This window comes from Aphelocoma coerulescens, chromosome 5 (assembly GCF_041296385.1).
Source record: "Aphelocoma coerulescens isolate FSJ_1873_10779 chromosome 5, UR_Acoe_1.0, whole genome shotgun sequence".
Taxonomy (NCBI): domain Eukaryota; kingdom Metazoa; phylum Chordata; class Aves; order Passeriformes; family Corvidae; genus Aphelocoma; species Aphelocoma coerulescens.
The window spans coordinates 8,168,607-8,239,684 of NC_091019.1; positions in this window are offsets into that span (position 1 = coordinate 8,168,607).

The window sequence follows — 71,078 nt, forward strand, 5'->3', positions numbered from 1 at the left end:
TCCTGGAGCTATGCACTTTCCTTCAAGCTCTATGTACCATCTCTCCACCTCTCGCGGATCCCAAACCCCTTCCAAACATCCAGCAGCTGCTTCTGCACGCAGGGAACAAATGCTAGAACAAGGCGTTGGCCTTCATAGTCCCTCTAAAATCTGTAAACTAAGCAAAACATACCAGTGACCAGCATTTTCCTTCGCAAATATATATATAGAGCATCATCACATTCTGTCAAAGTGGGTAAGTTCACCCTTGCAGTGCAGCTTTTCCAGCCGCAGTTCGGACTGAGAGATGTGCCAGGAGAGAAAGCATTTGTTGACTTTCCTTCTTCTCTGGAACACTTGATACTCGCAGTGCAATCACTTCCACACAACTTCGGTGTGCCCAGGTTCAAGCAGCTAGAGCTCACAGAGATGGGAAAGTCAGGGCAGAAGACGTTTCAAAAAAACGTTACAGCAGCATTAAAACTGTGCACAGCAGTCTGCAGCACTCTAGCTTACTTCTCTGACAGACATGCCATCCCATTGTGGGCTCTCACAGCTCGGTTGCAAGCTATCTTGGTTGCAAGCTACTCTCCTGAAGAAAAGAACTATAAGAAAAAGCCAATGCTGGGCTGCGCCTTCCCCTTGCTTCACGTAAAGCCACCCCATGCTGCACTCTGCACTTCCCTTCTCCGCCCCATTGACCACTGTGTTTTCTGAATCTCGAAGCCTAAAGTTCAGCGATATTGTTTCAGCGGAGGGCTGGAAGAGGAATAGGTAGCAGCACAGCTAAAAGTAGCTGTCGCTGAGCTTTCTCCTTCCCAAAGCTAATGTGAATACGGCAGGTAGGCGAGTGGCAGCTACCCTCCTCTCTCAGCTTATATGCTGCATGCACGAGCCCGGTGCTCTGCGCCGTCGTTCACCCTCTTAAGTACCCTTGTCGCGCTTTCATTCTGCCAGAGTCGAACAGTCGTCTACTTCTCGCACAGAGAGCACAGTGCCGGCAGCGCAACCCTCCAGGCGGCTGCTTCTGCCGAAAGACGCCTGGGCTATGCACTTTCCCTCTCAGTGCTAGGTAGATCTACATTCTGTCTGTGTTGTGCTCTGAATCTTAACGAAAACATTCTCAGCTAAGTCTCGCACACAGAAGAGTTTTAGGTCAACGAGCTTGCCCAAAGATTGCCCCCGTCCCTATACAAACTTATATTTACACCCCATTCCAGTGGTAATCCTCTTTCCTTTACAGCCTGCACAGCGCTGTCAGATCGCGGTGCTCTCCGCACCTGCCTTCTCACTCCCAAGTACCAGCGCGAACCTTACAGCCTTGCAGGCAGCGAAGACACCGGTAGGCATCTCGCACAGAAGAACGGGCCAGGACGCAAAGATGGTCTTCCTTTCTCCTCGTTGTCGCCCACATTGTGGTGATGTGTTGAAAGTCTTGGCCAGCGAAAGGCTAATCCAGCAAGTGCTTCTCTCTTGACGCATTTTGCTGAGCGAGAGCTACACGGATAGTTTAGAATCTGTGAAACAGCAAGACAATGATTGCACGTCGAGCTGAGCAAAAGCCGTGCACGGCACACCGTGGCTGCGTGCAGTGTTCATGCGGAAGAGCGGCAAAGCTCCAAGCCCTCGCTGGGCTTCCGTTCTGCCCGGAGCACAGGCGGCGAAGAACGAAGCAGCTGGGCACCGGCTTCATGTAGCCAGTGGAGCGAATTGCAAATGTCCAGCCGAGAGCTGCTTCACAAGCAGATTCAGCTGAGAACGCTCTGGCTGCTTCAGAAAGGAAGGCGCAGCCCTTGCACTCCAGCACACAACCGGGCCAGAAACAGGTCCTTCAACCTTCAGTGCTGCCGACTCCATGCAGCTTGAGCACACCCAGAAGGACGCGTCCAGAAAGAAGGCGTTCTTCGAGTACCCCCCTCCTCCAAGGAGCCTCGAAACTGAGCACAACACGCTGCGGCTCGGCAGCTTCCTTCTCAGCGAGACGTACCGTCACATTTATGCACTCTCGCAGCTCCGTTGCCCACTTGCAGCAGCTGCTGCTACCGAAGCAAAAGGCTCCAGAAGTAAAAGCCACTGCTGGGCTGCACGTTCCCTCTGCCTCACGTAAAGCAGCAGAAACTGGCCGCTGCACTCTGTCCTTCCATTCTCTGCCGCACCTGCCACTGTCATCTCTGCGTCTCCAAGCATAAACCTGGGCACAAATGCTTTCCGGGGAAAGCTGGAAGAGAAATAGGTAGCAGCACAAGTAGCTGCAAGTGGAACTTCCTGGTTTCAACTGCTAACGTGAGTCCGCAAAGAAGCGAGTGACGGCCACGCTTCCCCTTGCAGCCTGTGCGATGCGCACAGCAGCTCGGGGCTCTGCCTTCATTCCTACGCTCTCCGTACCACGGTCGCGCTTTCATTCTGCCGGAGTCGAAGCGTCGCCTACTTCTCGCACAAGAGCATTGTGCCCGCAGCGAAATGCTCCAGCCGACTGCTTCTGCCGGAACACGCCCTGGCCTATGCACTTTCCCTCGCAGCGACATACACCAGCACACTGGGTCTTTCTTGTCGTCCAAATGTAAAGGGAAAGGTTCTCCGCTCCGTCTGGCACAGAGAACAGTTTTAGGTCGACAAGCTCACCCAGAGCTCACCCTCGACGCGTGGAAACCCGCATTTGCACCCCATTCCAGCGGCAGCCCGTCCTTCCTTTACAGCCTGCACAGCGCCGTCAGATCGCGGTGCTCTCCGCACCTGCCTTCTCACTTCCAAGTACCAGCGCGAACCTTACAGCCTTGCAGGCAGCGAAGACGCGGCGAGGCGTCTCGCACAGAAGAACGGGCCAGGACGCAAAGATGGTCTTCCTTTCTCCTCCTCCTCCTCCTCCTTGCCCGAGTGGTGGTGCTGTGCTGAAAGTCTTGGCCGGCGAAAGGCTTATGCAGCAAGTGCTTCTCTCCTGACGCATTTCGCTGAGCGAGAGAGCTGCACGGACACTTTCGACTCTGGGAAACAGCAAGACAATGATTGCACGTCGAGCTGAGCAAAAGCCGTGCACGGCACACCGTGGCTGCGTGCAGTGTTCACGCGGAAGAGCGGCAAAGCTCCAAGCCCTCGCTGGGCTTCCGTTCTGCCCGGAGCACAGGCGGCGAAGAACGAAGCAGCTGGGCACCGGCTTCATGTAGCCAGTGGAGCGAATTGCAAATGTCCAGCCGAGAGCTGCTTCACAAGCAGATTCAGCTGAGAACGCTCTGGCTGCTTCAGAAAGGAAGGCGCAGCCCTTGCACTCCAGCACACAACCGGGCCAGAAACAGGTCCTTCAACCTTCAGTGCTGCCGACTCCATGCAGCTTGAGCACACCCAGAAGGACGCGTCCAGAAAGAAGGCGTTCTTCGAGTACCCCCCTCCTCCAAGGAGCCTCGAAACTGAGCACAACACGCTGCGGCTCGGCAGCTTCCTTCTCAGCGAGACGTACCGTCACATTTATGCACTCTCGCAGCTCCGTTGCCCACTTGCAGCAGCTGCTGCTACCGAAGCAAAAGGCTCCAGAAGTAAAAGCCACTGCTGGGCTGCACGTTCCCTCTGCCTCACGTAAAGCAGCAGAAACTGGCTACTTGTGCTGCTACCTATTTCTCTTCCAGCTTTCCCCGGAAAGCATTTGTGCCCAGGTTTATGCTTGGAGACGCAGAGATGACAGTGGCAGGTGCGGCAGAGAATGGAAGGACAGAGTGCAGCGGCCAGTTTCTGCTGCTTTACGTGAGGCAGAGGGAACGTGCAGCCCAGCAGTGGCTTTTACTTCTGGAGCCTTTTGCTTCGGTAGCAGCAGCTGCTGCAAGTGGGCAACGGAGCTGCGAGAGTGCATAAATGTGACGGTACGTCTCGCTGAGAAGGATATAACATTCTTCGACTACAGGGAGAGTCCATGGGGCTTTTCCCATGGGGTCTCTCAAACAGATGTAGGATGCAGCTCCCTTTTTATGCCAAGTTCCCGGCCCCAGCACCCTCTTCCTTTTCCCCACTGGCTGAGGTACTCAGGAGATACAGACTTCCCAAAGTGCCTACTCTATGCCCTCCTCTAATATGCACCCCCCTTTTGGTATTGAAAAGAAAGAAAAAGAAACTATTCCTAATTCTGTTAAGTGTTTGTTGCCTTGTTGTAGGTTCAGGAATTTAACAGGGCCTTGATTAATCAACAGTCTCTGTTGGTTACCAACAGTTCTAGAGAACTAATAGTTTCTTCTGTTACTTCACTATCGATAAGTTCCTAGCCTTGTCTACAGGCAGATTCACATGGTCTGTTTGTAAAGACTCATTCGTCTCATTCCTTTTAATCCCTCCTCTTTTTATTTTGCCTCTTTTTTCTTTACAAACCTTAATTACCATTGATTTAATTTTTTCTTCTTGAGTCTTCTTGGATTTTGCTATTATTTGCAGTGACATCCTCATCTATCCTTTTGTAGACATTTCTGGATCAGGTAGGCATGGCTGCTACCGGCATCCCCTTGACCACCTGCTGAAAGAGCTGCACTCAGCAAGGTGTCACACATGATAAAAAGATTAGAGTTGCTATAGCATGTAAGAGGAGAAATCATATTCATTTAGCCCATAGCTGGCCAGTTAACCATGAAAACATATCCCATTCCCATCCTTTCCACATTTGGACAGGTCCATGAGCTGACGTTATTTCCTTTGTTATTTTTTTGACCACTTTTCCGCTGTCATCTGCTTGCAAACAGCAGCTCGAGTCATTTAATTTCCCACAAACTCCTCCTTCTTCTGCTAACAGATAATCTAGTACCATCCAATGTTGAAATACCGCTTTCCTCGTTTAAGTGGGTTGGTCAGCAAGAAAGTCAAGAGCTGTGGCTGTTTGGTTGGTTATTATTTCCGAGACAGCTTGTAACCTAATTATCCCATTCAAATGATAAATGGGTTCCCAGGCATCTGGGATTAATTCCTTAGGATTCCAAGTGGCTGGTCCATCCTGTTGTGGAACTGGTTCTGGTGGCCATTCATCTTTTCCCCATTTTGGGGTGCTCCCTCCAGCCAGGGCTGCATCAGTTGACTGCTTTTCTCTAATTAAATCATCACAGATTTTGATTCCTAAGCGATTTCCCTGAACTTGTGGCAACAAAAAGAACAACGGGCTAATATACCCCATACCCATACCATATCCCTGACCAGTTTGGAGGTAACCTGAGCTAAGCATGTTGGCCACAAATGCAATAATGTCCTTTCAAAGCCTGTGTTCCATTATCAAAGGGGCCTTTCTACCTTTTGTCATCAATTGGTAGGTCAAAATACAGCGGGATTCCTGGGCCTAACGGTCCTCCAATAGTTGCTCCACCATAAGGGTCACAGTATTTGCGTTTCCAAGCTCCCAAATGGGGTTCCCATCTACATTTACGTCTGCAAGCTGTTTGGTTGGATTTGGAGCAGAACTCACTAAGAGGGTTTGAGTTCCAATCTGGTGTTGCCATTCCCACTGATAATCATGAGCAACATGTGTTCTACTTGTGGAATTTTCGTGGGGACATCTTAAAAATAGGTGGTCAAAAAAACCCCTTGTCCCTCCCCATTGCTTTACAGGCTTCCAAATATTTTTGGTAAGTGTGTTAAGAACACTTTACCCAGCTACCATTAGTGAGCTTAACAGGTATTTGATTGCATTTGTCTTGATATTTGGAACAATTGTAAGGAGGGCAACTGGGGGTCCAAGCCCAATTGTTTAAACCCAGAGGGGAAGTAAATTCATACATGTCTTTTCCTACATAGACCCCCTCTGTCCTATTTAGGCAATAAGTGCCTGTTGGAGAAGAATGAAGTGGCCGTGAACTTCCTTCTTTGGCCCCAAATCCCGTCCTAGTATGGACCCCACCATTTAGGTTCAGCTGGGCTAGCCAACCATGGCCACTCTTCAGATCCTCCTGGCCCTCCACAGAGCCAGCAATTGCTAAGGTTAAAAACTTTTGCTACTTCTTCTCCTAAGGCTGCAAATTGATTCTCTCACACCTGGCCTAAACTCAGCTGACCATATAAAAGTAGAATTATTAATGAAAATATTTTAATTGTGTGATCTAGTTAGCTAGTCTAATTTTCATGTTGTCTTCTGCACCACCTGTGGCAAATGAAGACACATAAAACCACTTAACCTAAAACAATGGCCGCAAGTATTAGCCCCCCAGTGAGGAGACAGAGGCATCCTACAACATTCTTCAACTACAGGGAGAGGCCATGGGGCTTTTCCTGTGCAGTCTCTCTCAAATGATTGTGGGACACTACTCCCATTTTATGCTAAGTTCCCAGCCATAGCACCCTCTTCCTTTTCCCCTTTGGCTGAGGTACTCAGGAGGTAAAGACTTCCTGAATTGCCTACTCTATGCCCCCATGTAATATGCACCCCCCTTTTGGTATAGAAAAGGAGGAAGAAGAAACTATTCCTAATTCTATTAAGCCTTTGTTGCCTTGCTCTAGGTTCAGGAATTTAACAGGGCCTTGGCTGAGCAACAGTCTCTGTTGATTAGTAACAGTTTCTAAAACTAATACTTTCTTCTATTACTTCCCTATCTGTTACTGCTCTATGCTAGCCTTGTCTAAGAGTGGATTCACACAGTCTGTTTGTAAAGACACATCCATCTTACTCCTTTCACTCCCACACCTTCTTGGAGGTGGGACGGCTCCCCCCGGCACAGCACCTGGAAAAAAACCCCCGTATATGCACACACACACCTGCACTTACCCTGCACTCTGCTGCACACCCCCCCCCCCCCCCCCACTAACCCCCGCCTCCATATCCCTACCATGCCACTCTCAGCTGCCCTGCCCCCACCGTCCCAGCGGGCTGGCAGCACCCACTCCTCACATGCTTCCCCATGCCTTGCATTTCCTTCCTGCCCCCTCTGTAGCCTTCCCTCTACCTGCCTTTTCTCCATTGCCTTGCATTGACTTGCTCACCCATCCCCCACCTGACTTCCTTTCACAGTCATCTAGGTCTGGCCTTACCTTTTCTTTTCCTTCTAGGACCCTCATTGCCTTGCCTCACCTCGCCAAGCCACCACTTGCCTTGCCTTGCCCTTGAACCCCTTGCCTTCCATTACCTTGCTCACCCCTCCCCCACCTGGAATTCAAGACCCCTTTTCAATGACATTTCTGGGCCTTGCCCTGCCCTTTCTGCTCCTCCTAGGAATCTCAAGGCTCTCAAGTATCTCCGGTGTTTCAGGATCACATGAGAGGAAGACCAGGCAAGGACACATGTTGCCACACTCATCTATACGGGCAGCCTTTGTCTGGGACCAATCTTTGCATGTCTTGAATCTTGGAAGGGCAATTCACATTTTGCCCTTGAGCTCCGGGACCAGAAGGAGAGTTCTTTTGCATACAAAGGAAAGCAGGTAGCTCAAGTCTCTTAGGTGCAGATTAGAGATGACTCACACAGGATCAAGGCCACACAGAGCAGTTGGGCCTAGCCACTTTTGTGTACCAGAAGTCCTTGAATGTACTTCTCACCTGCCTTGCCTCGCCTTGCCTTGGCAACGCAACAGTTTCCTTGCCTTGCCCTGCTAGCCCTCCGTAGCCTTGCATTCCCTTGCATGCCCATGCCACACCCTTGACCTGCCTACTGCTTTCCTCCAGGGCCTTGGCTTGCCGAGCCCTTCTTGTTTCTGCCTGGCCTACCCATCAGTGGACTTTCCTTCCTCCTAGAGGCAAGCCTTGCCTCTAACTTCTGGGCCTTCTCTTGCCTACCACTCCATTTATTTCCCCCTCACTGCTCTGGCCTTGCCTACCTCTTGCTTGACTTGCCTGCAATTGCCTGCACTTGGTTTGCAGTGCCTTGCCTGCATGGAAGGCAAGGTAAAGAGTGGTAGGCAGGGCAAAGCCAGCAAGTTGTAGGTAGTGCGAGACGTAGGCAAAGGAAGCAAAGCAAGGGTAGCTTAGGAAAAACTAGGCAAGGCACTGAAGGCAAGGCAAGGCCAAGGGACTTGCAGTGCCTTTCCTTGGGAAGGTAAGGACATAGAGCCAGTGTTGGTGGAGCAGATGTTAAGGTACCATGGGGAGGAATAGCCCAGTGAGATATTTCTCTCCTGGCCCCTTCTGTGTAGGGGCAATTGTTGGACATATTCAATACTAGAGGTGTATCAGTCCCTGGATATGTTGTATTTTGGAGGAGGGGATGCTGTTTCTTTGGAGATAGGCTTGTACTTGCTCTCTTTGGCAAGGAAAGCAGGTTTGGATGCGCTCATGAGGTGCTCTTAGGGATTTTAAAGGCTTTTCCCAACAGACAGTTCTCTGGGTTAGAGCTGTTGAGCTTTCAGCAGGAATGCAAAGGCCAAGCTTGTGACCCTTTTTTCCTGGTGCCTTTAGTGTGTGAGCAGTCCCTGGTGCTGTTGTCTTTGGATCCTGACTCTGGGAGAGGGAAGGCTTAGGATGGTACCTAGAGCTGAGAAGGAAAGTGCTGAGGGCAGCGTGTGCGCTGCTAGTTTGAGGGGTGCAGTTGAAGTTGTAGGCAGCAAGAGCTTTCTCAGCTGGCACTGTTGTGAGCTCTGTTTTTGCCAGATGGTTTCAAGTTGGTAGGTGGACTCTGCCAGAGAGAAAAGATTTGTTTGGGCAAAGAGGTTTGTCTGGCTCTTGGAGTGTGGTGCAAAAAAGAGTCTGCTCTTGGAAGGGGAAGATTCAGGAAAACTTTTTGTTCTGACACCGTTGATTTGAGTGCAGGGACGTTTCTAACTTGCCTCTGCCCTTGGGGTGGTTTTGAGCAGCGAAAGCTGCGTTTCCTTCTTTGGCAAGTCGTCAGTGCCATCGTGTGGTTGTTGCGATGAGTGCTGACAGTGCCCAGGAAAAAGCCAAGTGCTTCATTGGCACGGCCCCAGTCGTGTGGGAGCAGTTGGTGGAAGAACTCCGCTGTGCAGTCTGCCTCTTGGAGACGTAAAAGAATGTGTTCCTATGCATAGCGGGGAAGCAAGAGGAATCTTTTCATTGTTGGCTGTGCAGTTTCTAAGCGGCAAAAGTAAAGGCAGTTCCAGCATGGCCTCTTTCTTTCAGAACCTTTTCTGTGCCATCATGAAAATGCTCAACATGTAACTCGCACCCATTGAACTGCATCAAAGGTCCTGGAGCTATGCACTTTCCTTCAAGCTCTATGTACCATCTCTCCACCTCTCGCGGATCCCAAACCCCTTCCAAACATCCAGCAGCTGCTTCTGCACGCAGGGAACAAATGCTAGAACAAGGCGTTGGCCTTCATAGTCCCTCTAAAATCTGTAAACTAAGCAAAACATACCAGTGACCAGCATTTTCCTTCGCAAATATATATATAGAGCATCATCACATTCTGTCAAAGTGGGTAAGTTCACCCTTGCAGTGCAGCTTTTCCAGCCGCAGTTCGGACTGAGAGATGTGCCAGGAGAGAAAGCATTTGTTGACTTTCCTTCTTCTCTGGAACACTTGATACTCGCAGTGCAATCACTTCCACACAACTTCGGTGTGCCCAGGTTCAAGCAGCTAGAGCTCACAGAGATGGGAAAGTCAGGGCAGAAGACGTTTCAAAAAAACGTTACAGCAGCATTAAAACTGTGCACAGCAGTCTGCAGCACTCTAGCTTACTTCTCTGACAGACATGCCATCCCATTGTGGGCTCTCACAGCTCGGTTGCAAGCTATCTTGGTTGCAAGCTACTCTTCTGAAGAAAAGAACTATAAGAAAAAGCCAATGCTGGGCTGCGCCTTCCCCTTGCTTCACGTAAAGCCACCCCATGCTGCACTCTGCACTTCCCTTCTCCGCCCCATTGACCACTGTGTTTTCTGAATCTCGAAGCCTAAAGTTCAGCGATATTGTTTCAGCGGAGGGCTGGAAGAGGAATAGGTAGCAGCACAGCTAAAAGTAGCTGTCGCTGAGCTTTCTCCTTCCCAAAGCTAATGTGAATACGGCAGGTAGGCGAGTGGCAGCTACCCTCCTCTCTCAGCTTATATGCTGCATGCACGAGCCCGGTGCTCTGCGCCGTCGTTCACCCTCTTAAGTACCCTTGTCGCGCTTTCATTCTGCCAGAGTCGAACAGTCGTCTACTTCTCGCACAGAGAGCACAGTGCCGGCAGCGCAACCCTCCAGGCGGCTGCTTCTGCCGAAAGACGCCTGGGCTATGCACTTTCCCTCTCAGTGCTAGGTAGATCTACATTCTGTCTGTGTTGTGCTCTGAATCTTAACGAAAACATTCTCAGCTAAGTCTCGCACACAGAAGAGTTTTAGGTCAACGAGCTTGCCCAAAGATTGCCCCCGTCCCTATACAAACTTATATTTACACCCCATTCCAGTGGTAATCCTCTTTCCTTTACAGCCTGCACAGCGCTGTCAGATCGCGGTGCTCTCCGCACCTGCCTTCTCACTCCCAAGTACCAGCGCGAACCTTACAGCCTTGCAGGCAGCGAAGACACCGGTAGGCATCTCGCACAGAAGAACGGGCCAGGACGCAAAGATGGTCTTCCTTTCTCCTCGTTGTCGCCCACATTGTGGTGATGTGTTGAAAGTCTTGGCCAGCGAAAGGCTAATCCAGCAAGTGCTTCTCTCTTGACGCATTTTGCTGAGCGAGAGCTACACGGATAGTTTAGAATCTGTGAAACAGCAAGACAATGATTGCACGTCGAGCTGAGCAAAAGCCGTGCACGGCACACCGTGGCTGCGTGCAGTGTTCATGCGGAAGAGCGGCAAAGCTCCAAGCCCTCGCTGGGCTTCCGTTCTGCCCGGAGCACAGGCGGCGAAGAACGAAGCAGCTGGGCACCGGCTTCATGTAGCCAGTGGAGCGAATTGCAAATGTCCAGCCGAGAGCTGCTTCACAAGCAGATTCAGCTGAGAACGCTCTGGCTGCTTCAGAAAGGAAGGCGCAGCCCTTGCACTCCAGCACACAACCGGGCCAGAAACAGGTCCTTCAACCTTCAGTGCTGCCGACTCCATGCAGCTTGAGCACACCCAGAAGGACGCGTCCAGAAAGAAGGCGTTCTTCGAGTACCCCCCTCCTCCAAGGAGCCTCGAAACTGAGCACAACACGCTGCGGCTCGGCAGCTTCCTTCTCAGCGAGACGTACCGTCACATTTATGCACTCTCGCAGCTCCGTTGCCCACTTGCAGCAGCTGCTGCTACCGAAGCAAAAGGCTCCAGAAGTAAAAGCCACTGCTGGGCTGCACGTTCCCTCTGCCTCACGTAAAGCAGCAGAAACTGGCTACTTGTGCTGCTACCTATTTCTCTTCCAGCTTTCCCCGGAAAGCATTTGTGCCCAGGTTTATGCTTGGAGACGCAGAGATGACAGTGGCAGGTGCGGCAGAGAATGGAAGGACAGAGTGCAGCGGCCAGTTTCTGCTGCTTTACGTGAGGCAGAGGGAACGTGCAGCCCAGCAGTGGCTTTTACTTCTGGAGCCTTTTGCTTCGGTAGCAGCAGCTGCTGCAAGTGGGCAACGGAGCTGCGAGAGTGCATAAATGTGACGGTACGTCTCGCTGAGAAGGATATAACATTCTTCGACTACAGGGAGAGTCCATGGGGCTTTTCCCATGGGGTCTCTCAAACAGATGTAGGATGCAGCTCCCTTTTTATGCCAAGTTCCCGGCCCCAGCACCCTCTTCCTTTTCCCCACTGGCTGAGGTACTCAGGAGATACAGACTTCCCAAAGTGCCTACTCTATGCCCTCCTCTAATATGCACCCCCCTTTTGGTATTGAAAAGAAAGAAAAAGAAACTATTCCTAATTCTGTTAAGTGTTTGTTGCCTTGTTGTAGGTTCAGGAATTTAACAGGGCCTTGATTAATCAACAGTCTCTGTTGGTTACCAACAGTTCTAGAGAACTAATAGTTTCTTCTGTTACTTCACTATCGATAAGTTCCTAGCCTTGTCTACAGGCAGATTCACATGGTCTGTTTGTAAAGACTCATTCGTCTCATTCCTTTTAATCCCTCCTCTTTTTATTTTGCCTCTTTTTTCTTTACAAACCTTAATTACCATTGATTTAATTTTTTCTTCTTGAGTCTTCTTGGATTTTGCTATTATTTGCAGTGACATCCTCATCTATCCTTTTGTAGACATTTCTGGATCAGGTAGGCATGGCTGCTACCGGCATCCCCTTGACCACCTGCTGAAAGAGCTGCACTCAGCAAGGTGTCACACATGATAAAAAGATTAGAGTTGCTATAGCATGTAAGAGGAGAAATCATATTCATTTAGCCCATAGCTGGCCAGTTAACCATGAAAACATATCCCATTCCCATCCTTTCCACATTTGGACAGGTCCATGAGCTGACGTTATTTCCTTTGTTATTTTTTTGACCACTTTTCCGCTGTCATCTGCTTGCAAACAGCAGCTCGAGTCATTTAATTTCCCACAAACTCCTCCTTCTTCTGCTAACAGATAATCTAGTACCATCCAATGTTGAAATACCGCTTTCCTCGTTTAAGTGGGTTGGTCAGCAAGAAAGTCAAGAGCTGTGGCTGTTTGGTTGGTTATTATTTCCGAGACAGCTTGTAACCTAATTATCCCATTCAAATGATAAATGGGTTCCCAGGCATCTGGGATTAATTCCTTAGGATTCCAAGTGGCTGGTCCATCCTGTTGTGGAACTGGTTCTGGTGGCCATTCATCTTTTCCCCATTTTGGGGTGCTCCCTCCAGCCAGGGCTGCATCAGTTGACTGCTTTTCTCTAATTAAATCATCACAGATTTTGATTCCTAAGCGATTTCCCTGAACTTGTGGCAACAAAAAGAACAACGGGCTAATATACCCCATACCCATACCATATCCCTGACCAGTTTGGAGGTAACCTGAGCTAAGCATGTTGGCCACAAATGCAATAATGTCCTTTCAAAGCCTGTGTTCCATTATCAAAGGGGCCTTTCTACCTTTTGTCATCAATTGGTGGGTCAAAATACAGCGGGATTCCTGGGCCTAACGGTCCTCCAATAGTTGCTCCACCATAAGGGTCACAGTATTTGCGTTTCCAAGCTCCCAAATGGGGTTCCCATCTACATTTACGTCTGCAAGCTGTTTGGTTGGATTTGGAGCAGAACTCACTAAGAGGGTTTGAGTTCCAATCTGGTGTTGCCATTCCCACTGATAATCATGAGCAACATGTGTTCTACTTGTGGAATTTTCGTGGGGACATCTTAAAAATAGGTGGTCAAAAAAACCCCTTGTCCCTCCCCATTGCTTTACAGGCTTCCAAATATTTTTGGTAAGTGTGTTAAGAACACTTTACCCAGCTACCATTAGTGAGCTTAACAGGTATTTGATTGCATTTGTCTTGATATTTGGAACAATTGTAAGGAGGGCAACTGGGGGTCCAAGCCCAATTGTTTAAACCCAGAGGGGAAGTAAATTCATACATGTCTTTTCCTACATAGACCCCCTCTGTCCTATTTAGGCAATAAGTGCCTGTTGGAGAAGAATGAAGTGGCCGTGAACTTCCTTCTTTGGCCCCAAATCCCGTCCTAGTATGGACCCCACCATTTAGGTTCAGCTGGGCTAGCCAACCATGGCCACTCTTCAGATCCTCCTGGCCCTCCACAGAGCCAGCAATTGCTAAGGTTAAAAACTTTTGCTACTTCTTCTCCTAAGGCTGCAAATTGATTCTCTCACACCTGGCCTAAACTCAGCTGACCATATAAAAGTAGAATTATTAATGAAAATATTTTAATTGTGTGATCTAGTTAGCTAGTCTAATTTTCATGTTGTCTTCTGCACCACCTGTGGCAAATGAAGACACATAAAACCACTTAACCTAAAACAATGGCCGCAAGTATTAGCCCCCCAGTGAGGAGACAGAGGCATCCTACAACATTCTTCAACTACAGGGAGAGGCCATGGGGCTTTTCCTGTGCAGTCTCTCTCAAATGATTGTGGGACACTACTCCCATTTTATGCTAAGTTCCCAGCCATAGCACCCTCTTCCTTTTCCCCTTTGGCTGAGGTACTCAGGAGGTAAAGACTTCCTGAATTGCCTACTCTATGCCCCCATGTAATATGCACCCCCCTTTTGGTATAGAAAAGGAGGAAGAAGAAACTATTCCTAATTCTATTAAGCCTTTGTTGCCTTGCTCTAGGTTCAGGAATTTAACAGGGCCTTGGCTGAGCAACAGTCTCTGTTGATTAGTAACAGTTTCTAAAACTAATACTTTCTTCTATTACTTCCCTATCTGTTACTGCTCTATGCTAGCCTTGTCTAAGAGTGGATTCACACAGTCTGTTTGTAAAGACACATCCATCTTACTCCTTTCACTCCCACACCTTCTTGGAGGTGGGACGGCTCCCCCCGGCACAGCACCTGGAAAAAAACCCCCGTATATGCACACACACACCTGCACTTACCCTGCACTCTGCTGCACACCCCCCCCCCCCCCCCCCCCACTAACCCCCGCCTCCATATCCCTACCATGCCACTCTCAGCTGCCCTGCCCCCACCGTCCCAGCGGGCTGGCAGCACCCACTCCTCACATGCTTCCCCATGCCTTGCATTTCCTTCCTGCCCCCTCTGTAGCCTTCCCTCTACCTGCCTTTTCTCCATTGCCTTGCATTGACTTGCTCACCCATCCCCCACCTGACTTCCTTTCACAGTCATCTAGGTCTGGCCTTACCTTTTCTTTTCCTTCTAGGACCCTCATTGCCTTGCCTCACCTCGCCAAGCCACCACTTGCCTTGCCTTGCCCTTGAACCCCTTGCCTTCCATTACCTTGCTCACCCCTCCCCCACCTGGAATTCAAGACCCCTTTTCAATGACATTTCTGGGCCTTGCCCTGCCCTTTCTGCTCCTCCTAGGAATCTCAAGGCTCTCAAGTATCTCCGGTGTTTCAGGATCACATGAGAGGAAGACCAGGCAAGGACACATGTTGCCACACTCATCTATACGGGCAGCCTTTGTCTGGGACCAATCTTTGCATGTCTTGAATCTTGGAAGGGCAATTCACATTTTGCCCTTGAGCTCCGGGACCAGAAGGAGAGTTCTTTTGCATACAAAGGAAAGCAGGTAGCTCAAGTCTCTTAGGTGCAGATTAGAGATGACTCACACAGGATCAAGGCCACACAGAGCAGTTGGGCCTAGCCACTTTTGTGTACCAGAAGTCCTTGAATGTACTTCTCACCTGCCTTGCCTCGCCTTGCCTTGGCAACGCAACAGTTTCCTTGCCTTGCCCTGCTAGCCCTCCGTAGCCTTGCATTCCCTTGCATGCCCATGCCACACCCTTGACCTGCCTACTGCTTTCCTCCAGGGCCTTGGCTTGCCGAGCCCTTCTTGTTTCTGCCTGGCCTACCCATCAGTGGACTTTCCTTCCTCCTAGAGGCAAGCCTTGCCTCTAACTTCTGGGCCTTCTCTTGCCTACCACTCCATTTATTTCCCCCTCACTGCTCTGGCCTTGCCTACCTCTTGCTTGACTTGCCTGCAATTGCCTGCACTTGGTTTGCAGTGCCTTGCCTGCATGGAAGGCAAGGTAAAGAGTGGTAGGCAGGGCAAAGCCAGCAAGTTGTAGGTAGTGCGAGACGTAGGCAAAGGAAGCAAAGCAAGGGTAGCTTAGGAAAAACTAGGCAAGGCACTGAAGGCAAGGCAAGGCCAAGGGACTTGCAGTGCCTTTCCTTGGGAAGGTAAGGACATAGAGCCAGTGTTGGTGGAGCAGATGTTAAGGTACCATGGGGAGGAATAGCCCAGTGAGATATTTCTCTCCTGGCCCCTTCTGTGTAGGGGCAATTGTTGGACATATTCAATACTAGAGGTGTATCAGTCCCTGGATATGTTGTATTTTGGAGGAGGGGATGCTGTTTCTTTGGAGATAGGCTTGTACTTGCTCTCTTTGGCAAGGAAAGCAGGTTTGGATGCGCTCATGAGGTGCTCTTAGGGATTTTAAAGGCTTTTCCCAACAGACAGTTCTCTGGGTTAGAGCTGTTGAGCTTTCAGCAGGAATGCAAAGGCCAAGCTTGTGACCCTTTTTTCCTGGTGCCTTTAGTGTGTGAGCAGTCCCTGGTGCTGTTGTCTTTGGATCCTGACTCTGGGAGAGGGAAGGCTTAGGATGGTACCTAGAGCTGAGAAGGAAAGTGCTGAGGGCAGCGTGTGCGCTGCTAGTTTGAGGGGTGCAGTTGAAGTTGTAGGCAGCAAGAGCTTTCTCAGCTGGCACTGTTGTGAGCTCTGTTTTTGCCAGATGGTTTCAAGTTGGTAGGTGGACTCTGCCAGAGAGAAAAGATTTGTTTGGGCAAAGAGGTTTGTCTGGCTCTTGGAGTGTGGTGCAAAAAAGAGTCTGCTCTTGGAAGGGGAAGATTCAGGAAAACTTTTTGTTCTGACACCGTTGATTTGAGTGCAGGGACGTTTCTAACTTGCCTCTGCCCTTGGGGTGGTTTTGAGCAGCGAAAGCTGCGTTTCCTTCTTTGGCAAGTCGTCAGTGCCATCGTGTGGTTGTTGCGATGAGTGCTGACAGTGCCCAGGAAAAAGCCAAGTGCTTCATTGGCACGGCCCCAGTCGTGTGGGAGCAGTTGGTGGAAGAACTCCGCTGTGCAGTCTGCCTCTTGGAGACGTAAAAGAATGTGTTCCTATGCATAGCGGGGAAGCAAGAGGAATCTTTTCATTGTTGGCTGTGCAGTTTCTAAGCGGCAAAAGTAAAGGCAGTTCCAGCATGGCCTCTTTCTTTCAGAACCTTTTCTGTGCCATCATGAAAATGCTCAACATGTAACTCGCACCCATTGAACTGCATCAAAGGTCCTGGAGCTATGCACTTTCCTTCAAGCTCTATGTACCATCTCTCCACCTCTCGCGGATCCCAAACCCCTTCCAAACATCCAGCAGCTGCTTCTGCACGCAGGGAACAAATGCTAGAACAAGGCGTTGGCCTTCATAGTCCCTCTAAAATCTGTAAACTAAGCAAAACATACCAGTGACCAGCATTTTCCTTCGCAAATATATATATAGAGCATCATCACATTCTGTCAAAGTGGGTAAGTTCACCCTTGCAGTGCAGCTTTTCCAGCCGCAGTTCGGACTGAGAGATGTGCCAGGAGAGAAAGCATTTGTTGACTTTCCTTCTTCTCTGGAACACTTGATACTCGCAGTGCAATCACTTCCACACAACTTCGGTGTGCCCAGGTTCAAGCAGCTAGAGCTCACAGAGATGGGAAAGTCAGGGCAGAAGACGTTTCAAAAAAACGTTACAGCAGCATTAAAACTGTGCACAGCAGTCTGCAGCACTCTAGCTTACTTCTCTGACAGACATGCCATCCCATTGTGGGCTCTCACAGCTCGGTTGCAAGCTATCTTGGTTGCAAGCTACTCTTCTGAAGAAAAGAACTATAAGAAAAAGCCAATGCTGGGCTGCGCCTTCCCCTTGCTTCACGTAAAGCCACCCCATGCTGCACTCTGCACTTCCCTTCTCCGCCCCATTGACCACTGTGTTTTCTGAATCTCGAAGCCTAAAGTTCAGCGATATTGTTTCAGCGGAGGGCTGGAAGAGGAATAGGTAGCAGCACAGCTAAAAGTAGCTGTCGCTGAGCTTTCTCCTTCCCAAAGCTAATGTGAATACGGCAGGTAGGCGAGTGGCAGCTACCCTCCTCTCTCAGCTTATATGCTGCATGCACGAGCCCGGTGCTCTGCGCCGTCGTTCACCCTCTTAAGTACCCTTGTCGCGCTTTCATTCTGCCAGAGTCGAACAGTCGTCTACTTCTCGCACAGAGAGCACAGTGCCGGCAGCGCAACCCTCCAGGCGGCTGCTTCTGCCGAAAGACGCCTGGGCTATGCACTTTCCCTCTCAGTGCTAGGTAGATCTACATTCTGTCTGTGTTGTGCTCTGAATCTTAACGAAAACATTCTCAGCTAAGTCTCGCACACAGAAGAGTTTTAGGTCAACGAGCTTGCCCAAAGATTGCCCCCGTCCCTATACAAACTTATATTTACACCCCATTCCAGTGGTAATCCTCTTTCCTTTACAGCCTGCACAGCGCTGTCAGATCGCGGTGCTCTCCGCACCTGCCTTCTCACTCCCAAGTACCAGCGCGAACCTTACAGCCTTGCAGGCAGCGAAGACACCGGTAGGCATCTCGCACAGAAGAACGGGCCAGGACGCAAAGATGGTCTTCCTTTCTCCTCGTTGTCGCCCACATTGTGGTGATGTGTTGAAAGTCTTGGCCAGCGAAAGGCTAATCCAGCAAGTGCTTCTCTCTTGACGCATTTTGCTGAGGGAGAGCTACACGGATAGTTTAGAATCTGTGAAACAGCAAGACAATGATTGCACGTCGAGCTGAGCAAAAGCCGTGCACGGCACACCGTGGCTGCGTGCAGTGTTCATGCGGAAGAGCGGCAAAGCTCCAAGCCCTCGCTGGGCTTCCGTTCTGCCCGGAGCACAGGCGGCGAAGAACGAAGCAGCTGGGCACCGGCTTCATGTAGCCAGTGGAGCGAATTGCAAATGTCCAGCCGAGAGCTGCTTCACAAGCAGATTCAGCTGAGAACGCTCTGGCTGCTTCAGAAAGGAAGGCGCAGCCCTTGCACTCCAGCACACAACCGGGCCAGAAACAGGTCCTTCAACCTTCAGTGCTGCCGACTCCATGCAGCTTGAGCACACCCAGAAGGACGCGTCCAGAAAGAAGGCGTTCTTCGAGTACCCCCCTCCTCCAAGGAGCCTCGAAACTGAGCACAACACGCTGCGGCTCGGCAGCTTCCTTCTCAGCGAGACGTACCGTCACATTTATGCACTCTCGCAGCTCCGTTGCCCACTTGCAGCAGCTGCTGCTACCGAAGCAAAAGGCTCCAGAAGTAAAAGCCACTGCTGGGCTGCACGTTCCCTCTGCCTCACGTAAAGCAGCAGAAACTGGCCGCTGCACTCTGTCCTTCCATTCTCTGCCGCACCTGCCACTGTCATCTCTGCGTCTCCAAGCATAAACCTGGGCACAAATGCTTTCCGGGGAAAGCTGGAAGAGAAATAGGTAGCAGCACAAGTAGCTGCAAGTGGAACTTCCTGGTTTCAACTGCTAACGTGAGTCCGCAAAGAAGCGAGTGACGGCCACGCTTCCCCTTGCAGCCTGTGCGATGCGCACAGCAGCTCGGGGCTCTGCCTTCATTCCTACGCTCTCCGTACCACGGTCGCGCTTTCATTCTGCCGGAGTCGAAGCGTCGCCTACTTCTCGCACAAGAGCATTGTGCCCGCAGCGAAATGCTCCAGCCGACTGCTTCTGCCGGAACACGCCCTGGCCTATGCACTTTCCCTCGCAGCGACATACACCAGCACACTGGGTCTTTCTTGTCGTCCAAATGTAAAGGGAAAGGTTCTCCGCTCCGTCTGGCACAGAGAACAGTTTTAGGTCGACAAGCTCACCCAGAGCTCACCCTCGACGCGTGGAAACCCGCATTTGCACCCCATTCCAGCGGCAGCCCGTCCTTCCTTTACAGCCTGCACAGCGCCGTCAGATCGCGGTGCTCTCCGCACCTGCCTTCTCACTTCCAAGTACCAGCGCGAACCTTACAGCCTTGCAGGCAGCGAAGACGCGGCGAGGCGTCTCGCACAGAAGAACGGGCCAGGACGCAAAGATGGTCTTCCTTTCTCCTCCTCCTCCTCCTCCTTGCCCGAGTGGTGGTGCTGTGCTGAAAGTCTTGGCCGGCGAAAGGCTTATGCAGCAAGTGCTTCTCTCCTGACGCATTTCGCTGAGCGAGAGAGCTGCACGGACACTTTCGACTCTGGGAAACAGCAAGACAATGATTGCACGTCGAGCTGAGCAAAAGCCGTGCACGGCACACCGTGGCTGCGTGCAGTGTTCACGCGGAAGAGCGGCAAAGCTCCAAGCCCTCGCTGGGCTTCCGTTCTGCCCGGAGCACAGGCGGCGAAGAACGAAGCAGCTGGGCACCGGCTTCATGTAGCCAGTGGAGCGAATTGCAAATGTCCAGCCGAGAGCTGCTTCACAAGCAGATTCAGCTGAGAACGCTCTGGCTGCTTCAGAAAGGAAGGCGCAGCCCTTGCACTCCAGCACACAACCGGGCCAGAAACAGGTCCTTCAACCTTCAGTGCTGCCGACTCCATGCAGCTTGAGCACACCCAGAAGGACGCGTCCAGAAAGAAGGCGTTCTTCGAGTACCCCCCTCCTCCAAGGAGCCTCGAAACTGAGCACAACACGCTGCGGCTCGGCAGCTTCCTTCTCAGCGAGACGTACCGTCACATTTATGCACTCTCGCAGCTCCGTTGCCCACTTGCAGCAGCTGCTGCTACCGAAGCAAAAGGCTCCAGAAGTAAAAGCCACTGCTGGGCTGCACGTTCCCTCTGCCTCACGTAAAGCAGCAGAAACTGGCCGCTGCACTCTGTCCTTCCATTCTCTGCCGCACCTGCCACTGTCATCTCTGCGTCTCCAAGCATAAACCTGGGCACAAATGCTTTCCGGGGAAAGCTGGAAGAGAAATAGGTAGCAGCACAAGTAGCTGCAAGTGGAACTTCCTGGTTTCAACTGCTAACGTGAGTCCGCAAAGAAGCGAGTGACGGCCACGCTTCCCCTTGCAGCCTGTGCGATGCGCACAGCAGCTCGGGGCTCTGCCTTCATTCCTACGCTCTCCGTACCACGGTCGCGCTTTCATTCTGCCGGAGTCGAAGCGTCGCCTACTTCTCGCACAAGAGCATTGTGCCCGCAGCGAAATGCTCCAGCCGACTGCTTCTGCCGGAACACGCCCTGGCCTATGCACTTTCCCTCGCAGCGACATACACCAGCACACTGGGTCTTTCTTGTCGTCCAAATGTAAAGGGAAAGGTTCTCCGCTCCGTCTGGCACAGAGAACAGTTTTAGGTCGACAAGCTCACCCAGAGCTCACCCTCGACGCGTGGAAACCCGCATTTGCACCCCATTCCAGCGGCAGCCCGTCCTTCCTTTACAGCCTGCACAGCGCCGTCAGATCGCGGTGCTCTCCGCACCTGCCTTCTCACTTCCAAGTACCAGCGCGAACCTTACAGCCTTGCAGGCAGCGAAGACGCGGCGAGGCGTCTCGCACAGAAGAACGGGCCAGGACGCAAAGATGGTCTTCCTTTCTCCTCCTCCTCCTCCTCCTTGCCCGAGTGGTGGTGCTGTGCTGAAAGTCTTGGCCGGCGAAAGGCTTATGCAGCAAGTGCTTCTCTCCTGACGCATTTCGCTGAGCGAGAGAGCTGCACGGACACTTTCGACTCTGGGAAACAGCAAGACAATGATTGCACGTCGAGCTGAGCAAAAGCCGTGCACGGCACACCGTGGCTGCGTGCAGTGTTCACGCGGAAGAGCGGCAAAGCTCCAAGCCCTCGCTGGGCTTCCGTTCTGCCCGGAGCACAGGCGGCGAAGAACGAAGCAGCTGGGCACCGGCTTCATGTAGCCAGTGGAGCGAATTGCAAATGTCCAGCCGAGAGCTGCTTCACAAGCAGATTCAGCTGAGAACGCTCTGGCTGCTTCAGAAAGGAAGGCGCAGCCCTTGCACTCCAGCACACAACCGGGCCAGAAACAGGTCCTTCAACCTTCAGTGCTGCCGACTCCATGCAGCTTGAGCACACCCAGAAGGACGCGTCCAGAAAGAAGGCGTTCTTCGAGTACCCCCCTCCTCCAAGGAGCCTCGAAACTGAGCACAACACGCTGCGGCTCGGCAGCTTCCTTCTCAGCGAGACGTACCGTCACATTTATGCACTCTCGCAGCTCCGTTGCCCACTTGCAGCAGCTGCTGCTACCGAAGCAAAAGGCTCCAGAAGTAAAAGCCACTGCTGGGCTGCACGTTCCCTCTGCCTCACGTAAAGCAGCAGAAACTGGCTACTTGTGCTGCTACCTATTTCTCTTCCAGCTTTCCCCGGAAAGCATTTGTGCCCAGGTTTATGCTTGGAGACGCAGAGATGACAGTGGCAGGTGCGGCAGAGAATGGAAGGACAGAGTGCAGCGGCCAGTTTCTGCTGCTTTACGTGAGGCAGAGGGAACGTGCAGCCCAGCAGTGGCTTTTACTTCTGGAGCCTTTTGCTTCGGTAGCAGCAGCTGCTGCAAGTGGGCAACGGAGCTGCGAGAGTGCATAAATGTGACGGTACGTCTCGCTGAGAAGGATATAACATTCTTCGACTACAGGGAGAGTCCATGGGGCTTTTCCCATGGGGTCTCTCAAACAGATGTAGGATGCAGCTCCCTTTTTATGCCAAGTTCCCGGCCCCAGCACCCTCTTCCTTTTCCCCACTGGCTGAGGTACTCAGGAGATACAGACTTCCCAAAGTGCCTACTCTATGCCCTCCTCTAATATGCACCCCCCTTTTGGTATTGAAAAGAAAGAAAAAGAAACTATTCCTAATTCTGTTAAGTGTTTGTTGCCTTGTTGTAGGTTCAGGAATTTAACAGGGCCTTGATTAATCAACAGTCTCTGTTGGTTACCAACAGTTCTAGAGAACTAATAGTTTCTTCTGTTACTTCACTATCGATAAGTTCCTAGCCTTGTCTACAGGCAGATTCACATGGTCTGTTTGTAAAGACTCATTCGTCTCATTCCTTTTAATCCCTCCTCTTTTTATTTTGCCTCTTTTTTCTTTACAAACCTTAATTACCATTGATTTAATTTTTTCTTCTTGAGTCTTCTTGGATTTTGCTATTATTTGCAGTGACATCCTCATCTATCCTTTTGTAGACATTTCTGGATCAGGTAGGCATGGCTGCTACCGGCATCCCCTTGACCACCTGCTGAAAGAGCTGCACTCAGCAAGGTGTCACACATGATAAAAAGATTAGAGTTGCTATAGCATGTAAGAGGAGAAATCATATTCATTTAGCCCATAGCTGGCCAGTTAACCATGAAAACATATCCCATTCCCATCCTTTCCACATTTGGACAGGTCCATGAGCTGACGTTATTTCCTTTGTTATTTTTTTGACCACTTTTCCGCTGTCATCTGCTTGCAAACAGCAGCTCGAGTCATTTAATTTCCCACAAACTCCTCCTTCTTCTGCTAACAGATAATCTAGTACCATCCAATGTTGAAATACCGCTTTCCTCGTTTAAGTGGGTTGGTCAGCAAGAAAGTCAAGAGCTGTGGCTGTTTGGTTGGTTATTATTTCCGAGACAGCTTGTAACCTAATTATCCCATTCAAATGATAAATGGGTTCCCAGGCATCTGGGATTAATTCCTTAGGATTCCAAGTGGCTGGTCCATCCTGTTGTGGAACTGGTTCTGGTGGCCATTCATCTTTTCCCCATTTTGGGGTGCTCCCTCCAGCCAGGGCTGCATCAGTTGACTGCTTTTCTCTAATTAAATCATCACAGATTTTGATTCCTAAGCGATTTCCCTGAACTTGTGGCAACAAAAAGAACAACGGGCTAATATACCCCATACCCATACCATATCCCTGACCAGTTTGGAGGTAACCTGAGCTAAGCATGTTGGCCACAAATGCAATAATGTCCTTTCAAAGCCTGTGTTCCATTATCAAAGGGGCCTTTCTACCTTTTGTCATCAATTGGTGGGTCAAAATACAGCGGGATTCCTGGGCCTAACGGTCCTCCAATAGTTGCTCCACCATAAGGGTCACAGTATTTGCGTTTCCAAGCTCCCAAATGGGGTTCCCATCTACATTTACGTCTGCAAGCTGTTTGGTTGGATTTGGAGCAGAACTCACTAAGAGGGTTTGAGTTCCAATCTGGTGTTGCCATTCCCACTGATAATCATGAGCAACATGTGTTCTACTTGTGGAATTTTCGTGGGGACATCTTAAAAATAGGTGGTCAAAAAAACCCCTTGTCCCTCCCCATTGCTTTACAGGCTTCCAAATATTTTTGGTAAGTGTGTTAAGAACACTTTACCCAGCTACCATTAGTGAGCTTAACAGGTATTTGATTGCATTTGTCTTGATATTTGGAACAATTGTAAGGAGGGCAACTGGGGGTCCAAGCCCAATTGTTTAAACCCAGAGGGGAAGTAAATTCATACATGTCTTTTCCTACATAGACCCCCTCTGTCCTATTTAGGCAATAAGTGCCTGTTGGAGAAGAATGAAGTGGCCGTGAACTTCCTTCTTTGGCCCCAAATCCCGTCCTAGTATGGACCCCACCATTTAGGTTCAGCTGGGCTAGCCAACCATGGCCACTCTTCAGATCCTCCTGGCCCTCCACAGAGCCAGCAATTGCTAAGGTTAAAAACTTTTGCTACTTCTTCTCCTAAGGCTGCAAATTGATTCTCTCACACCTGGCCTAAACTCAGCTGACCATATAAAAGTAGAATTATTAATGAAAATATTTTAATTGTGTGATCTAGTTAGCTAGTCTAATTTTCATGTTGTCTTCTGCACCACCTGTGGCAAATGAAGACACATAAAACCACTTAACCTAAAACAATGGCCGCAAGTATTAGCCCCCCAGTGAGGAGACAGAGGCATCCTACAACATTCTTCAACTACAGGGAGAGGCCATGGGGCTTTTCCTGTGCAGTCTCTCTCAAATGATTGTGGGACACTACTCCCATTTTATGCTAAGTTCCCAGCCATAGCACCCTCTTCCTTTTCCCCTTTGGCTGAGGTACTCAGGAGGTAAAGACTTCCTGAATTGCCTACTCTATGCCCCCATGTAATATGCACCCCCCTTTTGGTATAGAAAAGGAGGAAGAAGAAACTATTCCTAATTCTATTAAGCCTTTGTTGCCTTGCTCTAGGTTCAGGAATTTAACAGGGCCTTGGCTGAGCAACAGTCTCTGTTGATTAGTAACAGTTTCTAAAACTAATACTTTCTTCTATTACTTCCCTATCTGTTACTGCTCTATGCTAGCCTTGTCTAAGAGTGGATTCACACAGTCTGTTTGTAAAGACACATCCATCTTACTCCTTTCACTCCCACACCTTCTTGGAGGTGGGACGGCTCCCCCCGGCACAGCACCTGGAAAAAAACCCCCGTATATGCACACACACACCTGCACTTACCCTGCACTCTGCTGCACACCCCCCCCCCCCCCCCCCACTAACCCCCGCCTCCATATCCCTACCATGCCACTCTCAGCTGCCCTGCCCCCACCGTCCCAGCGGGCTGGCAGCACCCACTCCTCACATGCTTCCCCATGCCTTGCATTTCCTTCCTGCCCCCTCTGTAGCCTTCCCTCTACCTGCCTTTTCTCCATTGCCTTGCATTGACTTGCTCACCCATCCCCCACCTGACTTCCTTTCACAGTCATCTAGGTCTGGCCTTACCTTTTCTTTTCCTTCTAGGACCCTCATTGCCTTGCCTCACCTCGCCAAGCCACCACTTGCCTTGCCTTGCCCTTGAACCCCTTGCCTTCCATTACCTTGCTCACCCCTCCCCCACCTGGAATTCAAGACCCCTTTTCAATGACATTTCTGGGCCTTGCCCTGCCCTTTCTGCTCCTCCTAGGAATCTCAAGGCTCTCAAGTATCTCCGGTGTTTCAGGATCACATGAGAGGAAGACCAGGCAAGGACACATGTTGCCACACTCATCTATACGGGCAGCCTTTGTCTGGGACCAATCTTTGCATGTCTTGAATCTTGGAAGGGCAATTCACATTTTGCCCTTGAGCTCCGGGACCAGAAGGAGAGTTCTTTTGCATACAAAGGAAAGCAGGTAGCTCAAGTCTCTTAGGTGCAGATTAGAGATGACTCACACAGGATCAAGGCCACACAGAGCAGTTGGGCCTAGCCACTTTTGTGTACCAGAAGTCCTTGAATGTACTTCTCACCTGCCTTGCCTCGCCTTGCCTTGGCAACGCAACAGTTTCCTTGCCTTGCCCTGCTAGCCCTCCGTAGCCTTGCATTCCCTTGCATGCCCATGCCACACCCTTGACCTGCCTACTGCTTTCCTCCAGGGCCTTGGCTTGCCGAGCCCTTCTTGTTTCTGCCTGGCCTACCCATCAGTGGACTTTCCTTCCTCCTAGAGGCAAGCCTTGCCTCTAACTTCTGGGCCTTCTCTTGCCTACCACTCCATTTATTTCCCCCTCACTGCTCTGGCCTTGCCTACCTCTTGCTTGACTTGCCTGCAATTGCCTGCACTTGGTTTGCAGTGCCTTGCCTGCATGGAAGGCAAGGTAAAGAGTGGTAGGCAGGGCAAAGCCAGCAAGTTGTAGGTAGTGCGAGACGTAGGCAAAGGAAGCAAAGCAAGGGTAGCTTAGGAAAAACTAGGCAAGGCACTGAAGGCAAGGCAAGGCCAAGGGACTTGCAGTGCCTTTCCTTGGGAAGGTAAGGACATAGAGCCAGTGTTGGTGGAGCAGATGTTAAGGTACCATGGGGAGGAATAGCCCAGTGAGATATTTCTCTCCTGGCCCCTTCTGTGTAGGGGCAATTGTTGGACATATTCAATACTAGAGGTGTATCAGTCCCTGGATATGTTGTATTTTGGAGGAGGGGATGCTGTTTCTTTGGAGATAGGCTTGTACTTGCTCTCTTTGGCAAGGAAAGCAGGTTTGGATGCGCTCATGAGGTGCTCTTAGGGATTTTAAAGGCTTTTCCCAACAGACAGTTCTCTGGGTTAGAGCTGTTGAGCTTTCAGCAGGAATGCAAAGGCCAAGCTTGTGACCCTTTTTTCCTGGTGCCTTTAGTGTGTGAGCAGTCCCTGGTGCTGTTGTCTTTGGATCCTGACTCTGGGAGAGGGAAGGCTTAGGATGGTACCTAGAGCTGAGAAGGAAAGTGCTGAGGGCAGCGTGTGCGCTGCTAGTTTGAGGGGTGCAGTTGAAGTTGTAGGCAGCAAGAGCTTTCTCAGCTGGCACTGTTGTGAGCTCTGTTTTTGCCAGATGGTTTCAAGTTGGTAGGTGGACTCTGCCAGAGAGAAAAGATTTGTTTGGGCAAAGAGGTTTGTCTGGCTCTTGGAGTGTGGTGCAAAAAAGAGTCTGCTCTTGGAAGGGGAAGATTCAGGAAAACTTTTTGTTCTGACACCGTTGATTTGAGTGCAGGGACGTTTCTAACTTGCCTCTGCCCTTGGGGTGGTTTTGAGCAGCGAAAGGTGCGTTTCCTTCTTTGGCAAGTCGTCAGTGCCATCGTGTGGTTGTTGCGATGAGTGCTGACAGTGCCCAGGAAAAAGCCAAGTGCTTCATTGGCACGGCCCCAGTCGTGTGGGAGCAGTTGGTGGAAGAACTCCGCTGTGCAGTCTGCCTCTTGGAGACGTAAAAGAATGTGTTCCTATGCATAGCGGGGAAGCAAGAGGAATCTTTTCATTGTTGGCTGTGCAGTTTCTAAGCGGCAAAAGTAAAGGCAGTTCCAGCATGGCCTCTTTCTTTCAGAACCTTTTCTGTGCCATCATGAAAATGCTCAACATGTAACTCGCACCCATTGAACTGCATCAAAGGTCCTGGAGCTATGCACTTTCCTTCAAGCTCTATGTACCATCTCTCCACCTCTCGCGGATCCCAAACCCCTTCCAAACATCCAGCAGCTGCTTCTGCACGCAGGGAACAAATGCTAGAACAAGGCGTTGGCCTTCATAGTCCCTCTAAAATCTGTAAACTAAGCAAAACATACCAGTGACCAGCATTTTCCTTCGCAAATATATATATAGAGCATCATCACATTCTGTCAAAGTGGGTAAGTTCACCCTTGCAGTGCAGCTTTTCCAGCCGCAGTTCGGACTGAGAGATGTGCCAGGAGAGAAAGCATTTGTTGACTTTCCTTCTTCTCTGGAACACTTGATACTCGCAGTGCAATCACTTCCACACAACTTCGGTGTGCCCAGGTTCAAGCAGCTAGAGCTCACAGAGATGGGAAAGTCAGGGCAGAAGACGTTTCAAAAAAACGTTACAGCAGCATTAAAACTGTGCACAGCAGTCTGCAGCACTCTAGCTTACTTCTCTGACAGACATGCCATCCCATTGTGGGCTCTCACAGCTCGGTTGCAAGCTATCTTGGTTGCAAGCTACTCTTCTGAAGAAAAGAACTATAAGAAAAAGCCAATGCTGGGCTGCGCCTTCCCCTTGCTTCACGTAAAGCCACCCCATGCTGCACTCTGCACTTCCCTTCTCCGCCCCATTGACCACTGTGTTTTCTGAATCTCGAAGCCTAAAGTTCAGCGATATTGTTTCAGCGGAGGGCTGGAAGAGGAATAGGTAGCAGCACAGCTAAAAGTAGCTGTCGCTGAGCTTTCTCCTTCCCAAAGCTAATGTGAATACGGCAGGTAGGCGAGTGGCAGCTACCCTCCTCTCTCAGCTTATATGCTGCATGCACGAGCCCGGTGCTCTGCGCCGTCGTTCACCCTCTTAAGTACCCTTGTCGCGCTTTCATTCTGCCAGAGTCGAACAGTCGTCTACTTCTCGCACAGAGAGCACAGTGCCGGCAGCGCAACCCTCCAGGCGGCTGCTTCTGCCGAAAGACGCCTGGGCTATGCACTTTCCCTCTCAGTGCTAGGTAGATCTACATTCTGTCTGTGTTGTGCTCTGAATCTTAACGAAAACATTCTCAGCTAAGTCTCGCACACAGAAGAGTTTTAGGTCAACGAGCTTGCCCAAAGATTGCCCCCGTCCCTATACAAACTTATATTTACACCCCATTCCAGTGGTAATCCTCTTTCCTTTACAGCCTGCACAGCGCTGTCAGATCGCGGTGCTCTCCGCACCTGCCTTCTCACTCCCAAGTACCAGCGCGAACCTTACAGCCTTGCAGGCAGCGAAGACACCGGTAGGCATCTCGCACAGAAGAACGGGCCAGGACGCAAAGATGGTCTTCCTTTCTCCTCGTTGTCGCCCACATTGTGGTGATGTGTTGAAAGTCTTGGCCAGCGAAAGGCTAATCCAGCAAGTGCTTCTCTCTTGACGCATTTTGCTGAGCGAGAGCTACACGGATAGTTTAGAATCTGTGAAACAGCAAGACAATGATTGCACGTCGAGCTGAGCAAAAGCCGTGCACGGCACACCGTGGCTGCGTGCAGTGTTCATGCGGAAGAGCGGCAAAGCTCCAAGCCCTCGCTGGGCTTCCGTTCTGCCCGGAGCACAGGCGGCGAAGAACGAAGCAGCTGGGCACCGGCTTCATGTAGCCAGTGGAGCGAATTGCAAATGTCCAGCCGAGAGCTGCTTCACAAGCAGATTCAGCTGAGAACGCTCTGGCTGCTTCAGAAAGGAAGGCGCAGCCCTTGCACTCCAGCACACAACCGGGCCAGAAACAGGTCCTTCAACCTTCAGTGCTGCCGACTCCATGCAGCTTGAGCACACCCAGAAGGACGCGTCCAGAAAGAAGGCGTTCTTCGAGTACCCCCCTCCTCCAAGGAGCCTCGAAACTGAGCACAACACGCTGCGGCTCGGCAGCTTCCTTCTCAGCGAGACGTACCGTCACATTTATGCACTCTCGCAGCTCCGTTGCCCACTTGCAGCAGCTGCTGCTACCGAAGCAAAAGGCTCCAGAAGTAAAAGCCACTGCTGGGCTGCACGTTCCCTCTGCCTCACGTAAAGCAGCAGAAACTGGCCGCTGCACTCTGTCCTTCCATTCTCTGCCGCACCTGCCACTGTCATCTCTGCGTCTCCAAGCATAAACCTGGGCACAAATGCTTTCCGGGGAAAGCTGGAAGAGAAATAGGTAGCAGCACAAGTAGCTGCAAGTGGAACTTCCTGGTTTCAACTGCTAACGTGAGTCCGCAAAGAAGCGAGTGACGGCCACGCTTCCCCTTGCAGCCTGTGCGATGCGCACAGCAGCTCGGGGCTCTGCCTTCATTCCTACGCTCTCCGTACCACGGTCGCGCTTTCATTCTGCCGGAGTCGAAGCGTCGCCTACTTCTCGCACAAGAGCATTGTGCCCGCAGCGAAATGCTCCAGCCGACTGCTTCTGCCGGAACACGCCCTGGCCTATGCACTTTCCCTCGCAGCGACATACACCAGCACACTGGGTCTTTCTTGTCGTCCAAATGTAAAGGGAAAGGTTCTCCGCTCCGTCTGGCACAGAGAACAGTTTTAGGTCGACAAGCTCACCCAGAGCTCACCCTCGACGCGTGGAAACCCGCATTTGCACCCCATTCCAGCGGCAGCCCGTCCTTCCTTTACAGCCTGCACAGCGCCGTCAGATCGCGGTGCTCTCCGCACCTGCCTTCTCACTTCCAAGTACCAGCGCGAACCTTACAGCCTTGCAGGCAGCGAAGACGCGGCGAGGCGTCTCGCACAGAAGAACGGGCCAGGACGCAAAGATGGTCTTCCTTTCTCCTCCTCCTCCTCCTCCTTGCCCGAGTGGTGGTGCTGTGCTGAAAGTCTTGGCCGGCGAAAGGCTTATGCAGCAAGTGCTTCTCTCCTGACGCATTTCGCTGAGCGAGAGAGCTGCACGGACACTTTCGACTCTGGGAAACAGCAAGACAATGATTGCACGTCGAGCTGAGCAAAAGCCGTGCACGGCACACCGTGGCTGCGTGCAGTGTTCACGCGGAAGAGCGGCAAAGCTCCAAGCCCTCGCTGGGCTTCCGTTCTGCCCGGAGCACAGGCGGCGAAGAACGAAGCAGCTGGGCACCGGCTTCATGTAGCCAGTGGAGCGAATTGCAAATGTCCAGCCGAGAGCTGCTTCACAAGCAGATTCAGCTGAGAACGCTCTGGCTGCTTCAGAAAGGAAGGCGCAGCCCTTGCACTCCAGCACACAACCGGGCCAGAAACAGGTCCTTCAACCTTCAGTGCTGCCGACTCCATGCAGCTTGAGCACACCCAGAAGGACGCGTCCAGAAAGAAGGCGTTCTTCGAGTACCCCCCTCCTCCAAGGAGCCTCGAAACTGAGCACAACACGCTGCGGCTCGGCAGCTTCCTTCTCAGCGAGACGTACCGTCACATTTATGCACTCTCGCAGCTCCGTTGCCCACTTGCAGCAGCTGCTGCTACCGAAGCAAAAGGCTCCAGAAGTAAAAGCCACTGCTGGGCTGCACGTTCCCTCTGCCTCACGTAAAGCAGCAGAAACTGGCTACTTGTGCTGCTACCTATTTCTCTTCCAGCTTTCCCCGGAAAGCATTTGTGCCCAGGTTTATGCTTGGAGACGCAGAGATGACAGTGGCAGGTGCGGCAGAGAATGGAAGGACAGAGTGCAGCGGCCAGTTTCTGCTGCTTTACGTGAGGCAGAGGGAACGTGCAGCCCAGCAGTGGCTTTTACTTCTGGAGCCTTTTGCTTCGGTAGCAGCAGCTGCTGCAAGTGGGCAACGGAGCTGCGAGAGTGCATAAATGTGACGGTACGTCTCGCTGAGAAGGATATAACATTCTTCGACTACAGGGAGAGTCCATGGGGCTTTTCCCATGGGGTCTCTCAAACAGATGTAGGATGCAGCTCCCTTTTTATGCCAAGTTCCCGGCCCCAGCACCCTCTTCCTTTTCCCCACTGGCTGAGGTACTCAGGAGATACAGACTTCCCAAAGTGCCTACTCTATGCCCTCCTCTAATATGCACCCCCCTTTTGGTATTGAAAAGAAAGAAAAAGAAACTATTCCTAATTCTGTTAAGTGTTTGTTGCCTTGTTGTAGGTTCAGGAATTTAACAGGGCCTTGATTAATCAACAGTCTCTGTTGGTTACCAACAGTTCTAGAGAACTAATAGTTTCTTCTGTTACTTCACTATCGATAAGTTCCTAGCCTTGTCTACAGGCAGATTCACATGGTCTGTTTGTAAAGACTCATTCGTCTCATTCCTTTTAATCCCTCCTCTTTTTATTTTGCCTCTTTTTTCTTTACAAACCTTAATTACCATTGATTTAATTTTTTCTTCTTGAGTCTTCTTGGATTTTGCTATTATTTGCAGTGACATCCTCATCTATCCTTTTGTAGACATTTCTGGATCAGGTAGGCATGGCTGCTACCGGCATCCCCTTGACCACCTGCTGAAAGAGCTGCACTCAGCAAGGTGTCACACATGATAAAAAGATTAGAGTTGCTATAGCATGTAAGAGGAGAAATCATATTCATTTAGCCCATAGCTGGCCAGTTAACCATGAAAACATATCCCATTCCCATCCTTTCCACATTTGGACAGGTCCATGAGCTGACGTTATTTCCTTTGTTATTTTTTTGACCACTTTTCCGCTGTCATCTGCTTGCAAACAGCAGCTCGAGTCATTTAATTTCCCACAAACTCCTCCTTCTTCTGCTAACAGATAATCTAGTACCATCCAATGTTGAAATACCGCTTTCCTCGTTTAAGTGGGTTGGTCAGCAAGAAAGTCAAGAGCTGTGGCTGTTTGGTTGGTTATTATTTCCGAGACAGCTTGTAACCTAATTATCCCATTCAAATGATAAATGGGTTCCCAGGCATCTGGGATTAATTCCTTAGGATTCCAAGTGGCTGGTCCATCCTGTTGTGGAACTGGTTCTGGTGGCCATTCATCTTTTCCCCATTTTGGGGTGCTCCCTCCAGCCAGGGCTGCATCAGTTGACTGCTTTTCTCTAATTAAATCATCACAGATTTTGATTCCTAAGCGATTTCCCTGAACTTGTGGCAACAAAAAGAACAACGGGCTAATATACCCCATACCCATACCATATCCCTGACCAGTTTGGAGGTAACCTGAGCTAAGCATGTTGGCCACAAATGCAATAATGTCCTTTCAAAGCCTGTGTTCCATTATCAAAGGGGCCTTTCTACCTTTTGTCATCAATTGGTGGGTCAAAATACAGCGGGATTCCTGGGCCTAACGGTCCTCCAATAGTTGCTCCACCATAAGGGTCACAGTATTTGCGTTTCCAAGCTCCCAAATGGGGTTCCCATCTACATTTACGTCTGCAAGCTGTTTGGTTGGATTTGGAGCAGAACTCACTAAGAGGGTTTGAGTTCCAATCTGGTGTTGCCATTCCCACTGATAATCATGAGCAACATGTGTTCTACTTGTGGAATTTTCGTGGGGACATCTTAAAAATAGGTGGTCAAAAAAACCCCTTGTCCCTCCCCATTGCTTTACAGGCTTCCAAATATTTTTGGTAAGTGTGTTAAGAACACTTTACCCAGCTACCATTAGTGAGCTTAACAGGTATTTGATTGCATTTGTCTTGATATTTGGAACAATTGTAAGGAGGGCAACTGGGGGTCCAAGCCCAATTGTTTAAACCCAGAGGGGAAGTAAATTCATACATGTCTTTTCCTACATAGACCCCCTCTGTCCTATTTAGGCAATAAGTGCCTGTTGGAGAAGAATGAAGTGGCCGTGAACTTCCTTCTTTGGCCCCAAATCCCGTCCTAGTATGGACCCCACCATTTAGGTTCAGCTGGGCTAGCCAACCATGGCCACTCTTCAGATCCTCCTGGCCCTCCACAGAGCCAGCAATTGCTAAGGTTAAAAACTTTTGCTACTTCTTCTCCTAAGGCTGCAAATTGATTCTCTCACACCTGGCCTAAACTCAGCTGACCATATAAAAGTAGAATTATTAATGAAAATATTTTAATTGTGTGATCTAGTTAGCTAGTCTAATTTTCATGTTGTCTTCTGCACCACCTGTGGCAAATGAAGACACATAAAACCACTTAACCTAAAACAATGGCCGCAAGTATTAGCCCCCCAGTGAGGAGACAGAGGCATCCTACAACATTCTTCAACTACAGGGAGAGGCCATGGGGCTTTTCCTGTGCAGTCTCTCTCAAATGATTGTGGGACACTACTCCCATTTTATGCTAAGTTCCCAGCCATAGCACCCTCTTCCTTTTCCCCTTTGGCTGAGGTACTCAGGAGGTAAAGACTTCCTGAATTGCCTACTCTATGCCCCCATGTAATATGCACCCCCCTTTTGGTATAGAAAAGGAGGAAGAAGAAACTATTCCTAATTCTATTAAGCCTTTGTTGCCTTGCTCTAGGTTCAGGAATTTAACAGGGCCTTGGCTGAGCAACAGTCTCTGTTGATTAGTAACAGTTTCTAAAACTAATACTTTCTTCTATTACTTCCCTATCTGTTACTGCTCTATGCTAGCCTTGTCTAAGAGTGGATTCACACAGTCTGTTTGTAAAGACACATCCATCTTACTCCTTTCACTCCCACACCTTCTTGGAGGTGGGACGGCTCCCCCCGGCACAGCACCTGGAAAAAAACCCCCGTATATGCACACACACACCTGCACTTACCCTGCACTCTGCTGCACACCCCCCCCCCCCCCCCCCACTAACCCCCGCCTCCATATCCCTACCATGCCACTCTCAGCTGCCCTGCCCCCACCGTCCCAGCGGGCTGGCAGCACCCACTCCTCACATGCTTCCCCATGCCTTGCATTTCCTTCCTGCCCCCTCTGTAGCCTTCCCTCTACCTGCCTTTTCTCCATTGCCTTGCATTGACTTGCTCACCCATCCCCCACCTGACTTCCTTTCACAGTCATCTAGGTCTGGCCTTACCTTTTCTTTTCCTTCTAGGACCCTCATTGCCTTGCCTCACCTCGCCAAGCCACCACTTGCCTTGCCTTGCCCTTGAACCCCTTGCCTTCCATTACCTTGCTCACCCCTCCCCCACCTGGAATTCAAGACCCCTTTTCAATGACATTTCTGGGCCTTGCCCTGCCCTTTCTGCTCCTCCTAGGAATCTCAAGGCTCTCAAGTATCTCCGGTGTTTCAGGATCACATGAGAGGAAGACCAGGCAAGGACACATGTTGCCACACTCATCTATACGGGCAGCCTTTGTCTGGGACCAATCTTTGCATGTCTTGAATCTTGGAAGGGCAATTCACATTTTGCCCTTGAGCTCCGGGACCAGAAGGAGAGTTCTTTTGCATACAAAGGAAAGCAGGTAGCTCAAGTCTCTTAGGTGCAGATTAGAGATGACTCACACAGGATCAAGGCCACACAGAGCAGTTGGGCCTAGCCACTTTTGTGTACCAGAAGTCCTTGAATGTACTTCTCACCTGCCTTGCCTCGCCTTGCCTTGGCAACGCAACAGTTTCCTTGCCTTGCCCTGCTAGCCCTCCGTAGCCTTGCATTCCCTTGCATGCCCATGCCACACCCTTGACCTGCCTACTGCTTTCCTCCAGGGCCTTGGCTTGCCGAGCCCTTCTTGTTTCTGCCTGGCCTACCCATCAGTGGACTTTCCTTCCTCCTAGAGGCAAGCCTTGCCTCTAACTTCTGGGCCTTCTCTTGCCTACCACTCCATTTATTTCCCCCTCACTGCTCTGGCCTTGCCTACCTCTTGCTTGACTTGCCTGCAATTGCCTGCACTTGGTTTGCAGTGCCTTGCCTGCATGGAAGGCAAGGTAAAGAGTGGTAGGCAGGGCAAAGCCAGCAAGTTGTAGGTAGTGCGAGACGTAGGCAAAGGAAGCAAAGCAAGGGTAGCTTAGGAAAAACTAGGCAAGGCACTGAAGGCAAGGCAAGGCCAAGGGACTTGCAGTGCCTTTCCTTGGGAAGGTAAGGACATAGAGCCAGTGTTGGTGGAGCAGATGTTAAGGTACCATGGGGAGGAATAGCCCAGTGAGATATTTCTCTCCTGGCCCCTTCTGTGTAGGGGCAATTGTTGGACATATTCAATACTAGAGGTGTATCAGTCCCTGGATATGTTGTATTTTGGAGGAGGGGATGCTGTTTCTTTGGAGATAGGCTTGTACTTGCTCTCTTTGGCAAGGAAAGCAGGTTTGGATGCGCTCATGAGGTGCTCTTAGGGATTTTAAAGGCTTTTCCCAACAGACAGTTCTCTGGGTTAGAGCTGTTGAGCTTTCAGCAGGAATGCAAAGGCCAAGCTTGTGACCCTTTTTTCCTGGTGCCTTTAGTGTGTGAGCAGTCCCTGGTGCTGTTGTCTTTGGATCCTGACTCTGGGAGAGGGAAGGCTTAGGATGGTACCTAGAGCTGAGAAGGAAAGTGCTGAGGGCAGCGTGTGCGCTGCTAGTTTGAGGGGTGCAGTTGAAGTTGTAGGCAGCAAGAGCTTTCTCAGCTGGCACTGTTGTGAGCTCTGTTTTTGCCAGATGGTTTCAAGTTGGTAGGTGGACTCTGCCAGAGAGAAAAGATTTGTTTGGGCAAAGAGGTTTGTCTGGCTCTTGGAGTGTGGTGCAAAAAAGAGTCTGCTCTTGGAAGGGGAAGATTCAGGAAAACTTTTTGTTCTGACACCGTTGATTTGAGTGCAGGGACGTTTCTAACTTGCCTCTGCCCTTGGGGTGGTTTTGAGCAGCGAAAGGTGCGTTTCCTTCTTTGGCAAGTCGTCAGTGCCATCGTGTGGTTGTTGCGATGAGTGCTGACAGTGCCCAGGAAAAAGCCAAGTGCTTCATTGGCACGGCCCCAGTCGTGTGGGAGCAGTTGGTGGAAGAACTCCGCTGTGCAGTCTGCCTCTTGGAGACGTAAAAGAATGTGTTCCTATGCATAGCGGGGAAGCAAGAGGAATCTTTTCATTGTTGGCTGTGCAGTTTCTAAGCGGCAAAAGTAAAGGCAGTTCCAGCATGGCCTCTTTCTTTCAGAACCTTTTCTGTGCCATCATGAAAATGCTCAACATGTAACTCGCACCCATTGAACTGCATCAAAGGTCCTGGAGCTATGCACTTTCCTTCAAGCTCTATGTACCATCTCTCCACCTCTCGCGGATCCCAAACCCCTTCCAAACATCCAGCAGCTGCTTCTGCACGCAGGGAACAAATGCTAGAACAAGGCGTTGGCCTTCATAGTCCCTCTAAAATCTGTAAACTAAGCAAAACATACCAGTGACCAGCATTTTCCTTCGCAAATATATATATAGAGCATCATCACATTCTGTCAAAGTGGGTAAGTTCACCCTTGCAGTGCAGCTTTTCCAGCCGCAGTTCGGACTGAGAGATGTGCCAGGAGAGAAAGCATTTGTTGACTTTCCTTCTTCTCTGGAACACTTGATACTCGCAGTGCAATCACTTCCACACAACTTCGGTGTGCCCAGGTTCAAGCAGCTAGAGCTCACAGAGATGGGAAAGTCAGGGCAGAAGACGTTTCAAAAAAACGTTACAGCAGCATTAAAACTGTGCACAGCAGTCTGCAGCACTCTAGCTTACTTCTCTGACAGACATGCCATCCCATTGTGGGCTCTCACAGCTCGGTTGCAAGCTATCTTGGTTGCAAGCTACTCTTCTGAAGAAAAGAACTATAAGAAAAAGCCAATGCTGGGCTGCGCCTTCCCCTTGCTTCACGTAAAGCCACCCCATGCTGCACTCTGCACTTCCCTTCTCCGCCCCATTGACCACTGTGTTTTCTGAATCTCGAAGCCTAAAGTTCAGCGATATTGTTTCAGCGGAGGGCTGGAAGAGGAATAGGTAGCAGCACAGCTAAAAGTAGCTGTCGCTGAGCTTTCTCCTTCCCAAAGCTAATGTGAATACGGCAGGTAGGCGAGTGGCAGCTACCCTCCTCTCTCAGCTTATATGCTGCATGCACGAGCCCGGTGCTCTGCGCCGTCGTTCACCCTCTTAAGTACCCTTGTCGCGCTTTCATTCTGCCAGAGTCGAACAGTCGTCTACTTCTCGCACAGAGAGCACAGTGCCGGCAGCGCAACCCTCCAGGCGGCTGCTTCTGCCGAAAGACGCCTGGGCTATGCACTTTCCCTCTCAGTGCTAGGTAGATCTACATTCTGTCTGTGTTGTGCTCTGAATCTTAACGAAAACATTCTCAGCTAAGTCTCGCACACAGAAGAGTTTTAGGTCAACGAGCTTGCCCAAAGATTGCCCCCGTCCCTATACAAACTTATATTTACACCCCATTCCAGTGGTAATCCTCTTTCCTTTACAGCCTGCACAGCGCTGTCAGATCGCGGTGCTCTCCGCACCTGCCTTCTCACTCCCAAGTACCAGCGCGAACCTTACAGCCTTGCAGGCAGCGAAGACACCGGTAGGCATCTCGCACAGAAGAACGGGCCAGGACGCAAAGATGGTCTTCCTTTCTCCTCGTTGTCGCCCACATTGTGGTGATGTGTTGAAAGTCTTGGCCAGCGAAAGGCTAATCCAGCAAGTGCTTCTCTCTTGACGCATTTTGCTGAGCGAGAGCTACACGGATAGTTTAGAATCTGTGAAACAGCAAGACAATGATTGCACGTCGAGCTGAGCAAAAGCCGTGCACGGCACACCGTGGCTGCGTGCAGTGTTCATGCGGAAGAGCGGCAAAGCTCCAAGCCCTCGCTGGGCTTCCGTTCTGCCCGGAGCACAGGCGGCGAAGAACGAAGCAGCTGGGCACCGGCTTCATGTAGCCAGTGGAGCGAATTGCAAATGTCCAGCCGAGAGCTGCTTCACAAGCAGATTCAGCTGAGAACGCTCTGGCTGCTTCAGAAAGGAAGGCGCAGCCCTTGCACTCCAGCACACAACCGGGCCAGAAACAGGTCCTTCAACCTTCAGTGCTGCCGACTCCATGCAGCTTGAGCACACCCAGAAGGACGCGTCCAGAAAGAAGGCGTTCTTCGAGTACCCCCCTCCTCCAAGGAGCCTCGAAACTGAGCACAACACGCTGCGGCTCGGCAGCTTCCTTCTCAGCGAGACGTACCGTCACATTTATGCACTCTCGCAGCTCCGTTGCCCACTTGCAGCAGCTGCTGCTACCGAAGCAAAAGGCTCCAGAAGTAAAAGCCACTGCTGGGCTGCACGTTCCCTCTGCCTCACGTAAAGCAGCAGAAACTGGCCGCTGCACTCTGTCCTTCCATTCTCTGCCGCACCTGCCACTGTCATCTCTGCGTCTCCAAGCATAAACCTGGGCACAAATGCTTTCCGGGGAAAGCTGGAAGAGAAATAGGTAGCAGCACAAGTAGCTGCAAGTGGAACTTCCTGGTTTCAACTGCTAACGTGAGTCCGCAAAGAAGCGAGTGACGGCCACGCTTCCCCTTGCAGCCTGTGCGATGCGCACAGCAGCTCGGGGCTCTGCCTTCATTCCTACGCTCTCCGTACCACGGTCGCGCTTTCATTCTGCCGGAGTCGAAGCGTCGCCTACTTCTCGCACAAGAGCATTGTGCCCGCAGCGAAATGCTCCAGCCGACTGCTTCTGCCGGAACACGCCCTGGCCTATGCACTTTCCCTCGCAGCGACATACACCAGCACACTGGGTCTTTCTTGTCGTCCAAATGTAAAGGGAAAGGTTCTCCGCTCCGTCTGGCACAGAGAACAGTTTTAGGTCGACAAGCTCACCCAGAGCTCACCCTCGACGCGTGGAAACCCGCATTTGCACCCCATTCCAGCGGCAGCCCGTCCTTCCTTTACAGCCTGCACAGCGCCGTCAGATCGCGGTGCTCTCCGCACCTGCCTTCTCACTTCCAAGTACCAGCGCGAACCTTACAGCCTTGCAGGCAGCGAAGACGCGGCGAGGCGTCTCGCACAGAAGAACGGGCCAGGACGCAAAGATGGTCTTCCTTTCTCCTCCTCCTCCTCCTCCTTGCCCGAGTGGTGGTGCTGTGCTGAAAGTCTTGGCCGGCGAAAGGCTTATGCAGCAAGTGCTTCTCTCCTGACGCATTTCGCTGAGCGAGAGAGCTGCACGGACACTTTCGACTCTGGGAAACAGCAAGACAATGATTGCACGTCGAGCTGAGCAAAAGCCGTGCACGGCACACCGTGGCTGCGTGCAGTGTTCACGCGGAAGAGCGGCAAAGCTCCAAGCCCTCGCTGGGCTTCCGTTCTGCCCGGAGCACAGGCGGCGAAGAACGAAGCAGCTGGGCACCGGCTTCATGTAGCCAGTGGAGCGAATTGCAAATGTCCAGCCGAGAGCTGCTTCACAAGCAGATTCAGCTGAGAACGCTCTGGCTGCTTCAGAAAGGAAGGCGCAGCCCTTGCACTCCAGCACACAACCGGGCCAGAAACAGGTCCTTCAACCTTCAGTGCTGCCGACTCCATGCAGCTTGAGCACACCCAGAAGGACGCGTCCAGAAAGAAGGCGTTCTTCGAGTACCCCCCTCCTCCAAGGAGCCTCGAAACTGAGCACAACACGCTGCGGCTCGGCAGCTTCCTTCTCAGCGAGACGTACCGTCACATTTATGCACTCTCGCAGCTCCGTTGCCCACTTGCAGCAGCTGCTGCTACCGAAGCAAAAGGCTCCAGAAGTAAAAGCCACTGCTGGGCTGCACGTTCCCTCTGCCTCACGTAAAGCAGCAGAAACTGGCTACTTGTGCTGCTACCTATTTCTCTTCCAGCTTTCCCCGGAAAGCATTTGTGCCCAGGTTTATGCTTGGAGACGCAGAGATGACAGTGGCAGGTGCGGCAGAGAATGGAAGGACAGAGTGCAGCGGCCAGTTTCTGCTGCTTTACGTGAGGCAGAGGGAACGTGCAGCCCAGCAGTGGCTTTTACTTCTGGAGCCTTTTGCTTCGGTAGCAGCAGCTGCTGCAAGTGGGCAACGGAGCTGCGAGAGTGCATAAATGTGACGGTACGTCTCGCTGAGAAGGATATAACATTCTTCGACTACAGGGAGAGTCCATGGGGCTTTTCCCATGGGGTCTCTCAAACAGATGTAGGATGCAGCTCCCTTTTTATGCCAAGTTCCCGGCCCCAGCACCCTCTTCCTTTTCCCCACTGGCTGAGGTACTCAGGAGATACAGACTTCCCAAAGTGCCTACTCTATGCCCTCCTCTAATATGCACCCCCCTTTTGGTATTGAAAAGAAAGAAAAAGAAACTATTCCTAATTCTGTTAAGTGTTTGTTGCCTTGTTGTAGGTTCAGGAATTTAACAGGGCCTTGATTAATCAACAGTCTCTGTTGGTTACCAACAGTTCTAGAGAACTAATAGTTTCTTCTGTTACTTCACTATCGATAAGTTCCTAGCCTTGTCTACAGGCAGATTCACATGGTCTGTTTGTAAAGACTCATTCGTCTCATTCCTTTTAATCCCTCCTCTTTTTATTTTGCCTCTTTTTTCTTTACAAACCTTAATTACCATTGATTTAATTTTTTCTTCTTGAGTCTTCTTGGATTTTGCTATTATTTGCAGTGACATCCTCATCTATCCTTTTGTAGACATTTCTGGATCAGGTAGGCATGGCTGCTACCGGCATCCCCTTGACCACCTGCTGAAAGAGCTGCACTCAGCAAGGTGTCACACATGATAAAAAGATTAGAGTTGCTATAGCATGTAAGAGGAGAAATCATATTCATTTAGCCCATAGCTGGCCAGTTAACCATGAAAACATATCCCATTCCCATCCTTTCCACATTTGGACAGGTCCATGAGCTGACGTTATTTCCTTTGTTATTTTTTTGACCACTTTTCCGCTGTCATCTGCTTGCAAACAGCAGCTCGAGTCATTTAATTTCCCACAAACTCCTCCTTCTTCTGCTAACAGATAATCTAGTACCATCCAATGTTGAAATACCGCTTTCCTCGTTTAAGTGGGTTGGTCAGCAAGAAAGTCAAGAGCTGTGGCTGTTTGGTTGGTTATTATTTCCGAGACAGCTTGTAACCTAATTATCCCATTCAAATGATAAATGGGTTCCCAGGCATCTGGGATTAATTCCTTAGGATTCCAAGTGGCTGGTCCATCCTGTTGTGGAACTGGTTCTGGTGGCCATTCATCTTTTCCCCATTTTGGGGTGCTCCCTCCAGCCAGGGCTGCATCAGTTGACTGCTTTTCTCTAATTAAATCATCACAGATTTTGATTCCTAAGCGATTTCCCTGAACTTGTGGCAACAAAAAGAACAACGGGCTAATATACCCCATACCCATACCATATCCCTGACCAGTTTGGAGGTAACCTGAGCTAAGCATGTTGGCCACAAATGCAATAATGTCCTTTCAAAGCCTGTGTTCCATTATCAAAGGGGCCTTTCTACCTTTTGTCATCAATTGGTGGGTCAAAATACAGCGGGATTCCTGGGCCTAACGGTCCTCCAATAGTTGCTCCACCATAAGGGTCACAGTATTTGCGTTTCCAAGCTCCCAAATGGGGTTCCCATCTACATTTACGTCTGCAAGCTGTTTGGTTGGATTTGGAGCAGAACTCACTAAGAGGGTTTGAGTTCCAATCTGGTGTTGCCATTCCCACTGATAATCATGAGCAACATGTGTTCTACTTGTGGAATTTTCGTGGGGACATCTTAAAAATAGGTGGTCAAAAAAACCCCTTGTCCCTCCCCATTGCTTTACAGGCTTCCAAATATTTTTGGTAAGTGTGTTAAGAACACTTTACCCAGCTACCATTAGTGAGCTTAACAGGTATTTGATTGCATTTGTCTTGATATTTGGAACAATTGTAAGGAGGGCAACTGGGGGTCCAAGCCCAATTGTTTAAACCCAGAGGGGAAGTAAATTCATACATGTCTTTTCCTACATAGACCCCCTCTGTCCTATTTAGGCAATAAGTGCCTGTTGGAGAAGAATGAAGTGGCCGTGAACTTCCTTCTTTGGCCCCAAATCCCGTCCTAGTATGGACCCCACCATTTAGGTTCAGCTGGGCTAGCCAACCATGGCCACTCTTCAGATCCTCCTGGCCCTCCACAGAGCCAGCAATTGCTAAGGTTAAAAACTTTTGCTACTTCTTCTCCTAAGGCTGCAAATTGATTCTCTCACACCTGGCCTAAACTCAGCTGACCATATAAAAGTAGAATTATTAATGAAAATATTTTAATTGTGTGATCTAGTTAGCTAGTCTAATTTTCATGTTGTCTTCTGCACCACCTGTGGCAAATGAAGACACATAAAACCACTTAACCTAAAACAATGGCCGCAAGTATTAGCCCCCCAGTGAGGAGACAGAGGCATCCTACAACATTCTTCAACTACAGGGAGAGGCCATGGGGCTTTTCCTGTGCAGTCTCTCAAATGATTGTGGGACACTACTCCCATTTTATGCTAAGTTCCCAGCCATAGCACCCTCTTCCTTTTCCCCTTTGGCTGAGGTACTCAGGAGGTAAAGACTTCCTGAATTGCCTACTCTATGCCCCCATGTAATATGCACCCCCCTTTTGGTATAGAAAAGGAGGAAGAAGAAACTATTCCTAATTCTATTAAGCCTTTGTTGCCTTGCTCTAGGTTCAGGAATTTAACAGGGCCTTGGCTGAGCAACAGTCTCTGTTGATTAGTAACAGTTTCTAAAACTAATACTTTCTTCTATTACTTCCCTATCTGTTACTGCTCTATGCTAGCCTTGTCTAAGAGTGGATTCACACAGTCTGTTTGTAAAGACACATCCATCTTACTCCTTTCACTCCCACACCTTCTTGGAGGTGGGACGGCTCCCCCCGGCACAGCACCTGGAAAAAAACCCCCGTATATGCACACACACACCTGCACTTACCCTGCACTCTGCTGCACACCCCCCCCCCCCCCCCCCCACTAACCCCCGCCTCCATATCCCTACCATGCCACTCTCAGCTGCCCTGCCCCCACCGTCCCAGCGGGCTGGCAGCACCCACTCCTCACATGCTTCCCCATGCCTTGCATTTCCTTCCTGCCCCCTCTGTAGCCTTCCCTCTACCTGCCTTTTCTCCATTGCCTTGCATTGACTTGCTCACCCATCCCCCACCTGACTTCCTTTCACAGTCATCTAGGTCTGGCCTTACCTTTTCTTTTCCTTCTAGGACCCTCATTGCCTTGCCTCACCTCGCCAAGCCACCACTTGCCTTGCCTTGCCCTTGAACCCCTTGCCTTCCATTACCTTGCTCACCCCTCCCCCACCTGGAATTCAAGACCCCTTTTCAATGACATTTCTGGGCCTTGCCCTGCCCTTTCTGCTCCTCCTAGGAATCTCAAGGCTCTCAAGTATCTCCGGTGTTTCAGGATCACATGAGAGGAAGACCAGGCAAGGACACATGTTGCCACACTCATCTATACGGGCAGCCTTTGTCTGGGACCAATCTTTGCATGTCTTGAATCTTGGAAGGGCAATTCACATTTTGCCCTTGAGCTCCGGGACCAGAAGGAGAGTTCTTTTGCATACAAAGGAAAGCAGGTAGCTCAAGTCTCTTAGGTGCAGATTAGAGATGACTCACACAGGATCAAGGCCACACAGAGCAGTTGGGCCTAGCCACTTTTGTGTACCAGAAGTCCTTGAATGTACTTCTCACCTGCCTTGCCTCGCCTTGCCTTGGCAACGCAACAGTTTCCTTGCCTTGCCCTGCTAGCCCTCCGTAGCCTTGCATTCCCTTGCATGCCCATGCCACACCCTTGACCTGCCTACTGCTTTCCTCCAGGGCCTTGGCTTGCCGAGCCCTTCTTGTTTCTGCCTGGCCTACCCATCAGTGGACTTTCCTTCCTCCTAGAGGCAAGCCTTGCCTCTAACTTCTGGGCCTTCTCTTGCCTACCACTCCATTTATTTCCCCCTCACTGCTCTGGCCTTGCCTACCTCTTGCTTGACTTGCCTGCAATTGCCTGCACTTGGTTTGCAGTGCCTTGCCTGCATGGAAGGCAAGGTAAAGAGTGGTAGGCAGGGCAAAGCCAGCAAGTTGTAGGTAGTGCGAGACGTAGGCAAAGGAAGCAAAGCAAGGGTAGCTTAGGAAAAACTAGGCAAGGCACTGAAGGCAAGGCAAGGCCAAGGGACTTGCAGTGCCTTTCCTTGGGAAGGTAAGGACATAGAGCCAGTGTTGGTGGAGCAGATGTTAAGGTACCATGGGGAGGAATAGCCCAGTGAGATATTTCTCTCCTGGCCCCTTCTGTGTGTAGGGGCAATTGTTGGACATATTCAATACTAGAGGTGTATCAGTCCCTGGATATGTTGTATTTTGGAGGAGGGGATGCTGTTTCTTTGGAGATAGGCTTGTACTTGCTCTCTTTGGCAAGGAAAGCAGGTTTGGATGCGCTCATGAGGTGCTCTTAGGGATTTTAAAGGCTTTTCCCAACAGACAGTTCTCTGGGTTAGAGCTGTTGAGCTTTCAGCAGGAATGCAAAGGCCAAGCTTGTGACCCTTTTTTCCTGGTGCCTTTAGTGTGTGAGCAGTCCCTGGTGCTGTTGTCTTTGGATCCTGACTCTGGGAGAGGGAAGGCTTAGGATGGTACCTAGAGCTGAGAAGGAAAGTGCTGAGGGCAGCGTGTGCGCTGCTAGTTTGAGGGGTGCAGTTGAAGTTGTAGGCAGCAAGAGCTTTCTCAGCTGGCACTGTTGTGAGCTCTGTTTTTGCCAGATGGTTTCAAGTTGGTAGGTGGACTCTGCCAGAGAGAAAAGATTTGTTTGGGCAAAGAGGTTTGTCTGGCTCTTGGAGTGTGGTGCAAAAAAGAGTCTGCTCTTGGAAGGGGAAGATTCAGGAAAACTTTTTGTTCTGACACCGTTGATTTGAGTGCAGGGACGTTTCTAACTTGCCTCTGCCCTTGGGGTGGTTTTGAGCAGCGAAAGCTGCGTTTCCTTCTTTGGCAAGTCGTCAGTGCCATCGTGTGGTTGTTGCGATGAGTGCTGACAGTGCCCAGGAAAAAGCCAAGTGCTTCATTGGCACGGCCCCAGTCGTGTGGGAGCAGTTGGTGGAAGAACTCCGCTGTGCAGTCTGCCTCTTGGAGACGTAAAAGAATGTGTTCCTATGCATAGCGGGGAAGCAAGAGGAATCTTTTCATTGTTGGCTGTGCAGTTTCTAAGCGGCAAAAGTAAAGGCAGTTCCAGCATGGCCTCTTTCTTTCAGAACCTTTTCTGTGCCATCATGAAAATGCTCAACATGTAACTCGCACCCATTGAACTGCATCAAAGGTCCTGGAGCTATGCACTTTCCTTCAAGCTCTATGTACCATCTCTCCACCTCTCGCGGATCCCAAACCCCTTCCAAACATCCAGCAGCTGCTTCTGCACGCAGGGAACAAATGCTAGAACAAGGCGTTGGCCTTCATAGTCCCTCTAAAATCTGTAAACTAAGCAAAACATACCAGTGACCAGCATTTTCCTTCGCAAATATATATATAGAGCATCATCACATTCTGTCAAAGTGGGTAAGTTCACCCTTGCAGTGCAGCTTTTCCAGCCGCAGTTCGGACTGAGAGATGTGCCAGGAGAGAAAGCATTTGTTGACTTTCCTTCTTCTCTGGAACACTTGATACTCGCAGTGCAATCACTTCCACACAACTTCGGTGTGCCCAGGTTCAAGCAGCTAGAGCTCACAGAGATGGGAAAGTCAGGGCAGAAGACGTTTCAAAAAAACGTTACAGCAGCATTAAAACTGTGCACAGCAGTCTGCAGCACTCTAGCTTACTTCTCTGACAGACATGCCATCCCATTGTGGGCTCTCACAGCTCGGTTGCAAGCTATCTTGGTTGCAAGCTACTCTTCTGAAGAAAAGAACTATAAGAAAAAGCCAATGCTGGGCTGCGCCTTCCCCTTGCTTCACGTAAAGCCACCCCATGCTGCACTCTGCACTTCCCTTCTCCGCCCCATTGACCACTGTGTTTTCTGAATCTCGAAGCCTAAAGTTCAGCGATATTGTTTCAGCGGAGGGCTGGAAGAGGAATAGGTAGCAGCACAGCTAAAAGTAGCTGTCGCTGAGCTTTCTCCTTCCCAAAGCTAATGTGAATACGGCAGGTAGGCGAGTGGCAGCTACCCTCCTCTCTCAGCTTATATGCTGCATGCACGAGCCCGGTGCTCTGCGCCGTCGTTCACCCTCTTAAGTACCCTTGTCGCGCTTTCATTCTGCCAGAGTCGAACAGTCGTCTACTTCTCGCACAGAGAGCACAGTGCCGGCAGCGCAACCCTCCAGGCGGCTGCTTCTGCCGAAAGACGCCTGGGCTATGCACTTTCCCTCTCAGTGCTAGGTAGATCTACATTCTGTCTGTGTTGTGCTCTGAATCTTAACGAAAACATTCTCAGCTAAGTCTCGCACACAGAAGAGTTTTAGGTCAACGAGCTTGCCCAAAGATTGCCCCCGTCCCTATACAAACTTATATTTACACCCCATTCCAGTGGTAATCCTCTTTCCTTTACAGCCTGCACAGCGCTGTCAGATCGCGGTGCTCTCCGCACCTGCCTTCTCACTCCCAAGTACCAGCGCGAACCTTACAGCCTTGCAGGCAGCGAAGACACCGGTAGGCATCTCGCACAGAAGAACGGGCCAGGACGCAAAGATGGTCTTCCTTTCTCCTCGTTGTCGCCCACATTGTGGTGATGTGTTGAAAGTCTTGGCCAGCGAAAGGCTAATCCAGCAAGTGCTTCTCTCTTGACGCATTTTGCTGAGCGAGAGCTACACGGATAGTTTAGAATCTGTGAAACAGCAAGACAATGATTGCACGTCGAGCTGAGCAAAAGCCGTGCACGGCACACCGTGGCTGCGTGCAGTGTTCATGCGGAAGAGCGGCAAAGCTCCAAGCCCTCGCTGGGCTTCCGTTCTGCCCGGAGCACAGGCGGCGAAGAACGAAGCAGCTGGGCACCGGCTTCATGTAGCCAGTGGAGCGAATTGCAAATGTCCAGCCGAGAGCTGCTTCACAAGCAGATTCAGCTGAGAACGCTCTGGCTGCTTCAGAAAGGAAGGCGCAGCCCTTGCACTCCAGCACACAACCGGGCCAGAAACAGGTCCTTCAACCTTCAGTGCTGCCGACTCCATGCAGCTTGAGCACACCCAGAAGGACGCGTCCAGAAAGAAGGCGTTCTTCGAGTACCCCCCTCCTCCAAGGAGCCTCGAAACTGAGCACAACACGCTGCGGCTCGGCAGCTTCCTTCTCAGCGAGACGTACCGTCACATTTATGCACTCTCGCAGCTCCGTTGCCCACTTGCAGCAGCTGCTGCTACCGAAGCAAAAGGCTCCAGAAGTAAAAGCCACTGCTGGGCTGCACGTTCCCTCTGCCTCACGTAAAGCAGCAGAAACTGGCCGCTGCACTCTGTCCTTCCATTCTCTGCCGCACCTGCCACTGTCATCTCTGCGTCTCCAAGCATAAACCTGGGCACAAATGCTTTCCGGGGAAAGCTGGAAGAGAAATAGGTAGCAGCACAAGTAGCTGCAAGTGGAACTTCCTGGTTTCAACTGCTAACGTGAGTCCGCAAAGAAGCGAGTGACGGCCACGCTTCCCCTTGCAGCCTGTGCGATGCGCACAGCAGCTCGGGGCTCTGCCTTCATTCCTACGCTCTCCGTACCACGGTCGCGCTTTCATTCTGCCGGAGTCGAAGCGTCGCCTACTTCTCGCACAAGAGCATTGTGCCCGCAGCGAAATGCTCCAGCCGACTGCTTCTGCCGGAACACGCCCTGGCCTATGCACTTTCCCTCGCAGCGACATACACCAGCACACTGGGTCTTTCTTGTCGTCCAAATGTAAAGGGAAAGGTTCTCCGCTCCGTCTGGCACAGAGAACAGTTTTAGGTCGACAAGCTCACCCAGAGCTCACCCTCGACGCGTGGAAACCCGCATTTGCACCCCATTCCAGCGGCAGCCCGTCCTTCCTTTACAGCCTGCACAGCGCCGTCAGATCGCGGTGCTCTCCGCACCTGCCTTCTCACTTCCAAGTACCAGCGCGAACCTTACAGCCTTGCAGGCAGCGAAGACGCGGCGAGGCGTCTCGCACAGAAGAACGGGCCAGGACGCAAAGATGGTCTTCCTTTCTCCTCCTCCTCCTCCTCCTTGCCCGAGTGGTGGTGCTGTGCTGAAAGTCTTGGCCGGCGAAAGGCTTATGCAGCAAGTGCTTCTCTCCTGACGCATTTCGCTGAGCGAGAGAGCTGCACGGACACTTTCGACTCTGGGAAACAGCAAGACAATGATTGCACGTCGAGCTGAGCAAAAGCCGTGCACGGCACACCGTGGCTGCGTGCAGTGTTCACGCGGAAGAGCGGCAAAGCTCCAAGCCCTCGCTGGGCTTCCGTTCTGCCCGGAGCACAGGCGGCGAAGAACGAAGCAGCTGGGCACCGGCTTCATGTAGCCAGTGGAGCGAATTGCAAATGTCCAGCCGAGAGCTGCTTCACAAGCAGATTCAGCTGAGAACGCTCTGGCTGCTTCAGAAAGGAAGGCGCAGCCCTTGCACTCCAGCACACAACCGGGCCAGAAACAGGTCCTTCAACCTTCAGTGCTGCCGACTCCATGCAGCTTGAGCACACCCAGAAGGACGCGTCCAGAAAGAAGGCGTTCTTCGAGTACCCCCCTCCTCCAAGGAGCCTCGAAACTGAGCACAACACGCTGCGGCTCGGCAGCTTCCTTCTCAGCGAGACGTACCGTCACATTTATGCACTCTCGCAGCTCCGTTGCCCACTTGCAGCAGCTGCTGCTACCGAAGCAAAAGGCTCCAGAAGTAAAAGCCACTGCTGGGCTGCACGTTCCCTCTGCCTCACGTAAAGCAGCAGAAACTGGCTACTTGTGCTGCTACCTATTTCTCTTCCAGCTTTCCCCGGAAAGCATTTGTGCCCAGGTTTATGCTTGGAGACGCAGAGATGACAGTGGCAGGTGCGGCAGAGAATGGAAGGACAGAGTGCAGCGGCCAGTTTCTGCTGCTTTACGTGAGGCAGAGGGAACGTGCAGCCCAGCAGTGGCTTTTACTTCTGGAGCCTTTTGCTTCGGTAGCAGCAGCTGCTGCAAGTGGGCAACGGAGCTGCGAGAGTGCATAAATGTGACGGTACGTCTCGCTGAGAAGGATATAACATTCTTCGACTACAGGGAGAGTCCATGGGGCTTTTCCCATGGGGTCTCTCAAACAGATGTAGGATGCAGCTCCCTTTTTATGCCAAGTTCCCGGCCCCAGCACCCTCTTCCTTTTCCCCACTGGCTGAGGTACTCAGGAGATACAGACTTCCCAAAGTGCCTACTCTATGCCCTCCTCTAATATGCACCCCCCTTTTGGTATTGAAAAGAAAGAAAAAGAAACTATTCCTAATTCTGTTAAGTGTTTGTTGCCTTGTTGTAGGTTCAGGAATTTAACAGGGCCTTGATTAATCAACAGTCTCTGTTGGTTACCAACAGTTCTAGAGAACTAATAGTTTCTTCTGTTACTTCACTATCGATAAGTTCCTAGCCTTGTCTACAGGCAGATTCACATGGTCTGTTTGTAAAGACTCATTCGTCTCATTCCTTTTAATCCCTCCTCTTTTTATTTTGCCTCTTTTTTCTTTACAAACCTTAATTACCATTGATTTAATTTTTTCTTCTTGAGTCTTCTTGGATTTTGCTATTATTTGCAGTGACATCCTCATCTATCCTTTTGTAGACATTTCTGGATCAGGTAGGCATGGCTGCTACCGGCATCCCCTTGACCACCTGCTGAAAGAGCTGCACTCAGCAAGGTGTCACACATGATAAAAAGATTAGAGTTGCTATAGCATGTAAGAGGAGAAATCATATTCATTTAGCCCATAGCTGGCCAGTTAACCATGAAAACATATCCCATTCCCATCCTTTCCACATTTGGACAGGTCCATGAGCTGACGTTATTTCCTTTGTTATTTTTTTGACCACTTTTCCGCTGTCATCTGCTTGCAAACAGCAGCTCGAGTCATTTAATTTCCCACAAACTCCTCCTTCTTCTGCTAACAGATAATCTAGTACCATCCAATGTTGAAATACCGCTTTCCTCGTTTAAGTGGGTTGGTCAGCAAGAAAGTCAAGAGCTGTGGCTGTTTGGTTGGTTATTATTTCCGAGACAGCTTGTAACCTAATTATCCCATTCAAATGATAAATGGGTTCCCAGGCATCTGGGATTAATTCCTTAGGATTCCAAGTGGCTGGTCCATCCTGTTGTGGAACTGGTTCTGGTGGCCATTCATCTTTTCCCCATTTTGGGGTGCTCCCTCCAGCCAGGGCTGCATCAGTTGACTGCTTTTCTCTAATTAAATCATCACAGATTTTGATTCCTAAGCGATTTCCCTGAACTTGTGGCAACAAAAAGAACAACGGGCTAATATACCCCATACCCATACCATATCCCTGACCAGTTTGGAGGTAACCTGAGCTAAGCATGTTGGCCACAAATGCAATAATGTCCTTTCAAAGCCTGTGTTCCATTATCAAAGGGGCCTTTCTACCTTTTGTCATCAATTGGTGGGTCAAAATACAGCGGGATTCCTGGGCCTAACGGTCCTCCAATAGTTGCTCCACCATAAGGGTCACAGTATTTGCGTTTCCAAGCTCCCAAATGGGGTTCCCATCTACATTTACGTCTGCAAGCTGTTTGGTTGGATTTGGAGCAGAACTCACTAAGAGGGTTTGAGTTCCAATCTGGTGTTGCCATTCCCACTGATAATCATGAGCAACATGTGTTCTACTTGTGGAATTTTCGTGGGGACATCTTAAAAATAGGTGGTCAAAAAAACCCCTTGTCCCTCCCCATTGCTTTACAGGCTTCCAAATATTTTTGGTAAGTGTGTTAAGAACACTTTACCCAGCTACCATTAGTGAGCTTAACAGGTATTTGATTGCATTTGTCTTGATATTTGGAACAATTGTAAGGAGGGCAACTGGGGGTCCAAGCCCAATTGTTTAAACCCAGAGGGGAAGTAAATTCATACATGTCTTTTCCTACATAGACCCCCTCTGTCCTATTTAGGCAATAAGTGCCTGTTGGAGAAGAATGAAGTGGCCGTGAACTTCCTTCTTTGGCCCCAAATCCCGTCCTAGTATGGACCCCACCATTTAGGTTCAGCTGGGCTAGCCAACCATGGCCACTCTTCAGATCCTCCTGGCCCTCCACAGAGCCAGCAATTGCTAAGGTTAAAAACTTTTGCTACTTCTTCTCCTAAGGCTGCAAATTGATTCTCTCACACCTGGCCTAAACTCAGCTGACCATATAAAAGTAGAATTATTAATGAAAATATTTTAATTGTGTGATCTAGTTAGCTAGTCTAATTTTCATGTTGTCTTCTGCACCACCTGTGGCAAATGAAGACACATAAAACCACTTAACCTAAAACAATGGCCGCAAGTATTAGCCCCCCAGTGAGGAGACAGAGGCATCCTACAACATTCTTCAACTACAGGGAGAGGCCATGGGGCTTTTCCTGTGCAGTCTCTCTCAAATGATTGTGGGACACTACTCCCATTTTATGCTAAGTTCCCAGCCATAGCACCCTCTTCCTTTTCCCCTTTGGCTGAGGTACTCAGGAGGTAAAGACTTCCTGAATTGCCTACTCTATGCCCCCATGTAATATGCACCCCCCTTTTGGTATAGAAAAGGAGGAAGAAGAAACTATTCCTAATTCTATTAAGCCTTTGTTGCCTTGCTCTAGGTTCAGGAATTTAACAGGGCCTTGGCTGAGCAACAGTCTCTGTTGATTAGTAACAGTTTCTAAAACTAATACTTTCTTCTATTACTTCCCTATCTGTTACTGCTCTATGCTAGCCTTGTCTAAGAGTGGATTCACACAGTCTGTTTGTAAAGACACATCCATCTTACTCCTTTCACTCCCACACCTTCTTGGAGGTGGGACGGCTCCCCCCGGCACAGCACCTGGAAAAAAACCCCCGTATATGCACACACACACCTGCACTTACCCTGCACTCTGCTGCACACCCCCCCCCCCCCCCCCCACTAACCCCCGCCTCCATATCCCTACCATGCCACTCTCAGCTGCCCTGCCCCCACCGTCCCAGCGGGCTGGCAGCACCCACTCCTCACATGCTTCCCCATGCCTTGCATTTCCTTCCTGCCCCCTCTGTAGCCTTCCCTCTACCTGCCTTTTCTCCATTGCCTTGCATTGACTTGCTCACCCATCCCCCACCTGACTTCCTTTCACAGTCATCTAGGTCTGGCCTTACCTTTTCTTTTCCTTCTAGGACCCTCATTGCCTTGCCTCACCTCGCCAAGCCACCACTTGCCTTGCCTTGCCCTTGAACCCCTTGCCTTCCATTACCTTGCTCACCCCTCCCCCACCTGGAATTCAAGACCCCTTTTCAATGACATTTCTGGGCCTTGCCCTGCCCTTTCTGCTCCTCCTAGGAATCTCAAGGCTCTCAAGTATCTCCGGTGTTTCAGGATCACATGAGAGGAAGACCAGGCAAGGACACATGTTGCCACACTCATCTATACGGGCAGCCTTTGTCTGGGACCAATCTTTGCATGTCTTGAATCTTGGAAGGGCAATTCACATTTTGCCCTTGAGCTCCGGGACCAGAAGGAGAGTTCTTTTGCATACAAAGGAAAGCAGGTAGCTCAAGTCTCTTAGGTGCAGATTAGAGATGACTCACACAGGATCAAGGCCACACAGAGCAGTTGGGCCTAGCCACTTTTGTGTACCAGAAGTCCTTGAATGTACTTCTCACCTGCCTTGCCTCGCCTTGCCTTGGCAACGCAACAGTTTCCTTGCCTTGCCCTGCTAGCCCTCCGTAGCCTTGCATTCCCTTGCATGCCCATGCCACACCCTTGACCTGCCTACTGCTTTCCTCCAGGGCCTTGGCTTGCCGAGCCCTTCTTGTTTCTGCCTGGCCTACCCATCAGTGGACTTTCCTTCCTCCTAGAGGCAAGCCTTGCCTCTAACTTCTGGGCCTTCTCTTGCCTACCACTCCATTTATTTCCCCCTCACTGCTCTGGCCTTGCCTACCTCTTGCTTGACTTGCCTGCAATTGCCTGCACTTGGTTTGCAGTGCCTTGCCTGCATGGAAGGCAAGGTAAAGAGTGGTAGGCAGGGCAAAGCCAGCAAGTTGTAGGTAGTGCGAGACGTAGGCAAAGGAAGCAAAGCAAGGGTAGCTTAGGAAAAACTAGGCAAGGCACTGAAGGCAAGGCAAGGCCAAGGGACTTGCAGTGCCTTTCCTTGGGAAGGTAAGGACATAGAGCCAGTGTTGGTGGAGCAGATGTTAAGGTACCATGGGGAGGAATAGCCCAGTGAGATATTTCTCTCCTGGCCCCTTCTGTGTAGGGGCAATTGTTGGACATATTCAATACTAGAGGTGTATCAGTCCCTGGATATGTTGTATTTTGGAGGAGGGGATGCTGTTTCTTTGGAGATAGGCTTGTACTTGCTCTCTTTGGCAAGGAAAGCAGGTTTGGATGCGCTCATGAGGTGCTCTTAGGGATTTTAAAGGCTTTTCCCAACAGACAGTTCTCTGGGTTAGAGCTGTTGAGCTTTCAGCAGGAATGCAAAGGCCAAGCTTGTGACCCTTTTTTCCTGGTGCCTTTAGTGTGTGAGCAGTCCCTGGTGCTGTTGTCTTTGGATCCTGACTCTGGGAGAGGGAAGGCTTAGGATGGTACCTAGAGCTGAGAAGGAAAGTGCTGAGGGCAGCGTGTGCGCTGCTAGTTTGAGGGGTGCAGTTGAAGTTGTAGGCAGCAAGAGCTTTCTCAGCTGGCACTGTTGTGAGCTCTGTTTTTGCCAGATGGTTTCAAGTTGGTAGGTGGACTCTGCCAGAGAGAAAAGATTTGTTTGGGCAAAGAGGTTTGTCTGGCTCTTGGAGTGTGGTGCAAAAAAGAGTCTGCTCTTGGAAGGGGAAGATTCAGGAAAACTTTTTGTTCTGACACCGTTGATTTGAGTGCAGGGACGTTTCTAACTTGCCTCTGCCCTTGGGGTGGTTTTGAGCAGCGAAAGCTGCGTTTCCTTCTTTGGCAAGTCGTCAGTGCCATCGTGTGGTTGTTGCGATGAGTGCTGACAGTGCCCAGGAAAAAGCCAAGTGCTTCATTGGCACGGCCCCAGTCGTGTGGGAGCAGTTGGTGGAAGAACTCCGCTGTGCAGTCTGCCTCTTGGAGACGTAAAAGAATGTGTTCCTATGCATAGCGGGGAAGCAAGAGGAATCTTTTCATTGTTGGCTGTGCAGTTTCTAAGCGGCAAAAGTAAAGGCAGTTCCAGCATGGCCTCTTTCTTTCAGAACCTTTTCTGTGCCATCATGAAAATGCTCAACATGTAACTCGCACCCATTGAACTGCATCAAAGGTCCTGGAGCTATGCACTTTCCTTCAAGCTCTATGTACCATCTCTCCACCTCTCGCGGATCCCAAACCCCTTCCAAACATCCAGCAGCTGCTTCTGCACGCAGGGAACAAATGCTAGAACAAGGCGTTGGCCTTCATAGTCCCTCTAAAATCTGTAAACTAAGCAAAACATACCAGTGACCAGCATTTTCCTTCGCAAATATATATATAGAGCATCATCACATTCTGTCAAAGTGGGTAAGTTCACCCTTGCAGTGCAGCTTTTCCAGCCGCAGTTCGGACTGAGAGATGTGCCAGGAGAGAAAGCATTTGTTGACTTTCCTTCTTCTCTGGAACACTTGATACTCGCAGTGCAATCACTTCCACACAACTTCGGTGTGCCCAGGTTCAAGCAGCTAGAGCTCACAGAGATGGGAAAGTCAGGGCAGAAGACGTTTCAAAAAAACGTTACAGCAGCATTAAAACTGTGCACAGCAGTCTGCAGCACTCTAGCTTACTTCTCTGACAGACATGCCATCCCATTGTGGGCTCTCACAGCTCGGTTGCAAGCTATCTTGGTTGCAAGCTACTCTTCTGAAGAAAAGAACTATAAGAAAAAGCCAATGCTGGGCTGCGCCTTCCCCTTGCTTCACGTAAAGCCACCCCATGCTGCACTCTGCACTTCCCTTCTCCGCCCCATTGACCACTGTGTTTTCTGAATCTCGAAGCCTAAAGTTCAGCGATATTGTTTCAGCGGAGGGCTGGAAGAGGAATAGGTAGCAGCACAGCTAAAAGTAGCTGTCGCTGAGCTTTCTCCTTCCCAAAGCTAATGTGAATACGGCAGGTAGGCGAGTGGCAGCTACCCTCCTCTCTCAGCTTATATGCTGCATGCACGAGCCCGGTGCTCTGCGCCGTCGTTCACCCTCTTAAGTACCCTTGTCGCGCTTTCATTCTGCCAGAGTCGAACAGTCGTCTACTTCTCGCACAGAGAGCACAGTGCCGGCAGCGCAACCCTCCAGGCGGCTGCTTCTGCCGAAAGACGCCTGGGCTATGCACTTTCCCTCTCAGTGCTAGGTAGATCTACATTCTGTCTGTGTTGTGCTCTGAATCTTAACGAAAACATTCTCAGCTAAGTCTCGCACACAGAAGAGTTTTAGGTCAACGAGCTTGCCCAAAGATTGCCCCCGTCCCTATACAAACTTATATTTACACCCCATTCCAGTGGTAATCCTCTTTCCTTTACAGCCTGCACAGCGCTGTCAGATCGCGGTGCTCTCCGCACCTGCCTTCTCACTCCCAAGTACCAGCGCGAACCTTACAGCCTTGCAGGCAGCGAAGACACCGGTAGGCATCTCGCACAGAAGAACGGGCCAGGACGCAAAGATGGTCTTCCTTTCTCCTCGTTGTCGCCCACATTGTGGTGATGTGTTGAAAGTCTTGGCCAGCGAAAGGCTAATCCAGCAAGTGCTTCTCTCTTGACGCATTTTGCTGAGCGAGAGCTACACGGATAGTTTAGAATCTGTGAAACAGCAAGACAATGATTGCACGTCGAGCTGAGCAAAAGCCGTGCACGGCACACCGTGGCTGCGTGCAGTGTTCATGCGGAAGAGCGGCAAAGCTCCAAGCCCTCGCTGGGCTTCCGTTCTGCCCGGAGCACAGGCGGCGAAGAACGAAGCAGCTGGGCACCGGCTTCATGTAGCCAGTGGAGCGAATTGCAAATGTCCAGCCGAGAGCTGCTTCACAAGCAGATTCAGCTGAGAACGCTCTGGCTGCTTCAGAAAGGAAGGCGCAGCCCTTGCACTCCAGCACACAACCGGGCCAGAAACAGGTCCTTCAACCTTCAGTGCTGCCGACTCCATGCAGCTTGAGCACACCCAGAAGGACGCGTCCAGAAAGAAGGCGTTCTTCGAGTACCCCCCTCCTCCAAGGAGCCTCGAAACTGAGCACAACACGCTGCGGCTCGGCAGCTTCCTTCTCAGCGAGACGTACCGTCACATTTATGCACTCTCGCAGCTCCGTTGCCCACTTGCAGCAGCTGCTGCTACCGAAGCAAAAGGCTCCAGAAGTAAAAGCCACTGCTGGGCTGCACGTTCCCTCTGCCTCACGTAAAGCAGCAGAAACTGGCCGCTGCACTCTGTCCTTCCATTCTCTGCCGCACCTGCCACTGTCATCTCTGCGTCTCCAAGCATAAACCTGGGCACAAATGCTTTCCGGGGAAAGCTGGAAGAGAAATAGGTAGCAGCACAAGTAGCTGCAAGTGGAACTTCCTGGTTTCAACTGCTAACGTGAGTCCGCAAAGAAGCGAGTGACGGCCACGCTTCCCCTTGCAGCCTGTGCGATGCGCACAGCAGCTCGGGGCTCTGCCTTCATTCCTACGCTCTCCGTACCACGGTCGCGCTTTCATTCTGCCGGAGTCGAAGCGTCGCCTACTTCTCGCACAAGAGCATTGTGCCCGCAGCGAAATGCTCCAGCCGACTGCTTCTGCCGGAACACGCCCTGGCCTATGCACTTTCCCTCGCAGCGACATACACCAGCACACTGGGTCTTTCTTGTCGTCCAAATGTAAAGGGAAAGGTTCTCCGCTCCGTCTGGCACAGAGAACAGTTTTAGGTCGACAAGCTCACCCAGAGCTCACCCTCGACGCGTGGAAACCCGCATTTGCACCCCATTCCAGCGGCAGCCCGTCCTTCCTTTACAGCCTGCACAGCGCCGTCAGATCGCGGTGCTCTCCGCACCTGCCTTCTCACTTCCAAGTACCAGCGCGAACCTTACAGCCTTGCAGGCAGCGAAGACGCGGCGAGGCGTCTCGCACAGAAGAACGGGCCAGGACGCAAAGATGGTCTTCCTTTCTCCTCCTCCTCCTCCTCCTTGCCCGAGTGGTGGTGCTGTGCTGAAAGTCTTGGCCGGCGAAAGGCTTATGCAGCAAGTGCTTCTCTCCTGACGCATTTCGCTGAGCGAGAGAGCTGCACGGACACTTTCGACTCTGGGAAACAGCAAGACAATGATTGCACGTCGAGCTGAGCAAAAGCCGTGCACGGCACACCGTGGCTGCGTGCAGTGTTCACGCGGAAGAGCGGCAAAGCTCCAAGCCCTCGCTGGGCTTCCGTTCTGCCCGGAGCACAGGCGGCGAAGAACGAAGCAGCTGGGCACCGGCTTCATGTAGCCAGTGGAGCGAATTGCAAATGTCCAGCCGAGAGCTGCTTCACAAGCAGATTCAGCTGAGAACGCTCTGGCTGCTTCAGAAAGGAAGGCGCAGCCCTTGCACTCCAGCACACAACCGGGCCAGAAACAGGTCCTTCAACCTTCAGTGCTGCCGACTCCATGCAGCTTGAGCACACCCAGAAGGACGCGTCCAGAAAGAAGGCGTTCTTCGAGTACCCCCCTCCTCCAAGGAGCCTCGAAACTGAGCACAACACGCTGCGGCTCGGCAGCTTCCTTCTCAGCGAGACGTACCGTCACATTTATGCACTCTCGCAGCTCCGTTGCCCACTTGCAGCAGCTGCTGCTACCGAAGCAAAAGGCTCCAGAAGTAAAAGCCACTGCTGGGCTGCACGTTCCCTCTGCCTCACGTAAAGCAGCAGAAACTGGCTACTTGTGCTGCTACCTATTTCTCTTCCAGCTTTCCCCGGAAAGCATTTGTGCCCAGGTTTATGCTTGGAGACGCAGAGATGACAGTGGCAGGTGCGGCAGAGAATGGAAGGACAGAGTGCAGCGGCCAGTTTCTGCTGCTTTACGTGAGGCAGAGGGAACGTGCAGCCCAGCAGTGGCTTTTACTTCTGGAGCCTTTTGCTTCGGTAGCAGCAGCTGCTGCAAGTGGGCAACGGAGCTGCGAGAGTGCATAAATGTGACGGTACGTCTCGCTGAGAAGGATATAACATTCTTCGACTACAGGGAGAGTCCATGGGGCTTTTCCCATGGGGTCTCTCAAACAGATGTAGGATGCAGCTCCCTTTTTATGCCAAGTTCCCGGCCCCAGCACCCTCTTCCTTTTCCCCACTGGCTGAGGTACTCAGGAGATACAGACTTCCCAAAGTGCCTACTCTATGCCCTCCTCTAATATGCACCCCCCTTTTGGTATTGAAAAGAAAGAAAAAGAAACTATTCCTAATTCTGTTAAGTGTTTGTTGCCTTGTTGTAGGTTCAGGAATTTAACAGGGCCTTGATTAATCAACAGTCTCTGTTGGTTACCAACAGTTCTAGAGAACTAATAGTTTCTTCTGTTACTTCACTATCGATAAGTTCCTAGCCTTGTCTACAGGCAGATTCACATGGTCTGTTTGTAAAGACTCATTCGTCTCATTCCTTTTAATCCCTCCTCTTTTTATTTTGCCTCTTTTTTCTTTACAAACCTTAATTACCATTGATTTAATTTTTTCTTCTTGAGTCTTCTTGGATTTTGCTATTATTTGCAGTGACATCCTCATCTATCCTTTTGTAGACATTTCTGGATCAGGTAGGCATGGCTGCTACCGGCATCCCCTTGACCACCTGCTGAAAGAGCTGCACTCAGCAAGGTGTCACACATGATAAAAAGATTAGAGTTGCTATAGCATGTAAGAGGAGAAATCATATTCATTTAGCCCATAGCTGGCCAGTTAACCATGAAAACATATCCCATTCCCATCCTTTCCACATTTGGACAGGTCCATGAGCTGACGTTATTTCCTTTGTTATTTTTTTGACCACTTTTCCGCTGTCATCTGCTTGCAAACAGCAGCTCGAGTCATTTAATTTCCCACAAACTCCTCCTTCTTCTGCTAACAGATAATCTAGTACCATCCAATGTTGAAATACCGCTTTCCTCGTTTAAGTGGGTTGGTCAGCAAGAAAGTCAAGAGCTGTGGCTGTTTGGTTGGTTATTATTTCCGAGACAGCTTGTAACCTAATTATCCCATTCAAATGATAAATGGGTTCCCAGGCATCTGGGATTAATTCCTTAGGATTCCAAGTGGCTGGTCCATCCTGTTGTGGAACTGGTTCTGGTGGCCATTCATCTTTTCCCCATTTTGGGGTGCTCCCTCCAGCCAGGGCTGCATCAGTTGACTGCTTTTCTCTAATTAAATCATCACAGATTTTGATTCCTAAGCGATTTCCCTGAACTTGTGGCAACAAAAAGAACAACGGGCTAATATACCCCATACCCATACCATATCCCTGACCAGTTTGGAGGTAACCTGAGCTAAGCATGTTGGCCACAAATGCAATAATGTCCTTTCAAAGCCTGTGTTCCATTATCAAAGGGGCCTTTCTACCTTTTGTCATCAATCGGTGGGTCAAAATACAGCGGGATTCCTGGGCCTAACGGTCCTCCAATAGTTGCTCCACCATAAGGGTCACAGTATTTGCGTTTCCAAGCTCCCAAATGGGGTTCCCATCTACATTTACGTCTGCAAGCTGTTTGGTTGGATTTGGAGCAGAACTCACTAAGAGGGTTTGAGTTCCAATCTGGTGTTGCCATTCCCACTGATAATCATGAGCAACATGTGTTCTACTTGTGGAATTTTCGTGGGGACATCTTAAAAATAGGTGGTCAAAAAAACCCCTTGTCCCTCCCCATTGCTTTACAGGCTTCCAAATATTTTTGGTAAGTGTGTTAAGAACACTTTACCCAGCTACCATTAGTGAGCTTAACAGGTATTTGATTGCATTTGTCTTGATATTTGGAACAATTGTAAGGAGGGCAACTGGGGGTCCAAGCCCAATTGTTTAAACCCAGAGGGGAAGTAAATTCATACATGTCTTTTCCTACATAGACCCCCTCTGTCCTATTTAGGCAATAAGTGCCTGTTGGAGAAGAATGAAGTGGCCGTGAACTTCCTTCTTTGGCCCCAAATCCCGTCCTAGTATGGACCCCACCATTTAGGTTCAGCTGGGCTAGCCAACCATGGCCACTCTTCAGATCCTCCTGGCCCTCCACAGAGCCAGCAATTGCTAAGGTTAAAAACTTTTGCTACTTCTTCTCCTAAGGCTGCAAATTGATTCTCTCACACCTGGCCTAAACTCAGCTGACCATATAAAAGTAGAATTATTAATGAAAATATTTTAATTGTGTGATCTAGTTAGCTAGTCTAATTTTCATGTTGTCTTCTGCACCACCTGTGGCAAATGAAGACACATAAAACCACTTAACCTAAAACAATGGCCGCAAGTATTAGCCCCCCAGTGAGGAGACAGAGGCATCCTACAACATTCTTCAACTACAGGGAGAGGCCATGGGGCTTTTCCTGTGCAGTCTCTCTCAAATGATTGTGGGACACTACTCCCATTTTATGCTAAGTTCCCAGCCATAGCACCCTCTTCCTTTTCCCCTTTGGCTGAGGTACTCAGGAGGTAAAGACTTCCTGAATTGCCTACTCTATGCCCCCATGTAATATGCACCCCCCTTTTGGTATAGAAAAGGAGGAAGAAGAAACTATTCCTAATTCTATTAAGCCTTTGTTGCCTTGCTCTAGGTTCAGGAATTTAACAGGGCCTTGGCTGAGCAACAGTCTCTGTTGATTAGTAACAGTTTCTAAAACTAATACTTTCTTCTATTACTTCCCTATCTGTTACTGCTCTATGCTAGCCTTGTCTAAGAGTGGATTCACACAGTCTGTTTGTAAAGACACATCCATCTTACTCCTTTCACTCCCACACCTTCTTGGAGGTGGGACGGCTCCCCCCGGCACAGCACCTGGAAAAAAACCCCCGTATATGCACACACACACCTGCACTTACCCTGCACTCTGCTGCACACCCCCCCCCCCCCCCCCCCCACTAACCCCCGCCTCCATATCCCTACCATGCCACTCTCAGCTGCCCTGCCCCCACCGTCCCAGCGGGCTGGCAGCACCCACTCCTCACATGCTTCCCCATGCCTTGCATTTCCTTCCTGCCCCCTCTGTAGCCTTCCCTCTACCTGCCTTTTCTCCATTGCCTTGCATTGACTTGCTCACCCATCCCCCACCTGACTTCCTTTCACAGTCATCTAGGTCTGGCCTTACCTTTTCTTTTCCTTCTAGGACCCTCATTGCCTTGCCTCACCTCGCCAAGCCACCACTTGCCTTGCCTTGCCCTTGAACCCCTTGCCTTCCATTACCTTGCTCACCCCTCCCCCACCTGGAATTCAAGACCCCTTTTCAATGACATTTCTGGGCCTTGCCCTGCCCTTTCTGCTCCTCCTAGGAATCTCAAGGCTCTCAAGTATCTCCGGTGTTTCAGGATCACATGAGAGGAAGACCAGGCAAGGACACATGTTGCCACACTCATCTATACGGGCAGCCTTTGTCTGGGACCAATCTTTGCATGTCTTGAATCTTGGAAGGGCAATTCACATTTTGCCCTTGAGCTCCGGGACCAGAAGGAGAGTTCTTTTGCATACAAAGGAAAGCAGGTAGCTCAAGTCTCTTAGGTGCAGATTAGAGATGACTCACACAGGATCAAGGCCACACAGAGCAGTTGGGCCTAGCCACTTTTGTGTACCAGAAGTCCTTGAATGTACTTCTCACCTGCCTTGCCTCGCCTTGCCTTGGCAACGCAACAGTTTCCTTGCCTTGCCCTGCTAGCCCTCCGTAGCCTTGCATTCCCTTGCATGCCCATGCCACACCCTTGACCTGCCTACTGCTTTCCTCCAGGGCCTTGGCTTGCCGAGCCCTTCTTGTTTCTGCCTGGCCTACCCATCAGTGGACTTTCCTTCCTCCTAGAGGCAAGCCTTGCCTCTAACTTCTGGGCCTTCTCTTGCCTACCACTCCATTTATTTCCCCCTCACTGCTCTGGCCTTGCCTACCTCTTGCTTGACTTGCCTGCAATTGCCTGCACTTGGTTTGCAGTGCCTTGCCTGCATGGAAGGCAAGGTAAAGAGTGGTAGGCAGGGCAAAGCCAGCAAGTTGTAGGTAGTGCGAGACGTAGGCAAAGGAAGCAAAGCAAGGGTAGCTTAGGAAAAACTAGGCAAGGCACTGAAGGCAAGGCAAGGCCAAGGGACTTGCAGTGCCTTTCCTTGGGAAGGTAAGGACATAGAGCCAGTGTTGGTGGAGCAGATGTTAAGGTACCATGGGGAGGAATAGCCCAGTGAGATATTTCTCTCCTGGCCCCTTCTGTGTAGGGGCAATTGTTGGACATATTCAATACTAGAGGTGTATCAGTCCCTGGATATGTTGTATTTTGGAGGAGGGGATGCTGTTTCTTTGGAGATAGGCTTGTACTTGCTCTCTTTGGCAAGGAAAGCAGGTTTGGATGCGCTCATGAGGTGCTCTTAGGGATTTTAAAGGCTTTTCCCAACAGACAGTTCTCTGGGTTAGAGCTGTTGAGCTTTCAGCAGGAATGCAAAGGCCAAGCTTGTGACCCTTTTTTCCTGGTGCCTTTAGTGTGTGAGCAGTCCCTGGTGCTGTTGTCTTTGGATCCTGACTCTGGGAGAGGGAAGGCTTAGGATGGTACCTAGAGCTGAGAAGGAAAGTGCTGAGGGCAGCGTGTGCGCTGCTAGTTTGAGGGGTGCAGTTGAAGTTGTAGGCAGCAAGAGCTTTCTCAGCTGGCACTGTTGTGAGCTCTGTTTTTGCCAGATGGTTTCAAGTTGGTAGGTGGACTCTGCCAGAGAGAAAAGATTTGTTTGGGCAAAGAGGTTTGTCTGGCTCTTGGAGTGTGGTGCAAAAAAGAGTCTGCTCTTGGAAGGGGAAGATTCAGGAAAACTTTTTGTTCTGACACCGTTGATTTGAGTGCAGGGACGTTTCTAACTTGCCTCTGCCCTTGGGGTGGTTTTGAGCAGCGAAAGCTGCGTTTCCTTCTTTGGCAAGTCGTCAGTGCCATCGTGTGGTTGTTGCGATGAGTGCTGACAGTGCCCAGGAAAAAGCCAAGTGCTTCATTGGCACGGCCCCAGTCGTGTGGGAGCAGTTGGTGGAAGAACTCCGCTGTGCAGTCTGCCTCTTGGAGACGTAAAAGAATGTGTTCCTATGCATAGCGGGGAAGCAAGAGGAATCTTTTCATTGTTGGCTGTGCAGTTTCTAAGCGGCAAAAGTAAAGGCAGTTCCAGCATGGCCTCTTTCTTTCAGAACCTTTTCTGTGCCATCATGAAAATGCTCAACATGTAACTCGCACCCATTGAACTGCATCAAAGGTCCTGGAGCTATGCACTTTCCTTCAAGCTCTATGTACCATCTCTCCACCTCTCGCGGATCCCAAACCCCTTCCAAACATCCAGCAGCTGCTTCTGCACGCAGGGAACAAATGCTAGAACAAGGCGTTGGCCTTCATAGTCCCTCTAAAATCTGTAAACTAAGCAAAACATACCAGTGACCAGCATTTTCCTTCGCAAATATATATATAGAGCATCATCACATTCTGTCAAAGTGGGTAAGTTCACCCTTGCAGTGCAGCTTTTCCAGCCGCAGTTCGGACTGAGAGATGTGCCAGGAGAGAAAGCATTTGTTGACTTTCCTTCTTCTCTGGAACACTTGATACTCGCAGTGCAATCACTTCCACACAACTTCGGTGTGCCCAGGTTCAAGCAGCTAGAGCTCACAGAGATGGGAAAGTCAGGGCAGAAGACGTTTCAAAAAAACGTTACAGCAGCATTAAAACTGTGCACAGCAGTCTGCAGCACTCTAGCTTACTTCTCTGACAGACATGCCATCCCATTGTGGGCTCTCACAGCTCGGTTGCAAGCTATCTTGGTTGCAAGCTACTCTTCTGAAGAAAAGAACTATAAGAAAAAGCCAATGCTGGGCTGCGCCTTCCCCTTGCTTCACGTAAAGCCACCCCATGCTGCACTCTGCACTTCCCTTCTCCGCCCCATTGACCACTGTGTTTTCTGAATCTCGAAGCCTAAAGTTCAGCGATATTGTTTCAGCGGAGGGCTGGAAGAGGAATAGGTAGCAGCACAGCTAAAAGTAGCTGTCGCTGAGCTTTCTCCTTCCCAAAGCTAATGTGAATACGGCAGGTAGGCGAGTGGCAGCTACCCTCCTCTCTCAGCTTATATGCTGCATGCACGAGCCCGGTGCTCTGCGCCGTCGTTCACCCTCTTAAGTACCCTTGTCGCGCTTTCATTCTGCCAGAGTCGAACAGTCGTCTACTTCTCGCACAGAGAGCACAGTGCCGGCAGCGCAACCCTCCAGGCGGCTGCTTCTGCCGAAAGACGCCTGGGCTATGCACTTTCCCTCTCAGTGCTAGGTAGATCTACATTCTGTCTGTGTTGTGCTCTGAATCTTAACGAAAACATTCTCAGCTAAGTCTCGCACACAGAAGAGTTTTAGGTCAACGAGCTTGCCCAAAGATTGCCCCCGTCCCTATACAAACTTATATTTACACCCCATTCCAGTGGTAATCCTCTTTCCTTTACAGCCTGCACAGCGCTGTCAGATCGCGGTGCTCTCCGCACCTGCCTTCTCACTCCCAAGTACCAGCGCGAACCTTACAGCCTTGCAGGCAGCGAAGACACCGGTAGGCATCTCGCACAGAAGAACGGGCCAGGACGCAAAGATGGTCTTCCTTTCTCCTCGTTGTCGCCCACATTGTGGTGATGTGTTGAAAGTCTTGGCCAGCGAAAGGCTAATCCAGCAAGTGCTTCTCTCTTGACGCATTTTGCTGAGCGAGAGCTACACGGATAGTTTAGAATCTGTGAAACAGCAAGACAATGATTGCACGTCGAGCTGAGCAAAAGCCGTGCACGGCACACCGTGGCTGCGTGCAGTGTTCATGCGGAAGAGCGGCAAAGCTCCAAGCCCTCGCTGGGCTTCCGTTCTGCCCGGAGCACAGGCGGCGAAGAACGAAGCAGCTGGGCACCGGCTTCATGTAGCCAGTGGAGCGAATTGCAAATGTCCAGCCGAGAGCTGCTTCACAAGCAGATTCAGCTGAGAACGCTCTGGCTGCTTCAGAAAGGAAGGCGCAGCCCTTGCACTCCAGCACACAACCGGGCCAGAAACAGGTCCTTCAACCTTCAGTGCTGCCGACTCCATGCAGCTTGAGCACACCCAGAAGGACGCGTCCAGAAAGAAGGCGTTCTTCGAGTACCCCCCTCCTCCAAGGAGCCTCGAAACTGAGCACAACACGCTGCGGCTCGGCAGCTTCCTTCTCAGCGAGACGTACCGTCACATTTATGCACTCTCGCAGCTCCGTTGCCCACTTGCAGCAGCTGCTGCTACCGAAGCAAAAGGCTCCAGAAGTAAAAGCCACTGCTGGGCTGCACGTTCCCTCTGCCTCACGTAAAGCAGCAGAAACTGGCCGCTGCACTCTGTCCTTCCATTCTCTGCCGCACCTGCCACTGTCATCTCTGCGTCTCCAAGCATAAACCTGGGCACAAATGCTTTCCGGGGAAAGCTGGAAGAGAAATAGGTAGCAGCACAAGTAGCTGCAAGTGGAACTTCCTGGTTTCAACTGCTAACGTGAGTCCGCAAAGAAGCGAGTGACGGCCACGCTTCCCCTTGCAGCCTGTGCGATGCGCACAGCAGCTCGGGGCTCTGCCTTCATTCCTACGCTCTCCGTACCACGGTCGCGCTTTCATTCTGCCGGAGTCGAAGCGTCGCCTACTTCTCGCACAAGAGCATTGTGCCCGCAGCGAAATGCTCCAGCCGACTGCTTCTGCCGGAACACGCCCTGGCCTATGCACTTTCCCTCGCAGCGACATACACCAGCACACTGGGTCTTTCTTGTCGTCCAAATGTAAAGGGAAAGGTTCTCCGCTCCGTCTGGCACAGAGAACAGTTTTAGGTCGACAAGCTCACCCAGAGCTCACCCTCGACGCGTGGAAACCCGCATTTGCACCCCATTCCAGCGGCAGCCCGTCCTTCCTTTACAGCCTGCACAGCGCCGTCAGATCGCGGTGCTCTCCGCACCTGCCTTCTCACTTCCAAGTACCAGCGCGAACCTTACAGCCTTGCAGGCAGCGAAGACGCGGCGAGGCGTCTCGCACAGAAGAACGGGCCAGGACGCAAAGATGGTCTTCCTTTCTCCTCCTCCTCCTCCTCCTTGCCCGAGTGGTGGTGCTGTGCTGAAAGTCTTGGCCGGCGAAAGGCTTATGCAGCAAGTGCTTCTCTCCTGACGCATTTCGCTGAGCGAGAGAGCTGCACGGACACTTTCGACTCTGGGAAACAGCAAGACAATGATTGCACGTCGAGCTGAGCAAAAGCCGTGCACGGCACACCGTGGCTGCGTGCAGTGTTCACGCGGAAGAGCGGCAAAGCTCCAAGCCCTCGCTGGGCTTCCGTTCTGCCCGGAGCACAGGCGGCGAAGAACGAAGCAGCTGGGCACCGGCTTCATGTAGCCAGTGGAGCGAATTGCAAATGTCCAGCCGAGAGCTGCTTCACAAGCAGATTCAGCTGAGAACGCTCTGGCTGCTTCAGAAAGGAAGGCGCAGCCCTTGCACTCCAGCACACAACCGGGCCAGAAACAGGTCCTTCAACCTTCAGTGCTGCCGACTCCATGCAGCTTGAGCACACCCAGAAGGACGCGTCCAGAAAGAAGGCGTTCTTCGAGTACCCCCCTCCTCCAAGGAGCCTCGAAACTGAGCACAACACGCTGCGGCTCGGCAGCTTCCTTCTCAGCGAGACGTACCGTCACATTTATGCACTCTCGCAGCTCCGTTGCCCACTTGCAGCAGCTGCTGCTACCGAAGCAAAAGGCTCCAGAAGTAAAAGCCACTGCTGGGCTGCACGTTCCCTCTGCCTCACGTAAAGCAGCAGAAACTGGCTACTTGTGCTGCTACCTATTTCTCTTCCAGCTTTCCCCGGAAAGCATTTGTGCCCAGGTTTATGCTTGGAGACGCAGAGATGACAGTGGCAGGTGCGGCAGAGAATGGAAGGACAGAGTGCAGCGGCCAGTTTCTGCTGCTTTACGTGAGGCAGAGGGAACGTGCAGCCCAGCAGTGGCTTTTACTTCTGGAGCCTTTTGCTTCGGTAGCAGCAGCTGCTGCAAGTGGGCAACGGAGCTGCGAGAGTGCATAAATGTGACGGTACGTCTCGCTGAGAAGGATATAACATTCTTCGACTACAGGGAGAGTCCATGGGGCTTTTCCCATGGGGTCTCTCAAACAGATGTAGGATGCAGCTCCCTTTTTATGCCAAGTTCCCGGCCCCAGCACCCTCTTCCTTTTCCCCACTGGCTGAGGTACTCAGGAGATACAGACTTCCCAAAGTGCCTACTCTATGCCCTCCTCTAATATGCACCCCCCTTTTGGTATTGAAAAGAAAGAAAAAGAAACTATTCCTAATTCTGTTAAGTGTTTGTTGCCTTGTTGTAGGTTCAGGAATTTAACAGGGCCTTGATTAATCAACAGTCTCTGTTGGTTACCAACAGTTCTAGAGAACTAATAGTTTCTTCTGTTACTTCACTATCGATAAGTTCCTAGCCTTGTCTACAGGCAGATTCACATGGTCTGTTTGTAAAGACTCATTCGTCTCATTCCTTTTAATCCCTCCTCTTTTTATTTTGCCTCTTTTTTCTTTACAAACCTTAATTACCATTGATTTAATTTTTTCTTCTTGAGTCTTCTTGGATTTTGCTATTATTTGCAGTGACATCCTCATCTATCCTTTTGTAGACATTTCTGGATCAGGTAGGCATGGCTGCTACCGGCATCCCCTTGACCACCTGCTGAAAGAGCTGCACTCAGCAAGGTGTCACACATGATAAAAAGATTAGAGTTGCTATAGCATGTAAGAGGAGAAATCATATTCATTTAGCCCATAGCTGGCCAGTTAACCATGAAAACATATCCCATTCCCATCCTTTCCACATTTGGACAGGTCCATGAGCTGACGTTATTTCCTTTGTTATTTTTTTGACCACTTTTCCGCTGTCATCTGCTTGCAAACAGCAGCTCGAGTCATTTAATTTCCCACAAACTCCTCCTTCTTCTGCTAACAGATAATCTAGTACCATCCAATGTTGAAATACCGCTTTCCTCGTTTAAGTGGGTTGGTCAGCAAGAAAGTCAAGAGCTGTGGCTGTTTGGTTGGTTATTATTTCCGAGACAGCTTGTAACCTAATTATCCCATTCAAATGATAAATGGGTTCCCAGGCATCTGGGATTAATTCCTTAGGATTCCAAGTGGCTGGTCCATCCTGTTGTGGAACTGGTTCTGGTGGCCATTCATCTTTTCCCCATTTTGGGGTGCTCCCTCCAGCCAGGGCTGCATCAGTTGACTGCTTTTCTCTAATTAAATCATCACAGATTTTGATTCCTAAGCGATTTCCCTGAACTTGTGGCAACAAAAAGAACAACGGGCTAATATACCCCATACCCATACCATATCCCTGACCAGTTTGGAGGTAACCTGAGCTAAGCATGTTGGCCACAAATGCAATAATGTCCTTTCAAAGCCTGTGTTCCATTATCAAAGGGGCCTTTCTACCTTTTGTCATCAATTGGTGGGTCAAAATACAGCGGGATTCCTGGGCCTAACGGTCCTCCAATAGTTGCTCCACCATAAGGGTCACAGTATTTGCGTTTCCAAGCTCCCAAATGGGGTTCCCATCTACATTTACGTCTGCAAGCTGTTTGGTTGGATTTGGAGCAGAACTCACTAAGAGGGTTTGAGTTCCAATCTGGTGTTGCCATTCCCACTGATAATCATGAGCAACATGTGTTCTACTTGTGGAATTTTCGTGGGGACATCTTAAAAATAGGTGGTCAAAAAAACCCCTTGTCCCTCCCCATTGCTTTACAGGCTTCCAAATATTTTTGGTAAGTGTGTTAAGAACACTTTACCCAGCTACCATTAGTGAGCTTAACAGGTATTTGATTGCATTTGTCTTGATATTTGGAACAATTGTAAGGAGGGCAACTGGGGGTCCAAGCCCAATTGTTTAAACCCAGAGGGGAAGTAAATTCATACATGTCTTTTCCTACATAGACCCCCTCTGTCCTATTTAGGCAATAAGTGCCTGTTGGAGAAGAATGAAGTGGCCGTGAACTTCCTTCTTTGGCCCCAAATCCCGTCCTAGTATGGACCCCACCATTTAGGTTCAGCTGGGCTAGCCAACCATGGCCACTCTTCAGATCCTCCTGGCCCTCCACAGAGCCAGCAATTGCTAAGGTTAAAAACTTTTGCTACTTCTTCTCCTAAGGCTGCAAATTGATTCTCTCACACCTGGCCTAAACTCAGCTGACCATATAAAAGTAGAATTATTAATGAAAATATTTTAATTGTGTGATCTAGTTAGCTAGTCTAATTTTCATGTTGTCTTCTGCACCACCTGTGGCAAATGAAGACACATAAAACCACTTAACCTAAAACAATGGCCGCAAGTATTAGCCCCCCAGTGAGGAGACAGAGGCATCCTACAACATTCTTCAACTACAGGGAGAGGCCATGGGGCTTTTCCTGTGCAGTCTCTCTCAAATGATTGTGGGACACTACTCCCATTTTATGCTAAGTTCCCAGCCATAGCACCCTCTTCCTTTTCCCCTTTGGCTGAGGTACTCAGGAGGTAAAGACTTCCTGAATTGCCTACTCTATGCCCCCATGTAATATGCACCCCCCTTTTGGTATAGAAAAGGAGGAAGAAGAAACTATTCCTAATTCTATTAAGCCTTTGTTGCCTTGCTCTAGGTTCAGGAATTTAACAGGGCCTTGGCTGAGCAACAGTCTCTGTTGATTAGTAACAGTTTCTAAAACTAATACTTTCTTCTATTACTTCCCTATCTGTTACTGCTCTATGCTAGCCTTGTCTAAGAGTGGATTCACACAGTCTGTTTGTAAAGACACATCCATCTTACTCCTTTCACTCCCACACCTTCTTGGAGGTGGGACGGCTCCCCCCGGCACAGCACCTGGAAAAAAACCCCCGTATATGCACACACACACCTGCACTTACCCTGCACTCTGCTGCACACCCCCCCCCCCCCCCCCCACTAACCCCCGCCTCCATATCCCTACCATGCCACTCTCAGCTGCCCTGCCCCCACCGTCCCAGCGGGCTGGCAGCACCCACTCCTCACATGCTTCCCCATGCCTTGCATTTCCTTCCTGCCCCCTCTGTAGCCTTCCCTCTACCTGCCTTTTCTCCATTGCCTTGCATTGACTTGCTCACCCATCCCCCACCTGACTTCCTTTCACAGTCATCTAGGTCTGGCCTTACCTTTTCTTTTCCTTCTAGGACCCTCATTGCCTTGCCTCACCTCGCCAAGCCACCACTTGCCTTGCCTTGCCCTTGAACCCCTTGCCTTCCATTACCTTGCTCACCCCTCCCCCACCTGGAATTCAAGACCCCTTTTCAATGACATTTCTGGGCCTTGCCCTGCCCTTTCTGCTCCTCCTAGGAATCTCAAGGCTCTCAAGTATCTCCGGTGTTTCAGGATCACATGAGAGGAAGACCAGGCAAGGACACATGTTGCCACACTCATCTATACGGGCAGCCTTTGTCTGGGACCAATCTTTGCATGTCTTGAATCTTGGAAGGGCAATTCACATTTTGCCCTTGAGCTCCGGGACCAGAAGGAGAGTTCTTTTGCATACAAAGGAAAGCAGGTAGCTCAAGTCTCTTAGGTGCAGATTAGAGATGACTCACACAGGATCAAGGCCACACAGAGCAGTTGGGCCTAGCCACTTTTGTGTACCAGAAGTCCTTGAATGTACTTCTCACCTGCCTTGCCTCGCCTTGCCTTGGCAACGCAACAGTTTCCTTGCCTTGCCCTGCTAGCCCTCCGTAGCCTTGCATTCCCTTGCATGCCCATGCCACACCCTTGACCTGCCTACTGCTTTCCTCCAGGGCCTTGGCTTGCCGAGCCCTTCTTGTTTCTGCCTGGCCTACCCATCAGTGGACTTTCC